The sequence below is a fragment of the Coregonus clupeaformis genome, unplaced genomic scaffold, assembly GCF_020615455.1.
Source record: "Coregonus clupeaformis isolate EN_2021a unplaced genomic scaffold, ASM2061545v1 scaf0217, whole genome shotgun sequence".
Classification (NCBI taxonomy): domain Eukaryota; kingdom Metazoa; phylum Chordata; class Actinopteri; order Salmoniformes; family Salmonidae; genus Coregonus; species Coregonus clupeaformis.
This window is the reverse complement of record NW_025533672.1, coordinates 2,565-74,653: the sequence shown is the minus strand read 5'-3', so window position 1 is coordinate 74,653 and position 72,089 is coordinate 2,565. Positions and strand designations below refer to the sequence as shown.

The window sequence follows — 72,089 nt, the reverse complement described above, 5'->3', positions numbered from 1 at the left end:
CCGTTGCCGTACTGTACATGCGGTCAAAGCATGCACTTGTCAAGCAGTGCGTTAACATAACCTAGACTAACGTTGTCGTAGAAATATATATGACTCGAAAGTAGTCAACTCAAACATATCTCACAAGAAACTGGAGCCTGTGAATCCAAGAATTAGACTTTTATTATCTAATAACGAACGCCGAGCAGTTCCATGAAACGGCTGTCTCTCTTTGGCTTAGAGCTCCCTTTTATACACACACACAAATGCACAAACATACTTCCATGGCATATTCAGTTACCCCCTTATGGCAAATTCCTAACTTATTTTAGTTCTGCACCACCCTTCTTTTCCAACGTCCAGCTGTCACACAATGTCCACTCCAAAAGGTCATGAATGCTTTTTCCTATATGAAGCCTCTCATTCTATCATTCTATTGGCTGCGTGGCCTAGGCCCCTTCTTAAAAAAGAACTAAGGTAATGCATACAATGTGTCCATAACAAGCCCATGGGCCACAGTTTGAGAGCCCCTGTGACAGAGCACATACATTCATTTAAACATAGTCATGTGTATTATATTTTACCTTTGACCTCTCCCTACATTTGCCTTAATGATACATAAAATATTATCATATAATCCCCCCTTTGGGACATCCCAACATTACAAAGATTAATTGTAAAAATGAATGTAAGCATGTGCATTTACTTATTCCTAACCTTGCCATATGTGGTTACATTTTACGTGCATATATTTAAACCAATATATCTTCCTCATTACTTGACCCATCCTGATGAGGACCCAGAGCCCAGTCAGGTATTGATTACAAGTCTAGAAGGTTTTCCTTTAAATTAACCTCCAAGTGTTTCTATTGGGCTTTGTAACCACGGCAAGCCCATCCACCCCCAGGAACAACTCCATACAAACATTCAGAATTCCCAAATGAACAATCCATTGGTCCTCCCTTAACGTTTACAACATTTCCCATATTCATTTACATACTGTCCTGGAGCTCCCTGAACTGGGTGTATTTCTTTGGCTGAACTAGTAACAATGATCTGTACAGTTATTTGTTTTACTGTGGTTTGGATCAACAAATGATTTTAACAGAGGTAGTATACAGCAAAATACCATTCCCATTACTACAAGTGCTATGCCTATCATGATTGCCATCTTTGTAAACATTGCTCCCCACTTCTGTTTAATTGTAGCATTTTCTCATATATGTATTAGTATCCTAACACATCAACATATGCAACTTTATCTTAACATGTTAAGGACATGTTAAGAATGGTGTCAACATCTTTAGCTTACATAATCTTTTTTCACCCATATCACAAGTATTATAACAATCAAAATAATCAATATCAATATCTAATCCATTAATTGCAATGTCAACATCACTAGGCATTAATATTAATAACTTATTCAGATCAATTAGTCCACTTATAATTTATAATCATAATCAAATTAATTACCCAGAACAACTTTAGAATGACAATTCTTAATTAGTCACCTTGGTTCCATCATTCAAAGTTAAAACTCTCACATTGGCACATATTGACACTGGCGGAATGTATATTTATATTATCATAATTCTAGCATTAACTTCCTCATAACGAGAATTACAACAGATCAGTATCTTAATGCATTCCTAGTCTAAATTACTATAAATTTAGCAGTGTATAACACAGTGGGGGAAAAAAGTATTTAGTCAGCAACCAATTGTGCAAGTTCTCCCACTTAAAAATATGAGAGAGGCCTGTAATTTTCATCATAGGTACACGTCAACTATGACAGACAAAACGAGAAAAAAAATCCAGAATATCACATTGTAGGATTTTTTATGAATTTATTTGCAAATTATGGTGGAAAATAAGTATTTGGTCACCTACAAACAAGCAAGATTTCTGGCTCTCACAGACCTGTAACTTCTTCTTTAAGAGGCTCCTCTGTCCTCCACTCGTTACCTGTATTAATGGCACCTGTTTGAACTTATCAGTATAAAAGACACCTGTCCACAACCTCAAACAGTCACACTCCAAACTCCACTATGGCCAAGACCAAAGAGCTGTCAAAGGACACCAGAAACAAAATTGTAGACCTGCACGAGGCTGGAAAGACTGAATCTGCAATTGGTAAGCAGCTTGGTTTGAAGAAATCAACTGTGGGAGCAATTATTAGGAAATGGAAGACATACAAGACCACTGATAATCTCCCTCGATCTGGGGCTCCACGCAAGATCTCACCCCGTGGGGTCAAAATGATCACAAGAACGGTGAGCAAAAATCCCAGAACCACATGGGGGGACCTAGTGAATGACCTGCAGAGAGCTGGGACCAAAGTAACAAAGCCTACCATCACTAACACACTACGCCGCCAGGGACTCAAATCCTGCAGTGCCAGAAGTGACCCCTGCTTAAGCCAGTACATGTCCAGGCCCGTCTGAAGTTTGCTAGAGTGCATTTGGATGATCCAGAAGAGGATTGGGAGAATGTCATATGGTCAGATGAAACCAAAATAGAACTTTTGGTAAAAACTCAACTCGTCGTGTTTGGAGGACAAAGAATGCTGAGTTGCATCCAAAGAACACCATACCTACTGTGAAGCATGGGGGTGGAAACATCATGCTTTGGGGCTGTTTTTCTGCAAAGGGACCAGGACGACTGATCCGTAAAGGAAAGAATGAATGGGGCCATGTATCGTGAGATTTTGAGTGAAAACCTCCTTCCATCAGCAAGGGCATTGAAGATGAAACGTGGCTGGGTCTTTCAGCATGACAATGATCCCAAACACACCGCCCAGGCAACGAAGGAGTGGCTTCGTAAGAAGCATTTCAAGGTCCTGGAGTGGCCTAGCCAGTCTCCAGATCTCAACCCCATAGAAAATCTTTGGAGGGAGTTGAAAGTCTGTGTTGCCCAGCAACAGCCCCAAAACATCACTGCTCTAGAGGAGATCTGCATGGAGGAATGGGCCAAAATACCAGCAACAGTGTGTGAAAACCTTGTGAAGACTTACAGAAAACGTTTGACCTGTGTCATTGCCAACAAAGGGTATATAACAAAGTATTGAGAAACTTTTGTTATTGACCAAATACTTATTTTCCACCATAATTTGCAAATAAATTCATTAAAAATCCTACAATGTGAAAATTACAGGCCTCTCTCATCTTTTTAAGTGAGAGAACTTGCACAATTGGTGGCTGACTAAATACTTTTTTTCTCCACTGTACCTCCTTAATCAACATACTACCTCAACTAACACTCCCTTCCTCTACCGGCACTCAATCTTCTGGCGTCTTCATTATGTTCTTCAGATAGCTTCATATTATGTTCTTCAGATAGCTTCATAGTTCATCTTGGATTGCCCATGGCAATGCCCCAATTCCAATGTCACACCTGAGCCTCCCCACCTCCACCATCATTCTGTTTTGTTCATTTGCAAACCAGTATACCCAAACTACGAAGAACGTTGCATTTGCATAGACCTCTCTCCTCCTGCTCACTCCACATGGACTCCTGTCACATTCTTGAGAGAAAAGGCACAAAAGAGAAGGCAATTGATTGCTTTGATTTGATGCTGGATTCAGGTCTCCTGGCAGAGTTGGTGTCAGACAGGAACGTCTTCAATGCCTTTGTTGTTCCTCTTCAGCCGGGTAGAGGGTTTTTGGTTTTTATTGATGTTTACACCGTTCTGGACCGAATTATTTCTGCTTATGCATTACGACACCATCCGTAGTAACCTCAGGATTGGACAGATCATAACATTTCAGTTGAGTTAATTTCCAATCCAAAACATCCCTATTAACATTGTCTACATGACAAATCATTATGTTTCATCACTCATTCTTATACCCATTTCTATTTAATGCCTGATAGATTTTCCTTTGAGGGGTCCCTGTATTCCAAAGGCTATCTGTTTAAACACCCCCTAGTTTCACATTCTCCCTTGAATTCTCCCAAATTATATAACCCAATTGTTTTATTGTAACATTCCTATATTTTTGCTCATAGTCTATTTAATATTACTCTGGTGTTTCCCTTTTCCTTGTTCCTATTCTAACAATTGCTTGCACTTCTCTCCTCATCCTGGTTGATCATAAAATTGTTTATATTTAGGATTTCCTAAATATTACAAACATTCTGCTGGCCAATATGGTCTTTCCGAGTTCCTTCTATGACAAAAGTTGTAGTTGAATCATAACACAGTCCTAGTAACTGTGAAGATTTTGAACTACTGTTAATTCTTTAAACGGAGATGTGGTGCATATTAGACTATTTTCTTTATTTAATTGTAATATAATATATTGTACTCATCTATATCAATCATTGTTTAACGGCTCCTTCAATTCCCTTTCTTCTGTATTTGGTATAGCTCTAACATGTACAGGGTTTAGTGCACTTTCCCAAGGAATAACTACATCAATAACACTTCCCCCTGGAAATCTAACACCAAATACTACATCAAATTGTTTATCTAAGTCTTGGACTGTTCTCCTTATGTCTATGATTCACCTGTCTCTTTCTTTCATTTCATTATCTTAAGGTCACACTACCCCATGTGACTTCCCCATACTCTTTGTGCTGGTTCCTCACACACCAATAATATTTTAACCCTTGTATTTTAATAGTGATCCCTTCCTGCATTTTAGTTATGGTTCCTGCCTGTGCAAGAATATACATTCTAATCCTGTCTATATCCCTTCTATGTCTTGTTCTTCTGCTCTTTATTATTATCAGTACTCCATTCCCCTTATTCTCAGGGAACTAGTCAAGTGTAGAGAAATCAATGATAAGGATATCTGGTGGGTCTTGGAGGTCTGGAATCTCTCGGTGGTCTGGAATCTCTCGGCGGTCTGGAAGGTCTTGAAAGTCTCTTAATCATCAGTTCCCTCACTCTGGTACAATGGTTTAGATGATACCCGATCGCGCTCCCCTCTATCCGTACCGTCGTTGGTGTAACCTGGACAACGATGTATGGTCACTTCAGTTGTTAACCTTCCCCCGTCACTAGGGTCTCCGGATCAGCCAGAGTCCCTCTCAATCTATCGACATCGGTCTGCGAAGTATGTCCTTCTACCAGCCTACCCATAGGGAAGCTCGCAGTTACTGCTGCAAAGACATACAAGCACAGACACACACAAAAGACAACAATGCTACCCAATGGCTGAGGTTGGAACACTCCTATAGTGAAAACATGGATCTAAGTATCTGTCTCCACCACTTTTACCATCATTAAGGTAGCCAACAACACCTGGTACAGGCCCCTCCACATAGGGTATTTCCAGCTCAAGAACATCACTTGTGACTGCTCCCTTCTCCGGTGAATTCCACAATTCATCGCACATAAAACGAAATAAAATCCCATAAGATTTAAACCCCTAGGCTTTTCCTTAGCCGCACTGCTACCACTCAATCACTCCAGCTCTTTCTTCTGAGCTCCCGAGTGGTGCAGTGGTCTAAAGGCACTGCAGCGCAGTGCTAGCTGTGCCACTAGAGATCCTGGTTCGAATCCAGGCTCTGTTGTAGCCGGCCGCGACCGGGAGACTCATGGGGCGGCGCACAATTGGCCCAGGGTAGGGTAGAGAATGGCCGGCAGGGGTGTAGCTCAGTTGGTAGAGCATGGCGTTTGCAATGCCAGGGTTGTGGGTTCGATTCCCACGGGGGGCCAGTATGAAAAAAATATAAAAAAATAATGTATGCACTCACTAACTGTAAGTCGCTCTGGATAAGAGCGTCTGCAAAATGTAAATGTAGTCTTTTGCCATCACATAGTCTCCAAGGCGCAGAGAATGCTGTAAACACCTTTAAAACCCCTGTAAGCCCAAAAAAAACAAAATCGTTAACACCTTCCCCCCTTTGGACACATGCATCACATCGTGATTCATGTGTTCAAAAAACAAAAGAACAACAACACTGCTTGTTAAACCAAAAATAATAACAAGACTAAAATGACAACCCTTGAGCATATCTTTACTTAACTGTATCCCATATCACTATTCAAGGAATACCTCTCCTTCAGGACTAACTCTCTCACTTCATCCTTGTCCTGTTTGGACTAATTTATATATAGGATTTTTTCCAAATTATATACTTCTTTACAATTATCCTTATTATATATAACCCCCTAATTCAGCATGCCTCTAGAATTTACAGTGCGGGTGATCAGGTCACACTATAAAGCCAGGACAGATTTCAGAGTTCATTGAAATCATTCAATGAATTGTTTCATCCAATAGTATACTACTCTTAACAACCATCAAGATAATTGGATAAATGTTGTTTCCCGAGTGTACAGTAAGTCCTTAGTACAGCTCTTTTCAAAATAAATCACACATATTTACTTATCCCTCAGTAAATAAAAACCCACATTACATGTGTATGCCCCTTTAAGATATTTCACTTCCATCCAGTCAAAAAACCCAAAATAGAAATAAAAATCCTATACAGCTAACATTTCATACGAAGTAGTTTGTTTGTGGTTATTCAAACACCATATAGTAAAACAATAAACAAACAAAAAATGGCCAGGCCTTATTTATAGTCTCAGAAAATATTTCTAAGAAAAGAGAATCACTCCCCCCTTTTTTCTGGAAGAAAAAGTACAAATTTAGTTGGTTTCCATTTTGATACCTCTTAATCAGTCCACACAATCTAAATTCGAAATTCTCACTCTCTTGCCACATCTCCTGATCCCTCCTTTCCAAAAACCCTCAAGAACATCACTTGTGACTGCTCCCTTCTCCGGTGAATTCCACAATTCATCGCACATAAACGAAAATAAAATCCATAAGATTTAAACCCCTAGGCTTTTCCTTAGCCGCACTGCTACCACTCAATCACTCCAACATGCTTTGTGACATCGAAAACTCAAATATGCTATCCCTTGCCTCATTTGTTTTACTTTCCCACATGCCTGTGGCCCTAGCAGAGCAAGGGAAACAACTACTTCAAGGTCTCAGAGCGAGTGACGTCACCGATCGTAATGCCACCAGCGCGCACCGCTAACTAGCTAGCCATTTCACACCGGTTACCTTTTGACCTCCTCCTTTTCCGCAGCAACCAGCGATCAGGGTCAACAGCATCAATGTTGCTTCCATCCCTCTCCTTGCCCCTACCTGGGCTCGAACCAGGGACCCTCTGCACACATCGACAACAGTCACCCTCGAAGCACCGTTACCCGCCGCTCCACATAAGTCGCAGCCCTTCTACCAAAATAGTTTACTAATGTGATGATGGTTTCCCCATTACCTTCTGTGGACATAGCCCTTCCTTAACTATTATTAGTCCCTCTGATCTGCATTTAATCTGGACCCCCATTCTACACAGTGTATCTCTTCCTACTAAATTAACTGGAATTTGTTCTGACACTAATATATGTACACGTAGCTTTTTCCTGCTTTTTGTTCTACTGGAACTGTCATATGTATTACCTACGTTTGTCATGAAAATTCTACTGGCTGTGCATCTTTGCCTGACATGGGATTGGTGAGAGGCATAATTTGGATTTACACATGAGTAAGTTGCTCCAGTATCTATCATCATTGGGGTGCCTCTATTCTTCACCTGAACCTTTAGCATAGGTTCTTCATCAGCCTGCATAGTTACTGCCACTAGCTGACCCTCCCCTTTAGGATTCTCTGGGCACCCCTAGTATCCATTATTTTTCTGTTTTTTTTATTGTCCTTCTGTGTCTTAAATTAGCTTTTTCCAGATAATAATAATAATAACATGCCATGTAGCAGACGCTTTTATCCAAAGCGACTTACAGTCATGCATGCATACATTTTTGTATATGGGTGGTCCCGGGGATCGAACCCCTGGCGTTACAAGCGCCATGCTCTACCAGCTGAGCTACAGAGGACCACAGATGAGCGTATAGTGCCTTTTACTGACAATGTTATAATTGTAGCCTATTGCATTACTTTAGTTTAAAATATAAGTTTGTTTATTCAACAAATCTAGAACCCACTATAAGTTGGTGCTATTCCCTCAGCATAATAGCCAAAGCTCCTTGCATCCCCTGGTTCACGTAACGAAAATAAATTATCGTTCTAGAATTCACCAACTATTCGCATACATCACTGGTGTCACGCAAACCACAGAACAAAGCAACAACAACCAGAACCTGTCACATAAATGTCCTCCATCCAACTATTCAAACTTGCTTCAAATATCTCTTTCAGCTCGACACAGTCAAGCAAGTACGACTCTCTTTTACCCGAGAACTAGATCATGGCATTAGTAAAGTCTATTCACAGCCCATCAATAACTAATAGTATATTTATATTCATATTAATAAAAGACCTTACTTTTATTCCAGTCTTCCTAAACAATTCAAATTATGGCCATAACTCTATCGCAATTGCCAGTCCGCTATTCAAATGTATGTAACTGTCCTTTCTGATTAGACTATAGTTACTCCTCCCTCTCTCCCGTTGAATAAGTGAGTCCTTCAGTCTGAAAAGTCTCAGGCTGCTAAATCGTCCATTCTTATCCTGACTGTTCCGTCAATCTAAACAACCCACAACCATAGTTGAACTATACTTAAAAAACCCTAGACTCTAATCAGCGATGCAGAATCTATGCTTTATTGAAATGACAAGTTAATCCTCCTTTATTCCAATGATAATGGTCAGTAGTTTTAGTATCTGGCACATACCACACTTTATCAGAAAATAGCTTTGAAGGACACATATCTCACACACTCAACGTAAACAACTTAGCAGTCAACGAGTCAAACCCACATTCATTGATTTGGAAACAGATCTAATAACCTAACCAAATGAATTATATTTTCCCCCTAATATACTAAATTCCTTGACTATATCACCTCTGCTTCTGAAATAATAGATAACTTATTATAATGCTTAATTCTACCACATGCCCTATGTACTTTCTCTCATCTCCACGTAAGTCTACGTGTTTGGGCGTGCAAGTCAACAACTATAATTTTATCCAATCCCTCGTAATAAATTACACTCCCATAAAATTCATTCTATTCTAATATATTCACATCTACCAAACCATTAATGTTTCTAAAGATTCTTTATTGCCACAAATCAATTAATCACAATCTAGTCTCAGCGGAACGAACAACAAATTACCCAAATCCTTCCTCTCAGTCATAGAATCCTCCCAGAATCGTATATGCTGGTCACTATTCCCTGATCTTACAAAATTCAATGACAGGCATTGTTGTACGAAACTCCCAGATATAATTTACAAGAATAGCTTATTATTCCACCGTATATATAATTATCTTACACACCTCTATATCTCATCATTCAAACTTCAGAGTGCGACTTACTTACACCATTTATACCACTCTTATTAAATATTTATACAATGTTATTCTCAAACGCGCTTAAATACTATTTGTATAACCTACAGGAATATTTTATTCTATCAGAGGGCCCAAATTTGGAATGTTAACCCTATCCCAGTTATTATTTTACTGTAGTCAATTTATCATAATACTACATCACCTCTAAAGTTTCCAAATATAATGTCAGAAACATACCCTAAAAGATCGATCAAAGTACAATGCATAGACGTCATATGATCCCACCGGTACACGTGACCTGTTCCTCCAACAGGATTTATTCTACCCCTCCTGGTAACATGAATTTTCTACACTTAGTTTGTCAATGAATATCCACACACCATTTATTATTTTCTTTCCTAATGTGAGATTGGGCACGCCCTTTCTCCATCAGACAGAAGCTTCAAACGACCTCAAATATATTTCCTTTCCTTACAGAAAGGCTATTTACTTGCAGGATTTCTTATTATTCTCACTCACACAGATGACCAGCCACTTGTGCCTAAATGAATCAGACAGTTGAATGACTCACAGCCACCCAAGCAAACCATTCACCCACACAAGATGAGCAGACCTACTCTATTTAACACTTTCTCTATATTCTGAAGCCCTTGTGGCTATTTAACCCGTTCACCTACTCAGGATGACCTAACTTTTTTACCTAATCGACCCTGCCTAACTTTGGCATCACCACAACACAGGATGATGCCCCACCTACCCGAGCAGACCTCTAACAATGAATTCCTCATTAGAGCGGTAACCGTAGGTCCCAAATTTAGCTAGCCACCTCCCCGTTCAGCCCTCTGGAGCGCTAATTTTAGCTCTCCAAAGCGGTATCCACAGGATTTCTATTTATTTAGCCCCGTAGGTGATACACTTCCCCCACACACCTGGACTTCTACTACGCTTTCCTAAGTGACCTGTCAATTCGGCCCTCTTTCTCTGATACACTTCCACGACACAGAGAAAGAGCGTTATTGCACAGGATTTCGCCTACCTAAGCAGTCCTCAAGACGATTCACTTCCACTACACGTCTAGAGCGGTATCTGTAGGTCTTTTTAACATGTTATTGTCTGATCGCTCAACCAGCTAGACAGCCGCCCGTGCTGCAATGACCCAGACAGAGCGATCAGCAAGATGAATCAAATGAGTCGACTGAATCGAACAGACGGAACGAACAAATGAATCATATGATTTGAACAAACGGTTCAGATGAACAACAGAGTGACATCGACATGTATTCTTAAATCCAAAAGGTCCAGTCTCTAATTTTCAGGTTCTTAAATTTGGAGAGACCTACTTGGTATTCTGCTGCTGAGGCCGGGCCCCGGATCGAACCATACAACTTTATACTATATAAGTAAGAACTTGGCTTACCTATTAAATGCGTCCGCTTTTTGTTTGTATGGTCCGTCCGGCGTTTCTTAACTGCAGATGTACACCGTCTCTGGCCCCCTGTTATCAACTCCTGGCAAGCTCTTCAAATATGTCGTAGAAATATATATGACTCGAAAAGTAGTCAACTCAAACATATCTCACAAGAAACTGGAGCCTGTGAATCCAAGAATTAGACTTTTATTATCTAATAACGAAAGCCGAGCAGTTCCATGAAACGGCTGTCTCTTTGGCTTAGAGCTCCCTTTTATACACACACACAAATACACAAACATACTTCCATGGCATATTCAGTTACCCCCTTACGGCAAATTCCTAACTTTTTCCTATATGAAGCCTCTCATTCTATCATTCTATTGGCTGCGTGGCCTAGGCCCCTTCTTAAAAAAGAACTAAGGTAATGCATACAATGTGTCCATAACAAGCCCATGGGCCACAGTTTGAGAGCCCCTGTGACAGAGCACATACATTCATTTAAACATAGTCATGTGTATTATATTTTACCTTTGACCTCTCCCTACATTTGCCTTAATGATACATAAAATAATACCATAACGTTAGATAAACTGAATTGCACGATATCTCCATAGAACTCACTAATAACTAAAACTCAAATCAACATGCGAACGTTAACTGTCCAATGCTAATATATGTTCACCTGTTTGCTAATCTTCCACTTCGGTTTGACGTTGCCAATACCGGAGCTAACAAACGGGACTAACGTTATTTAGCTCCAGCCACACACTAAAACCTGATTGAATGAAGTAGTTGTCAAAACAGTTAATTAGCCCCTTGCTTTAAAAGTCGCTGCCAGACTTTTGTTATTCTTACTTTGAAATTCCCTCACTTGAATCGAGCAGCCATCTTTGTCAATACATTTTGAGATGCACCACAGTGCAGAACGTTGTTGACTTACATGACGTCGGACGTCATCGGGCTGTACAATTAAAATATATGAGTACAGTTTCAGTATTCAGATAAAATAGTTGAGTTGAGGAAAGGTAAATGCTACATGAACGTTAGGGTAACCCAATACTTTAGAGTCAGGACAACGACTTTCCACGTAATAAGTTTACATCACTCTGTTTTTTTTTACTGCATGACACTGTTAGTGTTTACAGTGTAGTTACATTTGAAAATACAGTTTTTTGTTATTTCATTTTTAACCCCCCCCCCAGAAGGAGATGTCTATGTGTCCAACACATTTCACTTTACCCATAGATGTGCCCTAGCTTCTGATTCTGGCAAGCAGCCAAGGTTAAACAGTGACACCCAATCAGAATTCAGACTCTGCCTGTCCTGAGTAGAATAATGTTTGCCCTAGCAACACTCATTGGCTTGAAATGACTAGTTGCTGGGGAAAATGAAACAACAGAATGTAAGGTGCAGCACATTTGGGCGCTTTAGTATTGCATGAGTTTTAAACCATTCCATTGGTCCTTAAGGTACATCTCCACCCACCTGGGGCATTCCTGGCTATGCAAAACCAGCAGGCCCACTGCTTCAGCCTCTCTCAGTGACAACAGGGAACAACAATTAACAGATCTGTGCAACCACACTAAAAGTGAGTATACAACTTAACTTCCTTACTAATAAAATGTTGCACAACAATCTATTCTACAATATTTGAATAACTGTAGCACAATATTAAGTAGACATTTTATTAATACCAGGTCTGTTAACATTTACGCATAAATAATCATATGATTACATCACTTATCATCAAAATGTCAAAACAATATGTAGCTGTTAACAATCACATTATGCTGTACAGTGTGTTTGTATTTATACACGTTTTAATATTGTAGAACAGTGAAAGGAGAAACATGGTTAGACTTTAGTCTAGTATACTGTACCTTGTTCAAGGGGGCCGATCTTGGGTCAACAACCATCTTATAGCAGGTTGTTGCTGTGAGGGACACACCTGCAGGTTTCTGTCAGTACTGACTAAGGTCGCGCTCCACTGCTTAGACGTTGCATGCGTCAACCATTGGTTGACTGACAGATTGCTAAAACACATGATGTGGTTAGCTGATATGTAAAATACCTATCCAGGCGTTGTAAGATCTGGCGTCAGCAACGTCTGAGCAGAGTAACGCACCCTTTGTGTTCCGACACCTCCCGATTTACACATTAAGCACTGGTTTCAGTTATACTGATTCCACTGAATTATAGTTTGAACTTTTCCTGTCTGTTTACACAGTAGCTGTGATGTTAATGGGAACACGACGTCTAACTGGTCTATCTGGTCTTGACACGTAGCAGCCAGGCAACGGTAGAATAATAACCATGTTTAGATCGTCATTTGATATGCATATGAGTACATTATGTCCACCTGATGTAGGGAATCTAGTGTGTTTATCGACAGTTATACCACATACCATTACTCTTTTTATAGTTTATAGTTTTTATTGTTTGAAAGTCAAATAGCTGAGAAAAATATATAATTTAGTTCATCCTCATCTGTAAACGTTGGAACTTTGCCAAACACTCTGGGATGAGTCACCGAAGAAATGTGGACTTTGAATTTTGTAATGAGGTCATCATCTGTTTCTATGTTTTTGATTGCTGCAGTAGTAGTAATGGCTCAAGGAAGAGGAAGGATTCTGAAGATTCTGTTCCTGTTGATACTCTGTCTGCAAGACTTCACTGGTCAATGCCAAGGTATACACACACACACACACACACACACACACTACACACTCACACACACACACTACACACTTGTTTGTTTGTATCCCATTAGCTTTTGCAGAGGCAGCAGATATTCTTCCTGGGGTCAACAAAAAACACGACAAATAACACAACACTGATAGACAAGGACAGTCACACAAATAAACACATAAATAAATAATAATAATAATAATAATAATAATAATACAATACAATAAAACAAAATATGAGTGTGTTTGTCCCTTCATAGTTCCCGCCATACCATTTGTTTTTTTTTCGTTTTGAACTTGTCCAGAGCGACTGAGTACATTTTTTAAATATATTTTTTTCTTCTTCTCATACTGGCCCCCCGTGGGAATCGAACCCACAACCCTGGCATTGCAAGCGCCATGCTCTACCAACTGAGCTACATAGGGCTATATAATAATAATAATAATAATAATAATAATAACAATAATAATAACAATAATAATAATAATAATAATAATAATAACAATAATAATAACAATAATAATAATAATAATAATAATACAATACAATAAAAAAAAATATGAGTGTGTTTGTGTTTGTGTCCCTTCACAGTTCCCGCCATTCCATGACAAGTTGTTTAATCTTTTTTTTTTTTTTGGGGGGGGGACTTGGGGACTGTGAAGAGACCCCTGGTGGCATGTACTGTGGGGTGTATATGGGTGTATGAGCTGAATGTTATTTGATTATTTGACTAGAAGAAAAGCAGTTAATGTCTCGTCAACTCTCAACCAGGAAAGACACAGACACACATACAGACACACACACAAACATACATACAGTGGGGAAAAAAAGTATTTAGTCAGCCACCAATTGTGCAAGTTCTCCCACTTAAAAAGATGAGAGAGGCCTGTAATTTTCATCATAGGTACACGTCAACTATGACAGACAAAATGAGAAAAAATAATCCAGAAAATCACATTGTAGGATTTTTTATGAATTTATTTGCAAATTATGGTGGAAAATAAGTATTTGGTCAATATCAAAAGTTTCTCAATACTTTGTTATATACCCTTTGTTGGCAATGACACAGGTCAAACGTTTTCTGTAAGTCTTCACAAGGTTTTCACACACTGTTGCTGGTATTTTGGCCCATTCCACCATGCAGATCTCCTCTAGAGCAGTGATGTTTTGGGGCTGTCGCTGGAGCAACCACGGACTTTCAACTCCCCCTCCAAAGATTTTCTATGGGGTTGAGATCTGGAGACTGGCTAGGCCACTCCAGGACCTTGAAATGCTTCTTACGAAGCCACTCCTTCGGGTTGCCCGGGCGGTGTGTTTGGGATCATTGTCATGCTGAAAGACCCAGCCACGTCCTCATCTTCAATGCCCTTGCTGATGGAAGGAGGTTTTCACTCAAAATCTCCACGATACATGGCCCCATTCATTCTTTCCTTTACACGGATCAGTCGTCCTGGTACCTTTGCAGAAAAACAGCCCCAAAGCATGATGTTTCCACCCCCATGCTTCACAGTAGGTATAGTGTTCTTTGGATGCAACTCAGCATTCTTTGTCCTCCAAACACGACTGAGTTGAGTTTTTACCAAAAAGTTATATTTTGGTTTCATCTGACCATATGACATTCTCCCAATCCTCTTCTGGATCATCCAAATGCACTCTAGCAAACTTCAGACCGGCCTGGACATGTACTGGCTTTAGCAGGGGGACACATCTGGCACTGCAGGATTTGAGTCCCTGGCGGGCGTAGTGTGTTACTGATGGTAGGCTTTATTACTTTGGTCCCAGCTCTCTGCAGGTCATTCACTAGGTCCCCCCGTGTGGTTCTGGGATTTTTGCTCACCGTTCTTGTGATCATTTTGACCCCACGGGGTGAGATCTTGCATGGAGCCCCAGATCGAGGGAGAGTTATAAGTGGTCTTGTATGTCTTCCATTTCCTAATAATTGCTCCCACAGTTGATTTCTTCAAACCAAGCAGCTTACCTATTGCAGATTCAGGTCTTCCCCAGCCTGGTGCAGGTCTACAATTTTGTTTCTGGTGTCCTTTGATAGCTCTTTGGTCTTGGCCATAGTGGAGTTTGGAGTGTGACTGTTTGAGGTTGTGGACAGGTGTCTTTTATACTGATAACAAGTTCAAACAGGTGCCATTAATACAGGTAACGAGTGGAGGACAGAGGAGCCTCTTAAAGAAGAAGTTACAGGTCTGTGAGAGCCAGAAATCTTGCTTGTTTGTAGGTGACCAAATACTTATTTTCCACCATCATTTGCAAATAAATTCATTAAAAATCCTACAATGTGATTTTCTGGATTTTTATTCCTCAATTTGTCTGTCATAGTTGACGTGTACCTATGATGAAAATTACAGGCCTCTCTCATCTTTTTAAGTGGGAGAACTTGCACAATTGGTGGCTGACTAAATAATTTTTTCCCCCACTGTATATGCATGGACAAACACAGAGTTTTCAGTAGCCTTTTATCAAGACACCCACTATCAAATCAAGCATTTCTTGTCTGTTTCCACAGTTTCAGGCCAGCCCTCTGACCTGAGGATAGTTCTGCTGGGAAAGACTGGAGCAGGGAAGAGTGCAACAGGAAACACCATCCTGGGGAGGGAGGGGTTTAAGGTGGAGGCTTCTCCAGTGTCTGTGACTGCACAGAGTGAGAAACAGAGTGGAGTGGTGGATGGTAGGAAGATTGATGTCATCGACACCCCGGGAGTCTATGACACTAACATTTCTCCAGAAGAGATGACAAGTGAAATAGTCAGGTGTATAGAAATGTCAGTCCCAGGACCTCACGCCTTCCTGCTGGTGATCAGACTGGGGAGGTTCACAGAGGAGGAGCAGAACACTGTGAAGTGGATCCAGGAGAACTTTGGAGAAGAAGCTTCAATGTACACCATCTTGCTGTTCACACATGGAGATCAACTGAAGGGCAAATCAGTGGAGGAGTTTTTGGCTGAGAGCAAAGAGCTACAGAAACTCATCAATATCTGTGGGGGCAGATATCACTCCCTAAACAATGACAATAGAAGAGACAACACTCAGGTCCCAGAGCTGCTGAAGAAGATAGAGGAGATGGTGAAGAGGAATGGAGGACAACACTACACCAATGAGATGTACCAGGAGGCTCAGAGAAAGATCAACGAGGAAAAGGAGAGAAGAGACAGGAAGAGGAGGAGATAAAGAGAGAGAGAGACAGGAAGAGGAAGAAAGCAGAAGAAGAGAAGAGAAATTGACTGAATGCAAGTGGTCAGCGCTTGCCAGTACGGGCTGCATTGGGGTTGGGAGCCTTGTACGACTCTCCGCTGTCGTTAGCAGCGGGGGCTGCAGCCAGGGGTTGCAGCAGCCGCTTGGAAAGGTATGAAGGCATGGGCATCTATTTCGAATCAGGTTCCACCTCAAAAGAGAAGAAGGAATAAGATTTCCACATCCACCATCTCAGATTGTTTTGAAATGAAGATTAATTATTTTGTTATATAATATAAATATAATTTGATCTCTGAGAAATTTTGCTAATTTATTGCGCCCAAATTGTCCCTTTTTAATTAATAGGATTCATATACTATTCAATAAATATAGTACCCAACATCTGATCTGGATCGACTTTTTTTCCCAACAATGATTAAGAAAAATAATGGTCAAAAGCCTCAGATCAGATGTTGGATATTATGCCTTGCTATGTGGAGGGCGGTCATTTGCATCCCCCAATGGTCCAAATGTGGAAGCTGCCATCTTGCCGATGTGGTCAGTAATGGTTTGAGGACATTCAGAGATTTGAAAGATACATACACATTACCAGGCAACCCTTTTTTAATTTAACAATTTAATTTGTGGTACTTTGAAAAACCATTTTGCTTCAGCTGGCCAAATATTTGAAAGGATAATCTCTGAAAATGCATATCATTCTACTGGAGAGAGTCCTCTAGTCGCCTCACCTTGTAGATAATGATGCACTAACAGACTCACATACTTTATTTTCATTCCAACCATTTGATGTCTATGATGTACTAAGTACTTTACTAAAAGATTGTAAAAAAGTCAAACAAATCCATAGAGGGTGATTCACATAATCCCTTCTTACTTTCACTTATCACAGAACCATTGATATAGTTTAACTTTACAATTGTTTATCCCGAAGGTCTGGAAAGCGACACATAAAGGAGGAGATCCTTCTGACTTAGATAACTACCGTCCAATTTGCAAATGATCTTGCCTTTCCAAAGTTTAGAATCCCTGACCAACTGTCAGCTAAGAACTTTTTAAACTTGTCACTCTATTCTTAATGTGCACCGATCCGGTTTTAGACCTGGACATAACACAGTTTCAGCTGCTACGCTTGTTTTACATGTGTTCAATTGCTTAGATCAGAATAATTATTGTGCTGCCTTTCCAAGGCCTTGGACACTATTGACCATCACACTCATTCAAAGGTTGACTGAAATATGCCTGAATCAGGCTTCTTGAAAGTGGTTTGAGAATTATCTGTCAGACAGGACCCAATGTGTTATTTCTGATGGTGTCAAGTCTAGTTTCTTGGTACTGGGACCTGTTCTCTTTACTATTAATATAAATAATATTGGTCTATCTGTTAAAACTTGTATTAGTCATCTGTATGCAGACATCACTGTTATGTATGCCATTGCTCCAACTGTTGACCTTTGGATGCTGTCTACCATAGCGCCCTTCGCTTTATCACAGGTGACAGTTTTAATACTCACCACTGCATCCTGTATTAAAAGGTTGGCTGGTCCACATTAAAGTCCCGTATATCACTTCATTACTCCCTTTTTGTTTACAAAGCTCTACTACACAAGCTTCCAACTTACCTAACTTCGTTGCTAACATATGTGCTGGCAGGGACACCATCGGGAGAGGTTGTGTTTTTCTCTAGCAGGAGGTAAGCAGGAGGTAAGCTTCTCATATGGTGTTGAGGAAAGCTTAACCATGTATTAGATCGTAGGTAGGTAATTAGTTGTAGTTAGGTATTGTAGTTATTGTAGGTTAGTATTGTTGTTATTGTAGGTTTCCGTAGGTAATTGTAGGTTAGTATCGAAGCACGAGGCTAGCTAGCTAGCGGGTAGCTACTGGTAACGTTTAGCAACGGTGGAGAGCTGTTTCCAATGTTAATGTGCTGCTAGCCAACGTTTAATTTTTGCTGCGTTATGCGTTATGAAAGGAACTAGACACGGACATGAATTATCTGTTTAGTGTGCTAACACACTCTTGGCAGTTTGTTGTAACCAAGTATTGGTGCTAAACTGTGCTAGCATGCTAGTTAGCTATGGCGTCATAGCTAGGCATCGTGGGTTGTTGTGGGTAGTTACTGTAGGGTGGCAGTGTCTTCGGCCGTGCCGGCTGTAGCACGAAGCGAGCTAACTAGCCGTTTTTCGAACAGAGTCAGAGTCAACACAGTAGCCATTGTGTGCCGGGTGTAGCACGAAGCTAGCTAGCTAGCCGTTCTTCAAACAAAGTCAACACAGTGGCCATTGCTAGCTACCCAACACGATCAGCTAACTGTACTGTAGTAGCTAAATACAATATACTTGTCCTAGCTAGCCAACGTTTAATCATTGCTGCGTCATGAAAGGAACTTGACACAGACACGAATGATCTGTTTAGTGTGTTATCACACTATTGGTGGTTTGTTGTGACCAAGTGTTGGTGCTAACTGTATGTTACTGGATGCTAGCATGCTAGTTAGCTAGTTAACACACTATTGGTGGTTTGTTGTGACCAAGTGTTGGTGCTAAACTGTGTGTTATTGTTATTGGATGCTAGCATGCTAGTTAGCTATGGTGTCATAGTTAGCTAGCTGAATAAAGTGGGTTGAGTCTATTCCTTTAAACATTGAACCGCTGTGGTTCACAACAATTCTGATTTCTAAAGGTGGAAGTTGGGAGAGTTTTTGTTCGGTGGTTCAGTGAAACAATTTTAGTTTCTGAGGTAGAAGTTTTTGGTGAGGGGAGGCCCTGCTCTCTCCTCTCCCAGATGCTTAGCTCATTTCATTCCGATCTCCTCTGCATTTTTGTAGCCATTTGCTACAGCCTGTCAACTATGCCTCTGCCTATCCCTGTTCTCTCCTCTCTGCACAGGCTACACAAACGCACCACACCGCGTGGCTGCTGCCTCTCTAACCTGGTGGTCCCTGCACGCACCCCACACCTGGAGTTCCAGGTCGCAGGCAGCCTCTGGAACTGCCGTTCTGCTGCCAACAAAGCTGACTTCATCCCAGCCTATGCCAACCTCCAGTCCCTCGACTTCCTGGCGCTGACGGAAACATGGATCACCACTGAAAACACTGCTACTCCTACTGCTCTCTCCTCGTCTGACCATGTGTTCTCGCATACCCCGAGAGCATCTGGTCAGAGGGGTGGTGGTACAGGAATCCTCATCTCTCCCAAGTGGACATTCTCAATTTTTCCCCTAACCCATCTGTCTATCTCCTCATTTGAATTCCATGCTGTCACAGTCACTAGCCCATTTAAGCTTAATATCCTTGTCATCTATCGCCCTCCAGGTTCCCTTGGAGAGTTCATCAATGAGCTTGACGCCTTGATAAGTTCCTTTCCTGAGGATGGCTCACCCCTCACAGTTTTGGGGATTTCAACCTCCCTATGTCCACATTTGACTCATTTCTCTCTGCCTCCTTCTTTCCACTCCTCTCCTCTTTTGACCTCACCCTCTCACCGTCCCCCCCTACTCACAAGGCAGGCAATACGCTAGACCTCATCTTCACTAGATGCTGCTCCTCTACTAATCTCACTGCAACTCCCCTCCATGTCTCCGACCACTACTTTGTTTCCTTTTCTCTCTCGCTCTCCTCCCACACTACTCACTCTGCCCCTACACAGATGGTAATGCGCCGCCGCAACCTTCGCTCTCTCTCTCCCACTACTCTCTCCTCTTCCATCCTATCATCTCTTCCCTCTGCTCAATCCTTCTCCTCCAATCTCCTGATTCTGCCTCCTCAACCCTCCTCTCCTCCCTTTCTGCATCCTTTGACTCTCTGTGTCCCCTATCCTCCCGGCCGGCTCGGTCCTCCCCTCCAGCTCCGTGGCTTGATGACTCATTGCGAGCTCACAGAACTGAGCTCCGGGCAGCGGAGCGGAAATGGAAGAAAACTAAACTCCCTGCCGACCTGGCATCTTTTCCTCCCTCCTCTCTACATTTTCTTCATCTGTTTCTGCTGCTAAGGCCACCTTCTACCACTCTAAATTCCAAGCATCTGCCTCTAACCCTAGGAAGCTCTTTGCCACATTTTCCCTCCTCCTGAATCCCCCCCTCCTCTCTCTCTGTGGATGACTTCGTCAACCACTTTGAAAAGAAGGTTGACGACATCCGATCCTCGTTTGTTAAGTCTAATGTCACTGCTGGTCCTGCTCACACTGCCCTACCCTATGCTTTGACTTCTTTCTCCCCTCTCTCTCCAGATAAAATCCTCGACTCGTGACTGCAGGCCGCCCAACAACCTGCCCGCTTGACCCCATCCCCTCCTCCCTTCTCCAGACCATCTCCGGTGACCTTCTCCCCTACCTCACCTCGCTGATCAACTCATCCTTGACCGCTGGCCATGTCCCTTCCATCTTCAAGAGAGCGAGAGTTGCTCCCCTTCTCAAAAAACCAACACTCGACCCCACTGATGTCAACAACTACAGACCAGTATCCCTTCTTTCTTTTCTTTCCAAAACTATTGAGCGTGCCGTATTTAGCCAACTCTCTTGCTATCTCTCTCAGAATGACCTTCTTGATCCAAACCAATCAGGTTTCAGGACTGGTCATTCAACTGAGACTGCTCTTCTCTGTGTCACGGAGACTCTCCGCACTGCTAAAGCTAACTCTCTCTCCTCTGCTCTTGTCCTTCTAGACCTGTCTGCTGCCTTTGATACTGTGAACCATCAGATCCTCCTCTCCACCCTCTCCGAGCTGGGCATCTCCGGCGCGGCTCACTCCTGGATTGCGTCCCTACCTGACCGGTCGCTCCTACCAAGTGGCGTGGCGAGAAGCTGTCTCCCGCACCACGTGCTCTCACCACTGGTGTCCCCCAGGGCTCAGTTCTAGGCCCTCTCCTTTTCTCCCCTATACACCAAGTCACTTGGCTCTGTCATATCCTCACACGGCCTCTCCTATCATTGCTACGCTGACGATACACAACTAATCTTCTCCTTTCCCCCTTCTGATAACCAGGTGGCGAATCGCATCTCTGCATGTCTGGCAGACATATCAGTATGGATGACGGATCACCACCTCAAGCTGAACCCTGGCAAGACAGAGCTGCTCTTCCTCCCGGGGAAGGACTGCCCGTTCCATGATCTCGCCATCACGGTTGACAACTCCGTTGTGTCCTCCTCCCAGAGTGCGAAGAGCCTTGGCGTGACCCTGGACAACACCCTGTCGTTTCTCCGCTAACATCAAGGCGGTGACCCGCTCCTGCAGGTTCATGCTCTACAACATTCGGAGAGTACGACCCTGCCTTACACAGGAAGCGGCACAGGTCCTAATCCAGGCACTTGTCATCTCCCCGTCTGGATTACTGCAACTCGCTGTTGGCTGGCCTCCCTGCATGTGCCATTAAACCCCTACAACTCATCCAGAATGCCGCAGCCCGTCTGGTGTTCAACCTTCCCAAGTTCTCTCACGTCACCCCCCTCCTCCGCACACTCCACTGGCTTCCAGTTGAAGCTCGCATCCGTTACAAGACCATGGTGCTTGCCTTTGGAGCAGCGAGGGAACGGCACCTCTGTACCTTCGGGCTCTGATCAGTCCCTACACCCAAACGAGGGCATTGCGTTCATCCACCTCTGGCCTGCTGGCTCCCTTCCTCTGTGGAAGCATAGTTCCCGCTCAGCCCAGTCAAAACTGTTCGCTGCTCTGGCACCCCAATGGTGGAACAAGCTCCCTCACGACGCCAGGACAGCGGAGTCACTCACCACCTTCCGGAGACATTTGAAACCCCACCTCTTTAAGGAATACCTGGGATAGGATAAAGCAATCCTTCTGCCCCCCCCCACACACACAGCGGAGTCGCTCACCACCTTCCGGAGACATTTGAAACCCCACCTCTTTAAGGAATACCTGGGATAGGATAAAGTAATCCTTCTACCCCCCCACCCCACAGCGGAGTCACTCACCACCTTCCGGAGACATTTGAAACCCCACCTCTTTAAGGAATACCTGGGGATAGGATAAAGTAATCCTTCTACCCCCCCACACACACAGCGGAGTCGCTCACCACCTTCCGGAGACATTTGAAACCCCACCTCTTTAAGGAATACCTGGGATAGGATAAAGTAATCCTTCTACCCCCCCCACCCCACCCCACAGCGGAGTCACTCACCACCTTCCGGAGACATTTGAAACCCCACCTCTTTAAGGAATACCTGGGATAGGATAAAGTAATCCTTCTACCCCCCCACACACAGCGGAGTCGCTCACCACCTTCCGGAGACATTTGAAACCCCACCTCTTTAAGGAATACCTGGGATAGGATAAAGCAATCCTTCTACCCCCCCACACACACACACAGCGGAGTCGCTCACCACCTTCCGGAGACATTTGAAACCCCACCTCTTTAAGGAATACCTGGGATAGGATAAAGTAATCCTTCTACCCCCCACCCCACAAGCGGAGTCACTCATCACCTTCCGGGAGACATTTGAAACCCCACCTCTTTAAGGAATACCTGGGATAGGATAAAGTAATCCTTCTACCCCCCACCACACACACAGCGGAGTCGCTCACCACCTTCCGGAGACATTTGAAACCCCACCTCTTTAAGGAATACCTGGGATAGGATAAAGTAATCCTTCTACCCCCCCACCCCCACAGCGGAGTCACTCACCACCTTCCGGAGACATTTGAAACCCCACCTCTTTAAGGAATACCTGGGATAGGATAAAGTAATCCTTCTACCCCCCACACACACACAGCGGAGTCGCTCACCACCTTCCGGAGACATTTGAAACCCCCACCTCTTTAAGGAATACCTGGGATAGGATAAAGTAATCCTTCTACCCCCCAAAATTGTAAAGTGGTTATCCCACTGGCTATAGGGTGAATGCATCAATTTGTGAGTCGCTCTGGACTAGAGCGTCTGCTAAATGACGTAAATGTGCCCTTGAGCAAGGCACTTAACCCTAATTGCTCCTGTAAGTCGCTCTGGATAAGAGCGTCTGCTAAATGACTAAAATGTAAAATGTAAAATGTATATGAAAGAATGAGCTATCAAAGCCGCTCGTAAGATTAGTTAGCTCCTGAGGTTCCTCTGGTCTCGACCAATTTAGGTAAATCCTCCTTTAGTGTTAGTGCCCCCCATTGTTGGAATAACCGACAAACTTCCTTGATTCCCTGGTGCCTCTAGGGTAGGTTAGGACTCTGGTGTTGAATGAATTCATTGAGGATTGCAGTAGTTTTTTTAGTTTGTAGTTTTTTTACTCCCTTTTTCTCCCCAATTTCAATCTTGTCTTATCGCTGCAACTCCCCAACGGGCTCGGGAGGCGAAGGTCGAGTCATGCTTCCTCCAAAACATGACCCGCCAAACCGCGCTTCTTAACAACCGCCGCTTAACCCGGAAGCCAGCCGCATGAACATGTCGGAGGAAACACCGTTCAACTGATGACAAAGGTCAGCCTGCAGGCGCCCGGCCCGCCACAAGGAGTCGATAGAGTGCAATGAGCCAAGTAAAGCCCCCCGGCTAAACCCTCCCCTAACTTGGACAACGCTGGGCCAATTGTGCGCCGCCCTATGGGACTCCCGATCACGGCCGGTTGTGATACAGCCCGGGATTGAACCTGTGTCTGTAGTCACGCCTCCAGCACTGCGATAAAATTCCTTAGACCGCTGTGCCACTCTGCGGATTGCAGTTGTTTTGATTGATTGTAGTTTTATTTGTTGAGATTGTTTTTATTCTTCTTGTAATATTCGTTTTTCTTCCTGTTTGGGAGAACATTTTGTATTCAAGGCACCATCAGGAATGAGACCCTGGTCTCATTTGGGCTACCCTGAATAAATAAAAGTGAATAAATAAATAAAATATAAACAACTATTGGAAAGCTCATGTTCAGAGCTAGCCATTACAAAAATATGGTCCACAGATCTAATTGAATCTGAACAACCCTTTAACTGGAACAGAATATGGAAAAATATGGCATCCTGTGATCCGAACCATCAACTTTTAAGTTTTGTTCACCTCACTTGCTCCCAATTCACCAGTGGATACAGTAACTATTAGAAGTTATAACATTAGAATTATCGACAGTTGTGCTAGTCAAGGAACAATTGAGCCCTGGACAAATATACACTGAGTGTACCAAACATTAGGAACACCTTACTAATATTGAGTCAGTCCCCCTTTAGCCCTCAGAACAACCTCTATTCGTTGGGGCATGGTCTACAAGGTGTCGAAAGCATTCCACAGGGATGCTGGCCCATGTTGACTCCAATGCTTCCCACAGTCGTGTCAAGTTGGCTGGAAGTCCTTTGGGTGGTGGACCATTCTTGATACACATGGGAAACTGTTGAGCGTAAAAACCCAGCAGCATTGCAGTTCTTAACGCACTCAAACCGGTGCGCCTGGCACCTACCCCGTTCAAAGGCACTGAAATATTTTGTCTTGCCCATTCACCCTCTGAATGGCACACATACACAATTCATGTCTGAATTGTCTCAAGGCTTAAAAATCCTTTAACTGTCTCCTCCACTTCATCTACACGGATTGAAGTGGATTTAAAAGGTGACATCAATGAGGGATCATAGTGTTCAGCTGGATTCACCTGGTCAGTCTATGTAATGTTTTGTACACTCAGTGTACTTGACTCTGTAAAGAATAATCTCAGCTAAAGCCCAACACATACATACAAACAATATACAGCACCAGTCAAAAGTTTGGACACACCTACTCATTCCAGGGTTTTCTTTATTTTTACTATTTTCTACATTGTAGAATAATAGTGAAGACATCAAAACTATTAAATAACACATATGCAATCATGTAGTAACCAAAAAAGTGTTAAACAAATCAACATATATTTTATATTTGAGATTCTTCAAAGTAGCCACCCTTTGTCTTGATGACAGCTTTGCACACTCTTGGCATTCTCTCAACTAGCGTCATGAGGTTGTCACCTGGAATGCATTTCAATTAACAGGTGTGCCTTTTTAAAAGTTAATTTGTGGAATTTATTTCCTTCTTAATGTGTTTGAGCCAATCAGTTGTGTTGTGACAAGGTAGGGGTGGTATACAGAAGATAGCCCTATTTGGTAAAAGACCAAGTCCCTACTATGGCAAGAACAGCTCAAATAAGCAAAGAGAAACGACAGTCCATCATTACTTTAAGACATGAAGGTCAGTCAATCCGCAAAATTTCAAGAACTTTGAACGTTTCTTCAAGTGCAGTCACTAAAACCATCAAAGCGCTATGATGAAACTGGCTCTCATGAGGACCACAACAGGAAAGGAAGACCCAGAGTTACCTCTGCCGCAGAGGATAAGTTCATTAGAGTTAACTGCACCTCAGATTGCAGCCCAAATAAATGCTTCACAGAGTTCAAGTAACAGACACATCTCAACATCAACTGTTCAGAGGAGACTGCGTGAATCAGGCCTTCATGGAAGATGGACAGGGACTCTGCTGTCATCATAGGGAAGATGGTTCTACTATTGGGTCGTAGCTGCAGGAAGTAGTTTTGGGGTGGGGTGCAGTTTGTGTTTTTTTAAATGTTATTTTATATATTATTTTCAAGGGAGGGTGCTGAAAAAATATTTTTGCCCGTGCTATATCAGTCTGCTAATGCAGTACTACTGAAGGCCCTGTGAGAAAAATGTATTAATTATTTATATTTTTTTGTGGGGTGCTGAAGCACCCTCAGCAGCCCTACTTCCCATGTTGTTCTTTACATTACCGTCTCTGGTAAACACACACTATATCGTTTGTATTTGTCACATGCACAGGATACAGAAGGTGTAAATGGTACAGTGAAATGGTTACTTGCATATTTGCATAGTAGCAATATCAAAAATAGAAAGTGTCCAGATAAAAATATTTTATAAATATTTTATAATTATTAGATGATTCTCACTTGTCTAAATTGATGGGTCATGTGAAAGAAATGCTATAACCACCCCTCAGCCATATCTAGCTAAGTTGATGGGTCACTATTATCTAGAGATGTACATATGTTCATGAAATACAATGGATGGCCGTAATCAGCCCCAGACATACCTGGCTAACTTGATGGTAATCCTCTGGCGAAGTGGAGTCTGCAGGTAGCTCAAGCTAATCAACTAGGTTCAATGTTAGCTAGCTAGCTAACATTAGGCTATAGCTAGCAATCCAAATGGATATCTGAGATACGAATAATATTACTACACAGATCATACAAGTAACGTTAGCTAGCAAGCCAGCAAGCTAACGTTTGCTAGCTACCTAACAGTACGCTTTAACTTGCATTGAAAATGACTTTCTGACAAGATTAGAAACTTATATTATCTGAAAATGTAGCTAGACTCTTACCCGTATACATGGATGAACGCTTCACAGCAGACTGCTACCCCTTTAACTCTGTTTTTTTGTAGTTACAGCTTGTTTGGCTCGCGTTGTGTCAAGTCACTCCAGTTCACACTGACCATAGTAGTAGTCCATCACAACTTTTTCCCACTGATCTTTGTCTATAGCGCCTGCTAAATTCAAAGCAGCAATGTTGTTGAGAGCAGTCCATTGCTAACGTTATATCATTCAAAAAAGCCGCGGAAGAAAGGATTATCTTCAAATAATGAGCAGCTCACGTTATAGACAGAAGCGTGCTACATGGCAGACCAATCCGAACTCATCTCTCGGCATGTCCAGCCAATCCATTATCTCAGCCAATCATGGTAAGCGGGCAATATCTTAGATATTTTCCCAAAATGTCATTTAAGGTGCTCCAAAGCTTTTTACTATCATTCTTTATATCATTTATCTTTGTTTCATTGTGTAGTTTCTTCTTCTTTTTATTCAGTTTAGTCACATGATTTCTCAATTTGCTGTACAGTTGCCAATTGGTTGTGCAGCCAGACTTATTTGCCATTCCTTTTGCCTCATCCCTCTCAACCATACAATTTTTCAATTCCTCATCAATCCACGGGGATATAACCGTTTTCATAGTCATTTTCTAAATGGGTGCATGCTTATTAGTAACTGCAACAAGCAGTTTAATAAATGTGTCAAGTGCAGCATCTGTTTGCTCCTCATTAAACACCACAGCTGTTTGTAACTACCCTGGCAGGTTGACTGATAACCTGAACCAGGTTGCAGGCACTGGTGACAGTGAAGCTTTTTCTTGAGTGGGCAGCTTGATGAAAGCCAGTCAATATTTAAATCACCCAGAAAATATACCTCTCTGTTGATATCACATACATTATCAAGCATTTCACACGTTATCCAGATACTGACTGTCAGCACTTGGTGGTCTATAGCAGCTTCCCACAATAATGGGCTTTAGGTGAGGCAGATGAACCTGTAGCCATATTACTTCAACAGTATGTAACATGAGATCCTCTCTAATCTTTACAGGAATTAGGCTCTGAATATAAACAGCAACACCTCCACCACTGGCAATTCTGTCTTTTCTCTAAATGTTATAACCTTGTATTGCTACCACTGTATCATCAAAGGTATTGTCTAAGTGAGTTTCAGAGATAGAATATGAATGTCATCTGTTACTAGCAAGTTATTAATTTCATGAACCTTGTTTCTTAAGCTACATATGGTAACGTGGGCTATTTTGAGCACTTTTCTGGGATGCTTGCTTGTTTTCATTGCTTTACTGGGAAGCTTAGCAGAAGTAGATATTCTCATGTTATCTATGTTCGTGCAGGGTGAGCTGCACACAGTGGACTTCCTACTAGAGCACTCCGCCTATGTGCTAACAGCATAAATCTGGTTCACAGGCACGTGATTGCTGTATACAATAGCTGTAGGATCAGCAGAGGCATTCAGGTTAGTTAGAGGGACATACATTAGGTTACTTACATTGTGTCTACCAATGCCCCTGGTATAATGTACATTTGCTAAAGCATTATGATGACTCAGCGACACAATGGTAGGGATTAACTGAGCTAAACTTGGGTTATTGATAAGTCATTTTCTCAACGCAGCCTTATAATGCTGTGAAAGGGAGCAGCTTAGTAATGTAATTTACTCAAGCTCCGGGATAGGACATTGTTTTTGCACCAGGAACAGTCACATTTCTTACCATAGAGCTGCCCAAAATCATGGCTGGCGAGAAGGACGAGGAAATCCGCCCACTCCCACGCTTCACAGGATTCGGAGAACCCTTTAAGGACGGACGAGAGGCAGGATAACTTGAGACGTAGCTCCCGGCGCCTGGTGCCTCCGACAGATGGAGAAGCCCCGCTCGATCCAGATCAGGGACGGAAGGTTGCCGACGTCGACTTCGAAATCGTAGGGGAAGAAGTAGGCACAGGTACCCCAAGCGATGAAGGTGCAGGAAGATCAGGCTCCAGGGCTGCGAAACTATTCATTGTTTTTATCCGCTCCGGGCCTCTTGTTGGGAGTGTAGACTGTTTTGCGGGAGGCCGCTGTCATCGGCTTCCACGGCACGTGACATGAGACTATCGTTGACTGCCATGCTCCTCTTGCTGAATCCAGGTTTCTTCTTTCTACATATCCTCAGAGGGTGGAGGGGGACCTGTATCAGTGATTTAGACCAGATAGACAGATCATCTGTGGTTATAACTAGGTATGACCATGTATACAATCAAAATGACCTTACATAAATGCTTAGTTGCAGTCAAAACAGCTCATAATATTCTGTCAGTGGTATGAATACAGAGACCAGCTACCCTCTGAATGTACACATAGTGCGGTGTTGGAGTGTATTCTCCCACAACAATGTATTCTATGGGAAATGTTATATAAATACCAGAATTCCTATAATATCATCTCCCTCTACCCTCCCTTCCTGGTCTATGTTCTCCCTCTATCCTGCCTTCCTGGTCTGTGTTCTCCCTCTACCACATCATTATCACAGTGAGTAATGTTGTATTATACTGTATTATACAGTGGGTGGGTCTAATCCTGGACACTGATTAGTTAAAATCACATTCCAGCCAGTGTCTATTCCAAAAGTTACCACCGACTAAAGCTATGATGTTGAAATGCCTATTTACTCTGTTCCATCTCACTGCGCAATCCCTTGTCTCATCAGCCCAGCCAGGCAATTTATAAACTTGATCTCAACTGTAAAAAGCATCTAGACATTATCTCCCATTTCTTTTAGACTAGCAATTGGTTTTCAATAACAGAGATTTGTATAAACCTTGCTGTCTTTCTCTATGACATTTGCAACATTGTTTCAGTTTTGAAATTCGATCTCCAGCTGTCCCATAGTAATGAACGAGTAGGGGTCGGGAGTCGGCATGAGACAGATAGGCAGGCAGCTGTACACAGCCAGTCGAAATAATGAATCAACATAATTTTTATGGATATATACAAAGAAATGTCAATAGAAAGCAGGTAAAACAAAATGAAGTGCAGCTAGTTTCCATCTTCAGTTTGAAGTGATTGTGTTAGCTATGTTGTTGGCTAGCTCCTCTGAACAACAGTGTCCTGAAGGGAGATCACATTTTCTATGCCAGGTGAAATCGCGCATCATTAGCTCATTGTTATGGATGTATCCAAAGAAATTTCACTAGAAAACAGCTTAAACAAATGCAAATGCAGCTACTTTGCTGTTATTCTGGCTGCACTGTTTGACGTGACTGTAAGTTAGCTGTAGTTGTCTAGCTAGCAAGCAAGGGATAAGAACGTTGCCAGCCAGTATGGCAATGGAACATTTAGAACAAAAAGACTGAACGACTGGGTCACGTTTCTGGCAACCGAACCGATAGAACGAACGACCAGCCAGCTTGGATAGCAACCCTAGATTTTTGTTGGGACTATATCTTGTGGAAGGATTAAATAGCATGAATAAATTAATCAAATTAACGGTTTTAATGAAAATATGTAAATCATTATTTGAATATGTTGGTAAACCGCTGTATAAAAGTGATAATGTCCTCGAAGCCGGTGTTTGGAGGATATATTGGCACGGTTTGCCGGCCCTTGACGTCGTCTCGGGCCTAACAACACCCATGCCAATATATCCTCCTGTAACGATGACGCTGGGAGTCGGGAAGCAAGTGCAGGTTGTGAGTTAAATAATTACCACGGAACATAGAATGATACAAAACATGAGCAGCGTATGGACTTGAGAAACATAGTCTCTGACATCACCCCATTGAAGCTGACATTTAAAACGTCCATCTCTGACATCACCCCATTGAAGCTGACATTTAAAACATCCAGCTCTGACATCACCCCATTGAAGCTGACATTTAAAACGTCTATCTCTGACATCACTCCATTGAAGCTGACATTTAAAACGTCTATCTCTGACATCACCCCATTGAAGCTGACATTTAAAACGTCCATTTCTGGCATCACCCCATTGAAGCTGACATTTAAAAAGTCCTTCTCTGACATCACCCCATTGAAGCTGACATTTAAAACGTCCATCTCTGACATCACCCCATTGAAGCTGACATTTAAAACGTCCATCTCTGACATCACCCCATTGAAGCTGACATTTAAAACGTCCATTTCTGACATCACCCCATTGAAGCTGACATTTAAAACGTCCATCTCTGACATCACCCCATTGAAGCTGACATTTAAAAAGTCCATCTCTGACATCACCCCATTGAAGCTGACATTTAAAACGTCCATCTCTGACATCACCCCATTGAAGCTGACATTTAAAAAGTCCAACTCTGGCATCACCCCATTGAAGCTGACATTTAAAACGTTTAAGGTAAGGGTTACGGTTAAGGTTAGGGTTAGATAAGGGTTAGGGTTAGGGTGTCTGTAGTGTAGGTCTACTGCAGGGACAGAGGTAGAGGCTCAACACTGATATAATTATGACTAAAACAATTACATTAGAGGACCTAGGCAACTAATACCCTGAGTGTCAGTCTGTTTGTGCCATCATTCCAACTACTTGTCACTCATTGTCATGGCTTGATAGTGATCAATGGAGTTGGAAAGAGCACAAACAGATCTGGGACCATGATGTTTCAGGCTTTCAGTCAAAACAGACAGTCAGGAATAAATTATAAGGGACAATGTTTTGAAGTGTCTGTCCTATATCTAGGAGACATACGAAAGATCAGGAAAAATATATAGAAAATGTGACACATTTTTAACCCCTTTTTTTGTTGGCACAAAACTACTTCCATTCATTTTTTAAACAGGTTACTTTCAGACGAGTTCCGTGACACTTGTGGGGGTCGTAGAGCAAAACAGAGAACCCCATTGTATAACACCATAACAAAACCATAATAACAGTCCAATTACAGTTGCGGTCATTAATATTGGCAGCCTTTCATGATTCAATATTTTTTCTAATTAAGTTGAAATTGAAAACTTTTGGTGCACAGGACCAAGAAAAATTAAAAAGTATTATTTTTTTATTCAGAATTCAAATTAATTTGGTTGGAGGCAAATTATTTTAGTTTACAGCGCAAATTATCTCCCCTGTGATAAGTTGCAGGTAGCATGGCTGATGCGAACCACATGGTATACTGTCCAACGAGGAAGAGCTGCAACTCACTGCTGTGGACAAGAAGCCGTTAATGCAATATTCTCTCAGAAATATAGAGAACGCATTGATTGGTTCTCTGAAAAGTAATTTTTTCTTCTCTGGGGTTGAAACCTCTCATTGTTTGGATTTGAAAATCCAACAGTTGGAATGGAAGGTGGCGGCGCTCGGGAGCTGTGAGTGTGAGTGAGAAAGGGTGCGTTCCACAGCTAAGGCAAGGCAATGCAACAACCAATGGTTGCGTGCCACGTCATCGACAGTGTCATCGACTGGAAAATTGCTATAAGATATGATGTGGTTAGCTGATACTTAAAATACCTGTCCAGGCGTTGTAAGATCTGTCAGGCGTCAGCGATGTCTAAGTATAGGAATGCGACAAGGCCGCATTTACAAGTCACCATGCTAGCGAGCCTGACCTGAAATAACCCCTGCACATCTCATGACTGTTCTTAATCATGGCAGTTATCTAAGGTTTCTCTTTCCCTGTTTGGAAACATGCAAAACGAGTTTATAACCGTTCCATTGGATAACAATAGACATGTGGTAAAAGATAAGATAGGTATCTAAAGAGGAAAGACGTCGGTACATGTAGGATGCGTCACAAATGGCATCATATTCCCTTAATAGAGCTCTACTTTCGACCAGGACATAGTGCACGTCTACTCCCGCTCCGGCGCTCGACCTTGCCGGTTTACTAACCACCGGTCCTGGCAACCCATCATAATGCACACCTGGCAACCCTTATTACGCACACCTGGACTCCATCACTACCCTGATTACTTCCCCTTTATCTAGACCTCCCTACCATCACTCTTCATGTAGTATTGGTTCAGTTTTCACGTCCAGACGTTTCTCTTGTTTTGTAACGCTCCATGTTCGTTATTATTAAACTCACCATCTGCACCTGCTTCCCTGCGTTTGTTATGTGATGTTACACCATGACACAGAATCGTAAGTTACAATGCATTTGATGACCAAAAAATGCACAATATGAGGATTCAATCAATTCAAAAGATGTTGTCTATAGTCATTCTTCGGGGCGATGGCTAATGACAACTCAAAAGTTATTTAAATTTGACCAAATTCAATTGTTTGGTGTTGAAATACTGTTCAAAATTGCATAACACATTTCTTTTTTTTTAACCGTCCTCTGACCAACTCACCTGTATGAAGGGTGTAAAGCTGGTCGCGTTCCTGCCTGACTACATTGATGAGGTTACATTGCTTGAACCAGTGTTGCATGGCATGTCTTAGACTGCACAGTCGGCATCAGATTGCTATAGCATATGATGTGTTTAGCTGATATGTTAAACACCTATTCAGGCGTTGTGAGATCTGACAGGCATCTGGATTGTTGTTGTCCTTGAATGTGACTATTGTGATTAGCTTTGTGATGTCATGGCTGGGAGAATGAATGTAACTGCCCAAACCAGCCCCATTTCTTCCCTGATCAACAGAACACAGTTATGTGAAACTGACATCTGTGCAAAAGAGATCCACCTCCCACCTTAAGGTGACACGATCAGTGAATGTTCAGTTAATTACCTGCCTATTGTATAAACAGGTGGGGCCCATAAAAGACAGAACATCTCTTGGCACAGAATAGATTCATACTATAGTCTGACAATAAGAAATACTTTCACTTCTAAAGCGAGCCAATGGAATGAATGTGGTCCAACAAGAAAGACAGCAGAAAAAACTTCTTACAACACAACACTGTGATGTTGAAATGGGACCCCTTTCCCTAATGCAGACTGTCGCGCCTCTAAACCGTGATGTAAAAGTGAGTTAGATGTCATCCCTCCCCTGTCCCATCTTAATCTGTTCACTATCACATAGAGACGGATGAGATTCTTGCAGAAAGCATTAAGGCTTTTCAGATATATATTTTTTTGTGTTGCCCAAACGGTTTGGACGCTATAGAGAGAAGTTGGCAGATCGGCTGTACCGACTTTAGACGCCTGTGGGGGTCTTAGAGCAAAACGGAGAACACCATCGTATTCGTGAGTCTCATCATTATGAGGGCTTTAACAGGTTGAAATTGCCAAATGAGTGAGAGGTTGACAATTGTGTGGCTTAATGCAAACAAACTTAGAGCCCAACATGTCATAACATTTTAACATCATGACAGATAATGATCATATTTGATTAACAACATTAATAACCAGTAACTTGTGACTTATACACATTTCAGAAAGCAACAGAATCAAAACAGTCATTCTGAAACGATAAAACAGTTACAGAGATAACCATGATAATACTTACTTCTCTAAACCAAACCCCAGAGGACTCTGCTGCTCTGCACCATTGGACAGTATGAACAGTCCTGTCCTGTCCTGTGTAGTCTAACACTGTGTAGTAGTAGAGGTCTGTCCAGTGTAGTCTAACAGTGTATTAGTAGAGGTCTGTCCTGTGTAGTCTAACACTGTGTATTAGTAGAGGTCTGTCCTGTGTAGTCTAACACTGTGTAGTAGGAGAGGTCTGTCCTGTGTAGTCTAACACTGTGTATTAGTAGAGGTCTGTCCTGTGTAGTCTAACACTGTGTATTAGTAGAGGTCTGTCCTGTGCTACTAGTAGTAGCTGGGCTGGGCACTATGGCACACACAGGCGCACACATGGTGGTAAGAACACATATCCATACATCCCCACACACGGACACATAAATGCTGGCACACACACGTACCCACTACACACACAAACATCACACACACATACACACATGCATAACAGATCAGCAACACAATGAGACGTTCTGTCCCACAGACTGACAAGGCTTCTACAAGGGTCAAAGGTTTGTGTGTTTTCCATTAACTATATGAAACTATCAGTCTCCATATGGTACTTCTCTGCATTACTGTCTGACTCAGTTCATGTCTTCCATCATGTATTTCAGCCGTTAAAGTGTTAACCTTCTAGATTCAGTTAATGTCTTCCATCATGTATTTCAGCAGTTAAAGTGTTAACATAATTTTTGTATGTATTTTACTCCCTTTTTCTCCCCAATTTCGTGATATCCAATTGCGATCGAATTACTATCTTGTCTCATCGCTGCAACTCCCCGAGGTATGACCATGTATACAATCAAAATGACCTTAAATAAATGCTTAGTTGCAGTCAAAATGGCTAATAATAGTCTCTCAGTGGTATGTTTACTTGGTAGAACTGTAATACGGAGACCAGTTACCCTTTGAATGTAAACGTAGTGCGGTATTGGTGTGTATTCTCCCACAACAATGTATTCTATGGGAAATGTTATATAAATACAAATATTCCCATAATATCCTCTCCCTCTACCCTCCCTCTACCCTTCTAAAATAAAAAAGCATATTTTGTTCAAACACCACCTCAGTAATCGCATACTAAGTCAACATTGGCTAGAACCCACCAATGGCTGCAGTCCCATTCTCTACCCTTCTCCCCTACAGTAAGAGGTCCCATTCTCTACCCTTCTCTCCTACAGTAAGAGGTCCCATTCTCTACCCTTCTCCCCCACAGTAAGAGGTCCCATTCTCTACCCTTCTCCCCTACAGTAAGAGGTCCCATTCTCTACCCTTCTCTCCCACAGTAAGAGGTCCCATTCTCTACCCTTCTCCCCTACAGTAAGAGGTCCCATTCTCTACCCTTCTCCCCCACAGTAAGAGGTCCCATTCTCTACCCTTCTCCCCTACAGTAAGAGGTCCCATTCTCTACCCTTCTCTCCTACAGTAAGAGGTCCCATTCTCTACCCTTCTCTCCTACAGTAAGAGGTCCCATTCTCTACCCTTCTCCCCCACAGTAAGAGGTCCCATTCTCTACCCTTTTCTCCTACAGTAAGAGGTCCCATTCTCTACCCTTCTCTCCTACAGTAAGAGGTCCCATTCTCTACCCTTCTCTCCTACAGTAAGAGGTCCCATTCTCTACCCTTCTCCCCCACAGTAAGAGGTCCCATTCTCTACCCTTCTCCCCCACAGTAAGAGGTCCCATTCTCTACCCTTCTCCCCTACAGTAAGAGGTCCCATTCTCTACCCTTCTCTCCTACAGTAAGAGGTCCCATTCTCTACCCCTTCTCTCCTACAGTAAGAGGTCCCATTCTCTACCCTTCTCCCCCACAGTAAGAGGTCCCATTCTCTACCCTTCTCTCCTACAGTAAGAGGTCCCATTCTCTACCCTTCTCTCCTACAGTAAGAGGTCCCATTCTCTACCCTTCTCTCCTACAGTAAGAGGTCCCATTCTCTACCCTTCTCCCCCACAGTAAGAGGTCCCATTCTCTACCCTTCTCCCCCACAGTAAGAGGTCCCATTCTCTACCCTTCTCCCCTACAGTAAGAGGTCCCATTCTCTACCCTTCTCTCCTACAGTAAGAGGTCCCATTCTCTACCCTTCTCCCCTACAGTAAGTGTGTAATATTCTCTCCCACTAGTGGATGTAGAAAGAAATGTATAATTGTAAGAAATATGATGTAAACTCACTGGTTTAGTCCTCATCTCCTAATCCCAAGTCTTTCAATCTGTGATTGGGAGTGAACCAGTACATAGTTCTAAGATAATAGTTCTGAACAGAGGTGTAGTTCAGGGTAATGTCAACACAGCCCCTCCATTTTGGGAGTTTATCTGTCTGACCATGTTGGTTGTTCATCACCTGCTCTGTCTGTCCTGTAAGGTCATATTAACACTGGTCAAATCCTTTGTCTGTCTGTCCTGTCAGGTTATATTAACACTGGTCCATACCCACCCACAATCATAGTCTCTAAACGTCAGCTACTCCAACTGAAAGTTTACTCAAAGACTGAAGACCAAGAAGAATTGTTGAGTATGCCACTGGTGAGTATAACTGTTTCACCTTTTCAGAGAAAGTACACAAAATGTTGCTGCTAAACACTAGCTGATAAAGTTCATATTTACACCACCACCACCATGCTTGACCTTTGGTATGATGTTCTTACTGTGGAATGCAGAGTTTGGTTTTCGCCAGGCATTACTGGAACCATGTCGTCCAAAAAGTTATACTTTTGAATCATCTGTCTATAGAACGTTCTTCCAAGAGTCTTGATGATCATCCAGGTGCTTTTTGGCAAACTTGAGTCCACGTTTTGGACCCCATTATGCCTGGCGAAAACCAAACACTGCATTCCACAGTAAGAACATCATACCAAAGGTCAAGCATGGTGGTGGTGGTGTGGTGGTTTGGGGATGCTTTGCTGCCTCAGGACCTGGACGACTTGCCTTAATAGAAGGAACCATGAATTCTGCATCAGAGAATTCTACAGGAGAATGTCAGACCATCCGTCTGTGAGCTGAAGCTGAAGCTCAGCTGGGTCATGCAGCAACACAATGATCCAAAACACACAATGAAGTCTACATGAAAATTGCTAAAAAGCAACAAATTGGAAGTTTTGGAATGACCTAGTCAAAGTCCAGACATAATCCCAATTGAGATGTTGTGGCAGGACTTGAAACGAGCAGTTCATGCTTGAAAACCCACACGTCACTGAGTTAAAGCAGTTCTGCATGGAAGAGTGGGCCAAAATTCCTCCACAGCGACGTGAGAGACCGATCAATAACTACAGGAAGCATTTGGTTGGAGTCATTGCAGCTAAAGGTGGCACAACCAGTTATTGAGTGTAAGGGGGCAATTACTTTTTCACACAGGGGAATTGGGTGTTGCATAACTTTGTTTATGACATAAATATTTAATTGTTGTGTTATTTGTTCACTTATGTTCCCTTTATCTAATTTTATGTTTTGGTTGAAGATCTAATTACATTTAGTATCACAAATATCCAAAAGTAGAAAATTAGAAAGGGGTAAAAACTTTTTCATAGCACTGTTAGACACTAGCTCATAGTGTTCATATTTATATGATAGACACTAGCTGAAAGTGCTCTTTTAATCTATTATAATAATTATACAGACATGCTGCTACAGAGAACACACAGACAGGCTGCTACAGGGAACACACACAGACATGCTGCTACAGAGAACACACAGACAGGCTGCTACAGAGAACACACAGACAGGCTGCTACAGGGAACACACACAGACATGCTGCTACAGAGAACACACAGACAGGCTGCTACAGAGAACACACACAGACATGCTGCTACAGGGAACACACACAGACATGCTGCTACAGAGAACACACAGACAGGCTGCTACAGAGAACACACACAGACATGCTGCTACAGAGAACACACACAGACATGCTGCTACAGGGAACACACACAGACATGCTGCTACAGAGAACACACAGACAGGCTGCTACAGAGAACACACAGACAGGCTGCTACAGAGAACACACAGACAGGCTGCTACAGAGAACACACACAGACATGCTGCTACAGAGAACATACAGACAGGCTGCTACAGAGAACACACACAGACATGCTGCTACAGAGAACACACAGACAGGCTGCTACAGAGAACACACAGACATGCTGCTACAGAGAACACACAGACAGGCTGCTACAGAGAACACACAGACATGCTGCTACAGAGAACACACAGACAGGCTGCTACAGAGAACACACACAGACAGGCTGCTACAGAGAACACACAGACATGCTGCTACAGAGAACACACAGACAGGCTGCTACAGAGAACACACACAGACATGCTGCTACAGAGAACACACACAGACATGCTGCTACAGAGAACACACAGACATGCTGCTACAGAGAACACACACAGACATGCTGCTACAGAGAACACACAGACAGGCTGCTACAGAGAACACACACAGACATGCTGCTACAGAGAACATATAGAGGCAGCAAAGACTAATGGGAAAATGTAAGTACAGCTATTTCAGCTTCGCAGCACAGCGAGTCAGGTATCTGAAAAGAGAAACTATAACGTAACAAAATATTGTAGTACATTTACTAGAATGTCTCTTAATTAGCATTTCACAATACAGTGGGGAGAACAAGTATTTGATACACTGCCAATTTTGCAGGTTTTCCTACATACAAAGCATGTAGAGGTCTGTAATTTTTATCATAGGTACACTTCAACTGTGAGAGACGGAAAAAATCCAGAAAATCACATTGTATGATTTTTAAGTAATTAATTTTCATTTTATTGCATAACATAAATATTTGATCATGTCACGGTTTCGGCCGAGGCTCCTCCTCCTCCTTGTTCGGGCAGGCTTCGGCGGTCGTCGTCTCCGGAGTACTAGCTGCCACCGTTCTGTTTCGATGTTTGTTTGGTTTGGTCTGTTTGTACACCTGTTCATTGTTAGTGTTAATTATGTGTCCTATAAGTTCTCTTGGGTTTTGTCATGTGTTGTGTGTAATTGTTTCTTATGTCAGCAAGGGCTGCTAGTACTTCTCTCTCTCGTGATTGTTTGGAGAGAGTGTCCGCACAGTGTGCGCATGTTGTTTTGTATTTTGAACTGTACTCAGTGTGCGTAAAGTTCGCTTGCCTTCCGGCTTGGATTTAGCCGTGTGTCTTGTTTTCGTGTCTTCACTAAAGACTGTTGAACGAAGCCTCTGTTGTCCTGCGCTTGATTCCACACCACATCCACGCTCGAACCTGACAGATCACCTACCAACCAGTAAGATTTCCGGCTCTCACAGACCTGTTAGTTATTATTTAAGAAGCCCTCCTGTTCTCCACTCATTACCTGTATTAACTGCACCTGTTGAACTCGTTACCTGTATAAAAGACACCTGTCCACACACTCAATAAAACAGACTCCAACCTCTCCACAATGGCCAAGACCAGTGAGCTGTGTAAAGACATCAGAGATAAAATTGTAGACCTGCACAAGGCTGGGATGGGCTACAGGACAATAGGCAAGCAGCTTGGTGAGAAGGCAACAACTGTTGGCGCAATTATTAGAAAATGGAAGAAGTTCAAGATGACGGTCAATCACCCTCGTTCTGGGGCTCCATGCAAGATCTCACCTCGTGGGGCATCAATGATCATGAGGAAGGTGAGGGATCAGCCCAGAACTACACGGCAGGACCTGGTCAATGACCTGAAGAGAGCTGGGACCACAGTCTCAAAGAAAACCATTAGTAACACACTACGCCGTCATGGATTCAAATCCTGCAGCGCACGCAAGGTCCCCCTGCTCAAGCCAGCGCATGTCCAGGCCCGTCTGAAGTTTGCCAATGACCATCTGGATGATCCAGAGGAGGAATGAGAGAAGGTCATGTGGTCTGATGAGACAAAAATATAGCTTTTTGGTCTAAACTCCATTTGCCGTGTTTGGAGGAAGAAGAAGGATGAGTACAACCCCAAGAACACCATCCCAACCGTGAAGCATGGAGTTGGAAACATCATTCTTTGGGGATGCTTTTCTGCAAAGGGGACAGGACGACTGCACCATATTGAGGGGAGGATGGATGGGGCCATGTATCACGAGATCTTGGCCAACAACCTCCTTCCCTCAGTAAGAGCATTGAAGATGGGTCATGGCTAGGTCTTCCAGCATGACAACAACCCGAAACACACAGCCAGGGCAACTAAGGAGTGGCTCCGTAAGAAGCATCTAAAGGTCCTGGAGTGGCCTAGCCAGTCTCCAGACCTGAATCCAATAGAAAATCTTTGGAGGAAGCTGAAAGTCCGTATTGCCCAGCGACAGCCCCGAAACCTGAAGGATCTGGAGAAGGTCTGTATGGAGGAGTGGGCCAAAATCCCTGCTGCAGTGTGTGCAAACATGGTCAAGACCTACAGGAAACGTATGATCTCTGCAATTGCAAACAAAGGTTTCTGTACCAAATATTAAGTTCTGCTTTTCTGATGTATCAAATACTTATGTCATGCAATAATATGCAAATTAATTACTTAAAAATCATACAATGTGATTTTCTGGATTTTTGTTTTAGATTCCATCTCTCACAGTTGAAGTGTACCTATGATAAAAATTACAGACCTCTACATGCTTTGTAAGTAGGAAAACCTGCAAAATCGGCAGTGTATCAAATACTGTATACTCCCCACTGTATATGAGTGCGTGTTTGTGTGTCTGTGTGCATGTGTCTATGTTTGTGTGTGTGTGTGTGTGTGTGTGTGTGTTTAGGATGGTTCAGCAGTTTGGTGTAGACTTTGAGAAGCGTATTGAGGGATCAGGAGATCAGGTGGATACAGTGGAGCTCTCTGGAGGAGCTAGAATCAACAGGATCTTCCACGAGAGATTCCCCTTTGAACTGGTCAAGGTACACACACACGTTTGTTTTACTATCCTCGTGGGGACCCAAAAATGTATTCCCAATCAAAATCCTATTTTCCCTAGCCCTAATTGTAACCCTAAACCTAAACCTAACCCCTAACCCTGAAATAGGCTTGTGAGGACCGGCGAAATGTCCCCACTTGTTCAAACGTTCCTTGTTTTACTGTCCTGTGAGGACGTCTGGTACCTAGTAAAACCCAAAACACAGACACACACTGATTTTTTCGTCTGTGTGTTGTGTTCAGATGGAGTTTGATGAGAAGGAGTTGAGGAGAGAGATCAGTTATGCCATCAAGAACATCCACGGAGTGAGGCAAGTATCTACCTGTCTGTCTCTCAGGGAAGACTGCAACAGGAAACACCATCCTGGGGAGGCAGGTGTTTAATATGGATGTCTACCCCAAGTCTGTGACATCACTTTGTATGAAAGAGAGTGGAAAAGTGGCTAGGAGAAAGATTGATGTAGTGGACACTCCAGGGCCCAGTTTCCCACTAACCCCAGGGCCCGGTTGTCCGCTAACCCCAGGGCCCGGTCTCCCTGTACCGCCAGATCTCGGTTTCCCGATAACCCCAGGGCCTGGTCTCCCGGTGCAGCCAGAGCTCGGTTTCCCGCTAACCCCAGGGCCCGGTCTTCCTGTACAGCCAGATCTCGGTTTCCCGATAACCCCAGGGCCCGGTCTCCCGGTGCAGCCAGATCTCGGTTTCCCGATAACCCCCGGGCCCGGTTTCCCGATAACCCCATGATCAGGTTTTCCCATAGCGATAGAACTTAAGCTTACGAGTGTTTTAACGATGCATCTTTCCTACAACACACGTTTCCCAAAACTCCACATAGAGAGATTGTTCACTAAGCGTGTCGTTGAGGCTTGTCGATACTGAAAGGATCAAAAGACAGGCAGCGCTGCTCTCGGATCAGCGTTCTCCCTTTCCAATCTTACCTTAACGTTATAATTATTCCACAACACTGACGACGGATCAGCTCCTGGAGAGATATTTTCACCTATGGCTACAAATATTGAGATGGCTTAAACAAATGCTTACCCTATAATAATGCACTAAATCAAGATCATTGACACATGGTATACATTTTATTTATTTATTTCACCTTTATTTAACCAGGTAAACCAGTTGAGAACAAGTTCTCATTTACAACTGCGACCTGGCCAAGATAAAGCATAGCAGTGCGATAAAAACAACAACAGAGTTACATATGGGGTAAAACAAAACAAAAATAAAAAAAATACAACAGAAATACAATTAATATACAGTGTGCAAATTTAGCAAGTTATGGAGGTAAGGCAATAAAATAGGCTATAGTGCAAAATAATTACAATTTAGTATTAACACTGGAATGATGTGCAAGAGATGATGTGCAAATAGAGATACTGGGGTACAGATGAGCAAAATAAATAACAATATAGGGATGAGGTAGTTGGGCGGGCTAATTTCAGATGGGCTGTGTACAGGTGCAGTGATCGGTAAGTTGCTCTGACAACTGATGCCTAAAGTTAGTGAGGGAGATAAGCGTCTCAGCTTCAGAGATTTTTGCAGTTTGTTCCAGTCATTGGCAGCAGAGAACTGGAAGGAATTTCGGCCAAAGGAGGTGTTGGCTTTGGGGATGACCAGTGAGATATACCCGCTGGAGCGCAGACTCACGGGTGGGTGTTGCTATGGTGACCAATGAGCTAAGATAAGGCGGGGATTTGCCTAGCAGTGATTTATAGATGGCCTGGAGCCAGTGGGTTTGGCGACGAATATGTAGTGAGGACCAGCCAACAAGAGCGTACAGGTCACAGTGGTGGGTATTATATGGGGCTTTGGAGACAAAACGGATGGCACTGTGATAGACAACATCCAATTTGCTGAGTAGAGTGTTGGAGGCTATTTTGTAAATGACATCGCCGAAGTCAAGGATCGGTAGGATAGTCAGTTTTACAAGGGCATGTTTGGCAGCATGAGTGAAGGAGGCTTTGTTGCGAAATAGGAAACCGATTCTAGATTTAACTTTGGATTGGAGATTCTTAATGTGAGTCTGGAAGGAGAGTTTACAGTCTAACCAGACACCTAGATATTTGTAGTTGTCCACGTACTCTAGGTCAGACCCGTCTAGAGTAGTGATTCTAGTCGGGTGGGCGGGTGCAAGCAGCGTTCGGTTGAAGAGCATGCATTTTGTTTTACTAGTGTTTAAGAGCAGTTGGAGGCTACTGAAGGAGTGTTGTATGGAATTGAAGCTCGTTTGGAGGTTTGTTAACACAGTGTCCAATGAAGGGGCCAGATGTATACAAAAATGGTGTCGTCTGCGTAGAGGGTGGATCTGAGAGTCACCAGCAGCAAGAGCGACGTCATTGATATACACAGAAAAGAGTTGGCCCAAGAATTGAACCCTGTGGCACCCCCATAGAGACTGCCATAGGTCCAGACAACAGGCCCTCCGATTTGACACATTGAACTCTATCTGAGAAGTAGTTGGTGAACCAGGCGAGGCAGTCATTAGAGAAACCAAGGCTATTTAGTCTGCCAATAAGAATGCGGTGGTTGACAGAGTCGAAAGCCTTGGCCAGGTCAATGAAAACGGCTGCACAGTACTGTCTATTATCGATCGCGGTTATAATATCATTTAGGACCTTGAGCGTGGCTGAAGTGCACCCATGACCAGCTCGAAACCGGATTGCATAGCAGAGAAGGTACAGTGGGATTCGAAATGGTTGGTGATCTGTTTGTTGACTTGGCTTTCAAAACTTTTGAAAGGCAGGGCAGGATGGATATGGGTCTGTAACAGTTTGGATCTAGAGTGTCACCCCCCTTTGAAGAGGGGGATGACCGCGGCAGCTTTCCAATCTCTGGGGATCTCAGACGTTACGAAAGAGAGGTTGAACAGGCTAGTAATAGGGGTTGCGACAATTTCGGCGGCTAGTTTTAGAAAAGAAAGGGTCCAGATTGTCTAGTCCAGATGATTTGTAGGGGTCCAGATTTTGCAGCTCTTTTAGAACATCAGCTGTCTGGATTTGTGTGAAGGAGAAGCGGGGGGCATGGGCAAGTTGCAGCGGAGGGTGCAGAGCTGGTGGCCGGGGTAGTGGTAGCCAGGTGGAAAGCATGGCCAGCCGTAGCAAAATGCTTGTTGAAATTCTCGATTATTGTAGATTTATCGGTGGTGATAGTGTTTCCTAGCCTCAGTGCAGTGGGCAGCTGGGAGGAAGTGCTCTTATTTTCCATGGACTTTACAGTGTCCCAAAACTTTTTGGAGTTAGTGCTACAGGATGCAAATTTCTGTTTGAAAAAGTTAGCCTTTGCTTTCCTAACTGCTTGTGTATATTGGTTCCTAACTTCCTGAAAAGTTGCATATCACGGGGACTATTTGATGCTAATGCAGTATCGCCACAGGATGTTTTTGTGCTGGTCAAGGGCAGTCAAGTCTGAGGAGAACCAGGGGCTATATCTGTTCTTAGTTCTGTATTTTTTGAATGGGGCATGTCTATTTAAGATTGAGAGGAAATTACTTTTAAAGAACAACCAGGCATCCTCTACTGACGGAATGAGATCTATATCCATCCAGGATACCTGGGCCAGGTCAATTAGGAAGGCCTGCTCGCTGAAGTGTTTTTGGGAGCGTTTGACAGTGATGAGGGGTGGTCGTTTGACCGCGGACCACGTTACGGACGCAGGCAATAAGGCAGTGATCGCTGAGATCCTGGTTGAAGACAGCGGAGGTGTATTTAGAGGGTAAGTTAGTCAGGATGATATCTATGAGGGTACCCATGTTTACGGATTTAGGGTTGTACCTGGTAGGTTCGTTGATAATTTGCGTGAGGTTGAGGGCATCTAGCTTGGATTGTAGGATGGCTGGGGTATTAAGCATATCCCAATTTAGGTCACCCAAGCAGTACGAACTCTGAGGATAGATGGGGGCAATCAGTTCACATATGGTGTCCAGGGCACAGCTGGGGGCTGAGGGGGTCTGTAGCAGCGGCAACAGTGAGAGATTTATTTCTGGAAAGGTGGATTTTTAGAACTAAAAGCTCAAACTGTTTGGGCACAGACCTGGATAGTATGATGGAGCTCTGCAGGCTATCTCTACAGTAGATTGCAACTCCACCCCCTTTGGCAGTTCTATCTAGACGGAAAATGTTATAGTTGGGGATGGAAATTTCAGAATTTTTGGTGGCCTTCTAAGCCAGGATTCAGACACTGCTAGAACATCAGGGTTGGCGGAGTGTGCTAACGCAGTGAATAACTCAAACTTAGGAAGGAGGCTTCTGATATTTATGTGCAGAAAACCAAGACTTTTACGGTTACAGAAGTCAATAAATGATAGCTCCTGGGGAGTAGGAGTGATACTGGGGGCTGCAGGGCCTGGGTTAGCCTCTACATCACCAGAGGAACAGAGGAGGGAGTAGAATAAGGATACGACTAAAGGCTTTAAGAACTGGTCTTCTAGTGCGTTGGGTACATAGAATAAAGGGGGCAGTTCTACGGGCGTTGTAGAAAAGATTCAGGGCATTATGTACAGAAAAGGATATGGAAGGATATGGAGTACAGTTCAGGTAATCCTAAGTGTTGGGTAACAATGAAAGAGATAGCATCATTGGAGGCATCGATTGAGCCGGTCTCGCGTGTATGGGGGGAACAAAGGAACTATATGAGACAGTTTGAGAGGGACTAGGGTTCTACATTGAAATTGTATAATAAGAACTAACCCAAACAGCAATAGGCAAGGCATAATTGACATAGAAGAGAGGCATAAAGCAGTCACGTGTTATTAGAGAGAGCTAAGACACAACTGGAAATAGCGATAACGTTTGGGCTAAGACTAAACAGAAAAAACAGGACAGAGTACCGTGTAAAGGAACAGTCCAGCAGGCATCAGCTGTGCAGCTGAGTGATCATAAGGTCCAGTGAACAGCAATATGTGAGTCCGAGAGCAGTTCAAATTGGTGCTTCAGCACAGCTAGCAGGGAGCTAGCAGGCTAGCTCAAGGCTAACTGGTGCTTGCTATATGGCAATGGTATCAGCCAGCAACAGGTTGCAGCTAGCTAGCTGGTTGCGATGATCCGGCGCTAGGGTCCAGTGATTCCGGCAGAAAGTCCAATAAGCTATGGGTCGATAGCACGCTGGGTCGATAGCACGCTGTGCAGACTGGCCGACGAATTGTCCAGGCTAGCTAGAGCTGGCTGGTGGATAGTGTAGGCCACGGACAAAGATGAAGACGCTAACAGTGACTAATAACACGTAGCCATTTAGTTGCAGCTAGCTAGCTGGTTGTGATGATCCGGCGCTAGGGTCCAGTGATTCCGGCAGAAAGTCCAATAAGCTATGGGTCGATAGCACGCTGGGTCGATAGCACGCTGTGCAGACTGGCCGACAATTGTCCAGGCTAGCTAGAGCTGGCTGGTGGATAGTGTAGGCCACGGACAGTGGTGGAGACGCCAACGGTAACTAATAGCAGGTAGCCAATTCAGATTGCGGCTACACACGTTTCAGCTTACGGTTCTTGATGAAAGTTATAAAGAAATAATAGAATCCTTTCCACGTTGGGTGAGGCGGGTTGCAGGAGAGTATATTTAGTTAAAGAGTGAAAGTAAAAAATTTAGAAATATAGACAAAAAAAACAAGAAACGGGATATTTACACAGGACGAAAAATAAAAGCGACCGTACTGCTACGCCATCTTGGAGTCCAGAAATACATCATGAAATACAGTGGGGAAAAAAAGTATTTAGTCAGCCACCGATTGTGCAAGTTCTCCCACTTAAAAAGATGAGAGAGGCCTGTAATTTTCATCATAGGTACACGTCAACTATGACAGACAAATTGAGAATTTTTTTTCTCCAGAAAATCACATTGTAGAATCTTTAATGAATTTATTTGCAAATTATGGTGGAAAATAAGTATTTGGTCACCTACAAACAAGCAAGATTTCTGGCTCTCACATGTAACTTCTTCTTTAAGAGGCTCCTATGTCCTCCACTCGTTACCTGTATTAATGGCACCTGTTTGAACTTGTTATCAGAATAAAAGACACCTGTCCACAACCTCAAACAGTCACACTCCAAACTCCACTATGGCCAAGACCAAAGAGCTGTCAAAGGACACCAGAAACAAAATTGTAGACCTGCACCAGGCTGGGAAGACTGAATCTGCAATAGGTAAGCCCGTTGGTTTGAAGAAATCAACTGTGGGAGCAATTATTAGGAAATGGCAGACATACAAGACCACTGATAATCTCCCTCGATCTGGGGCTCCACACGAGATCTCACCCCGTGGGGTCAAAATGATCACAAGAACGGTGAGCAAAAATCCCAGAACCACACGGGGAGACCTAGTGAATGACCTGCAGAGAGCTGGGATCAAAGTAACAAAGCCTACCATCAGTAACACACTACGCCGCCAGGGACTCAAATCCTGCAGTGCCAGACGTGTCCCCCTGCTTAAGCCAGTACATGTCCAGGCCCGTCTGAAGTTTGCTAGAGTGCATTTGGATGATCCAGAAGAGGATTGGGAGAATGTCAGATGAAACCAAAATATAACCTTTTGGTAAAAACTCAACTCGTCATGTTTGGAGGACAAAGAATGCTGAGTTGCATCCAAAGAACATCATACCTACTGTGAAGCATGGGGGTGGAAACATCATGCTTTGGGGCTGTTTTTCTGCAAAGGGACCAGGACGACTGATCCGTGTAAAGGAAAGAATGAATGGGGCCATGTATTGTGAGATTTTTGAGTGAAAAACCTCCTTCCATCAGCAAGGGCATTGAAGATGAAATGTGGCTGGGTCTTTCAGCATGACAATGATCCCAAACACACCGCCCGGGCAACGAAGGAGTGGCTTCGTAAGAAGCATTTCAAAGTCCTGGAGTGGCCTAGCCAGTCTACAGATCTCAACCCCATAGAAAATCTTTGGAGGGAGTTGAAAGTCTGTGTTGCCCAGCGACAGCCCCAAAACATCACTGCTCTAGAGGAGATCTGCGTAGTGGAATGGGCCAAAATACCAGCAACAGTGTGTGAAAACCTTGTGAAGACTTACAGAAAACGTTTGACCTGTGTCATTGCCAACAAAGGGTATATAACAAAGTATTGAGAAACTTTTGTTATTGACCAAATACTTATTTCCCACCATAATTTGCAAATAAATTCATTAAAAATCCTACAATGTGATTTTCTTGATTTTTTTTTCTCATTTTGTCTGTCATAGTTGATGTGTACCTATGATGAAAATTACAGGCCTCTCTCATCTTTTTAAGTGGGAGAACTTGCACAATTGGTGGCTGACTAAATACTTTTTTCCCCCACTGTATATTGAAGCAAAAATTACAGACAAGTAGCCTAGCGCACAAATAGTTCAAATTAAATTAACATGAAATTGATTTCAATATAGTTCCAATATATTGGTCTATGTAGCCTATACAGTATTTATATTTTAATACAGTCATCTCTGTTTTAATTTGAAGCATTTTTATATCCTTCGCTTGTTTTGCAAGAAATGGGTAACTTTGTATTTGTAGTCACTGTCATACTTGTTTTGAAGTTATAGGCAGTCACAGAAACACAGATAAACATCTTGATTTTGTGTTTAGCAGATATTTTCTGTCTATAAAATGATTGAGCAGAAGGGCAAAAAAAGCATCTAACGACGTACTTAGATGTCCTACGAGTGCCTGGTCGTTATGGCTTGTTGATACTGAAAGAATCGAAAGAAAGGCAGCGCTGCTCTCGGATCAGCGTTCTCCCTTTCCAATCTTACTTTAAGATTATAATTATTACACAACGCTGATGACGGATCAGCTCCTAGAGAGATATTATCACCTATGGCTACATACAGTGGGGAAAAAAAGTTTTTAGTCAGCCACCAATTGTGCAAGTTCTCCCACTCTCCAAGGAGCCCCAGATCGAGGGAGATTATCAGTGGTCTTGTATATCTTCCATTTCCTAATAATTGCTCCCACAGTTGATTTCTTCAAACCAAGCTGCTTACCTATTGCAGATTCAGTCTTCCCAGCCTGGTGCAGGTCTACAATTTTGTTTCTGGTGTCCTTTGACAGCTCTTTGGTCTTGGCTATAGTGGAGTTTGGAGTGTAACTGTTTGAGGTTGTGGACAGGTGTCTTTTATACTGATAACAAGTTCAAACAGGTGCCATTAATACAGGTAACGAGTGTAGGACAGAGGAGCCTCTTAAATAAGAAGTTACAGGTCTGTGAGAGCCAGAAATCTTGCTTGTTTGTAGGTGACCAAATACTTATTTTCCACCATAATTTGCAAATAAATTCATTAAAAATCCTACAATGTGATTTTCTGGATTTTTTTCTTCTCAATTTGTCTGTCATAGTTAACGTGTACCTATGATGAAAATTACAGGCCTCTCTCATCTTTTTAAGTGGGAGAACTTGCACAATTGGTGGCTGACTAAATACTTTTTTTCCCCACTGTATATTGAGACGGCTTAAACAAATGCTTACCCTATTATAATGCACTAAATCAAGATCATTGGCACATCATTGGCACATGTTACACATCATGAAAATATTGCAAAAATTACAGACAAGTAGCCTAGCATACAAATAGCTAAAGAAAACTGAATTAAATTAACATTAAATTGATTTAAATATAATTCCAATATATCGGTCTATGTAGCCTGGTCTGAGGCAGTCGGTCAATAACGAGTGTTTTCAAGAGCAACCTTAGTAACGATTGTTTTGGGAACCAGCTGAGATTTAACGATGCTCCTTCGAAAGGTTCTAACGATGAACGTAGCCTTTTGGGAAACCGGGCCCTGGTGTCTTTGACACAACGCTCGCTGAAAAGGTGAGGAAGAGTGAGATAGATGTATAGACAAGCCAGAACATGTTCCTGCTGGTCATCAGACTGACGAGGTCCACAGAGGAGGAGAGGAACACTGTGAAGTGGATCCAGGAGAACTTTGGAGAAGAAGCCTCAAAATATACTATTCTAGAATTTCTCTTAATTTCTCACAATAATACAATAAAATGTGAACCAAAACCAATGGCTTGCATTGGAATTTTAACATTTCCTGTTTGGTTTCACAGATTCGATGCTTCTTTGGACAGAGTAGACGTTAGACAAAATATCTGATGGAGTGGATGTTTTACGGAATTGTCAAAAATGTAATTGTTCTTCTTCGTTCAAGTGGTATACTCAGAATCATTTCAGTTTTTCCTCAGTTGCTTTATGGCCGTTATATTCCCCAGCAAGAAACCAAAAATTGATGCTCAAAAAGAAGGGGGAACTAACACAGAGACACTAACAACAACCCAAACGAAACAGGTGGGGTTCTAGGACGGGTTCTGAAAGACATTCATGGGGGAGTCCACTGAGTTGACTAGTAACAACAACTGGGACCTAAAAGACACACACCATGAGACGCACTAAATTTGCCCCCAGAAGAGGCAAACAAAATAAAAATCCACACCAAACTAAAAGACAGGAAACAAACCAAAAAGTGGAGCAAAACAGGGAAGCTCAGATAAAGGTTTGTTTTTCAGAAATCAAATAGGAACAGACAATTAAAAGGTGTTAACCCTCCATATCGCTCAAGCCACCTGAAGTACTGGGCCAGCCGCTCTGAAATATCACCTGGCCAGCACAGGTGAAACACCTTTGGACAAATGACATGACAAGCCAGCACAGGTGTAACACATACTAACTAACGAGGTGACACCAATCAGAGAAATATTATTGAAAGTCACACATGGGCTATTGCAAGAAACGATTTAAGATACTTTTCCAGTATTGCCATTTGGTCTAATTTTAAACACTTTTTTGGAGGGTTTGAAATTAGGATCCTTTACTCTGGTCAAGGGCATTTCCAGGCATATAGCCAAATGGAAAGGAATAATATTGAAAGGATTTAGAAAATTCCCCAAACAAATCTTTTCAGTTATAAAATTCCCATGAATGTAAATTTTAAGCTAAAATAATGCAATTCTCAGTTTGATTCTCTTCCCCACCCATGACACATCACAATACTGATCATAACAGCAATACAGTCAAACTATAGTTTTGGCAAGTCGGTTAGGACATCTACTTTGTGCATGACACAAGTAATTTTTCCAACAAATGTTTACACACAGATTTTTTCACTTATAATTCACTGTATCACAATTCCAGTTGGTCAGAAGTTTACATACACTAAGTTGACTGTGCCTTTAAACAGCTTGGAAAATTCCAGAAAATGATGTCATGGCTTTAGAAACTTCTGATAGGCTTATTGACATCATTTGAGTCAATTGGAGGTGTACCTGTGGATGTATTTCAAGGCCTACTTTCAAACTCAGTGCCTCTTTGCTTGACATCATGGGAAAATCAAAATAAATCAGCCAAGACCTCAGAAACAAAATTGTAGACCTCCACAAGTCTGGTTCATCCTTGGGAGCAATTTCCAAATGCCTGAAGGTACCACGTTCATCTGTACAAACAATAGTATGCAAGTATAAACACCATGGGACCAAGCAGGCGTCATACCGCTCAGGTTCTGTCTCCTAGAGATGAACGTACTTTGGTGCGAAAAGTGCAAATCAATCCCAGAACAACAGCAAAGGACCTTGTGAAGATGCTGGAGGAAACAGGTAAAAAAGTATCTATATCCACAGTAAAACGAGTCCTATATCGATATAACCTGAAAGGCCGCTCAGCAAGGAAGAAGCCACTGCTCCAAAACCGCCATAAAAAAGCCAGACAACGGTTTGCAACTGCACATGGGGACAAAGATCGTACTTTTTGGAGAAATGTCCTCTGGTCTGATGAAACAAAAATAGAACTGTTTGGCCATAATGACCATCGTTATGTTTGGAGGAAAAAGGGGCAGGCTTGCAAGCCGAAGAACACCATCCCAATCATGAAGCACGGGGGTGGCAGCATCATGCTGTGGGGGTGCTTTGCTGCAGGAGGGACTGGTGCACTTCACAAAATAGATGGCATCATGAGGAAGGAAAATTATGTGGATATATTGAAGCAACATCTCAAGACATCAGTCAGGAGCAGACGCTTCTCCCTTCACAATCTTACTGTTCACTGGGCCCGATCAACTGGACGGCAAACCAGTGATGACATTCCTGAGTGAGAGTGATGAGCTTCAGAAACTCATCAAAGTCTATGAGAACAGGTTTCATGTCTTTAACAATAGAGAGAGTGAGGACCGCACTCAGGTCACAGAGCTGCTGGACAAGATAGGGAAGATGGTGGAGAAGAATGGAGGACATCACTACACCAGTAAGATGTATGAAGAGACTCAGAATAAGATCAAAGAGGAGTAGAGAAAGAGACAGGAGGAGAGACAGGAGGAAAGGAGACAGGAGGAGAGGAGACTGGAAGAGGAGAGGAAGAGATGGGAGGAGAGGAGAGGAGACAGGAGAGGAGAGGAGACAGGAGAAGGAGAGGAAGAGACAGGAGGAGGAGAGGAAGAGACGGGAGGAGGAGAGGAGGAGACGGGAGGAGGAGAGGAAGAGACAGGAGGAGGAGAGGAAGAGAGAGGAGGAGGAGACAGGAGGAGGAGAGGAAGAGAGAGGAGGAGGAGACAGGAGGAGGAGAGGAGGAGACAGGAGGAGGAGAGGAAGAGACAGGAGGAGGAGAGGAAGATACAGGAGGAGGAGAGGAAGAGACAGGAGGAGGAGAGGAGGAGACAGGAGGAGGAGAGGAAGAGACAGGAGGAGGAGAGGAAGAGACGGGAGGAGGAGAGGAAGAGACAGGAGGAGGAGAGGAGGAGACAGGAGGAGGAGAGGAAGAGACGGGAGGAGGAGAGGAAGAGACAGGAGAGGAAGAGATGGGAGGATGAGCGGAACAGACAGGAGGATCAGGAAAGGATCATAGCACAGTCTGAGGAGGGGGAGAGGAAGAGACAGGAGAGGAAGAGATGGGAGGATGAGAGGAAGAGACGGGAGGAGGAGAGGAAGAGACAGGAGAGGAAGAGACGGGAGGATGAGAGGAAGAGATGGGAGTATCTGGAAAGGATCATAGCACATTATGAGGAGGAGGGGGAGAGGAGGAGACAGGAGGAGGAGAGGAAGAGACAGGAGAGGAAGAGACGGGAGGATGAGAGGAAGAGATGGGAGTATCTAGAAAGGATCATAGCACAGTCTGAGGAGGGGGAGAGGAAGAGACAGGAGGAGGAGAGGAAGAGACAGGAGGAGGAGAGGAGGAGACAGGAGGAGGAGAGGAGGAGACAGGAGGAGGAGAGGAAGAGACAGGAGGAGAAGAGGAAGAGACAGGAGGAGGAGAGGAAGAGACAGGAGGAGAAGAGGAAGAGACAGGAGGAGGAGAGGAAGAGACAGGAGGAGAAGAGGAAGAGACAGGAGGAGGAGAGGAAGAGACAGGAGGATCTGGAAAGGATCATAGCACAGAGAAAAGCAAACAAAGATTGGATAAGTTCTCTAATAGAAGTAGTTGGTGTAGGTCTGGGAGTTATGTTGGGATTTACACCTTCAATGACAGCTAGACATGTTATGACAGGTACAGCGGTAGTTCAGAAAATTGCAGAGAAAAATGACAAGTAGGGCATTCAGGACACTCACCTAAAGTTGACTTGAGATGTATGAGTCATCAGAAATATAGAGAGGTTTTGTCATGTTTGGCAACATTCTTGTTGCTTGGTATCATTAAAAAGGTAATGGTGAGGGGTCAGGGTTCATGAAATGGTCAAGGGGTGAAGAGGTTAAAATCAGAGCCAGTTGTGGATTAGCAGTCAAGGTGTATGAATGCCAAGTATCTTGCTGTTTTCATTAATATTTTCTTTCAATATATATACACTATACATCAATATGCTCTTTCACCTATACATAATTGAGATCATTTCTTTCAGATCATTCTTTGTTTTATGTTCCTACATTTTTTTCCCTTTATGAATCTATTTTATTGCTTCCTGCTTGTGTTTTATCTCCTGCATTTTATTGTTTTTCCTGTAAAGTGAGTTGAGATTTTAAATTCACTTTAAATGTAAATAAAGTTTGATTTGGAATTAAGAATTTCTTTACAAATACATTGTCATTGTTAAAAAATCTGAAAAAGACTAGTTCTCATTTATAGTTCTGTAACTTCAAAAGGTTTATAAAATTGACCATGTTTAGATATTCAATAGTTTAAAAAATTACTAACAATGACATAGGCCGAGTTCAGCACATGGAAATGGAACGTAATTCCCATTTTATGCACTTTTCTCTCTATGCATATTCTGACCTTGAACTTAAGAATTGTATTTTTTATTCATCAATATACAGTATTTTGTGCGTAAAGGCTCTCCAAACAAAAATGTTTTATGATACTTTCTTAACCCTAAAATGTGCCTAAATAATAATATTTTTAAACCTACAGTACTAGTTGGTACTGAAACGGAGATTAATATGCATCGATGTCTTTCTTTCATTGATCTGAACCTGTTCTCTATGTTTTCTATTGAGTCTGTCAACAACATTTTCATTAAAGGTGCACCGTATTTAAAGGGATGGCTTAAGATAAATGTACTGAAAATGTACTGGCCACTTGCTGGCCAACCCTCTGTTGGCAAGCAAGTGGGAGTGATCAATGAAATGTATTCTGAGCACGCAAGGTAGCCACACCTGCAGAGAGCGTTACGCGACTGAATAAGCTAAGTCTGAATACCAAATACTGAGAAGTGTGTAGGAAAGGCATAAATTCATAAATCGGGATTGGTCCCATATAGAGTTTATCATAGTTTGAACTCAATCACTGGACTCACTTTTTTACGTAAATCTGTGCACCTCCAATAAGTATGATATGTTATGTTTGGTTACTAAAGACAGTAGGTTAGTTAAGACAGAAACAATAGGAGTGTCACGGTGCTGTGTATGGGTGTGGTGTAGAATCAGGCGCAGGCAGCAGAGGGTAAGTCCAACAAGACTTTACTGAGCACGAAAAGTAATCCAGAACAGCCCGGAGGCAAAAGACGCACACAGGCGTAAAATACAAGCGCACACACAGGTGCGTAAATCTCTCCTCACACAACAAGGAGGAAGCTCAGGAAAAATAGCATACCGACACGGGTAGCGCAACCACGACAAGAACAATCACACACAACACAAACCTAACAACAAGGAAACTAAATAGGGTGCTAAACGAGACCTAACACAAAACAGGTGTGACTAACAGAAAAAAGCAATTGATACAAGAAACATCGAGCGGTGGCAGCTAGAACTCCGGAGACGACGACCGGCGAAACCCGCCCGAACAAGGAGGAGGAGCCGCCCCGGCCGAAACCGTGACAAGGAGGGAGGTCGGTTGGGGATTATGGGTGGGTGTATACTGCAACCATCTAGCAATGTAAAAGTTGTGTGATCAAGGAGCGTCTGGAACAATTGTAGCATTTTAGATAACCCTTCCCCTAACCCTTATTCTAACCTTAACCCAATTCACATAACCTTGTACATTGATTATCTTAGTAATCCTAATCACCACTGTAAATGATCCCCATAATTCTCCTTTGTTGTTATGACGCAACAAGCAACCTGGTCTCAGGAAAGACGTATAATACTGGGTGGCGCAGCAGTCAAAAGCACTGCACCGCAGTGCTGAGGCACCATTACAGCCTGGGGTTCGATCCCAGGCTGTGTCACAACCGGCCGTGACCGGGAGCCCCATAGGACAGCGCAAAATTGGCCCAGCGGCGTCCGGGGTAGGGGAGGGTTTGGCCGGTGGGGCTTTCCGTGGATCAACGTGCTCTAGCGACTCCTTGTGACAGGGCCGGGTGCCTGCAAGCTGACACCGGTTGTCAGTTGAATGGTGTTTCCTCCGACACGTTAGTGCGGCTGACATGATTCCATATGTGTTATTTCATAGTTTTGATGTCTTCACTATTATTCTACAATGTAGAAAATAGTAAAAATAAAGAAAAACCCTTGAATGAGTAGGTGTTCTAAAACTTTTTACCGGTAGTAATATATGTCACAACAGGTCTAAATATATGTAATGACAGTGTTATCACCATATTATGACAGGTTATGACAAGTTATGTCATGTTATGACATCGTCATAATGTATTATGATGCTGGGTGTCAAGTAAAGTGTTTCTAATATCCTCTATGGGAAAAATGAATGGTGGAAAAACGATTGGAACCATTTCCCTGTTTGACAGCTAGGTTTTATGGGTATTATGACACATACTGTGGTACTCTATGGAGTTGGAAAGAGCACAAACAGATCTGGGACCAGGCTAGCCAACTGTATACACTGTAAAACCCAATACATTTGTGAACTCAATTTTTTTAGGAAACAGATTACCTCCATATTTTTGTTAACAAACTCAAAAGTAAGGTCACACCTAATTATTTTTGAATTACTTGTACTCAACCTAATAGTTTTATGCAAAAAAAATTGTAAAACTGTACTTAACTTTAAAATATTGTTTAAATAATTTTATACATTTAATTGCTATGCTTTATCTTTACTCAACTTCATTGAGTAGTGCAATAGTCGTACCATCTCAAAATATTAACTTCAATGAAACTCAATTCTTATGACCTTACTCAAACCATTTTTGGAAACAGATTACCTCGATTTAGTTAGGTACTATTAACTCAAAACTTACCAACCCATATTATATTCTTAGTACACACAACTCAAAGTCAGTCAATGTTCAGGCATTCAAGGAATCTTTATTCTAAGGCTTGAATAATATAAAAGCAATAATATAGATTACTATTAATATAAATTGTACAAAATAAAAATTTGAATCAAATAAAGTAAACCATTTAAAATGCTCTTGAAAACTCAAACCAGACTTTAATATTCCCATGCCTGTGTATTCAACTTTACAAAATGCCTGCCTCCAACACAATAACCAAATGTGACACTAACCATGTTTCCAGCTTACCTTTTTATGCCAGTAAAGACAAGGTGGGATCTTTTTGTCTCTGTAAAATTAATTATTTGAGAAATGTCAGTGGAAACGCTTTAATGGGCAGATATTGATATAATAACCATCATATTGAAGTAAACTTGGAGTCACACGATGACATGTGTGGTCCTCCCACTACGACTTGTCGGGAAAGCATGCAGTTTATGTAGGGTGGCAGGTAGCTTAGTGGGTAAGAGCGTTGTGCCAGTAACCGAAAGGTCGCTGGTTCTAATCCCTGGGCCGACTAGGTGAAAAATCTGTCGATGTGCCCTTAAGCAAGGCACTTAACCCTAAATGCTCCTGTAAGTCGCTCTGGATAAGATGTAAATGTCTGCTAAATGTAATGTTTATTAGGCCACAGATGAAATAAATTGTGGTGAAAGTGCAAGGTGATGAGCTTGATGCTCCTTTCCAATAAATATGAAGGGTCTTATTCTGGTGACATGATCATCGATGCTTGGCTGCAGTTTAACAAATAAAAAAAGAATCTCGCTCTTTTGTCCAATCTCATCATGTAGGCTTTACGTTTACGCTCCAGCATGAAATGGTGGGATGGACACCTGGTTAAAACATTTCTAACTTCTAAAGAATTTAGAATTTTCTGTAACACCATTTGGATAGTCCCCTGCAGATGCTCAAACTATCAAGAAACTAAGAAAATGTCAACTGCATCTCTGCTGATATGTTAGGGTTTGTTGATACTAATTTAACATTTGTTGATAGTTAATTGAGCATCTATAGACCATCTACAGATGGACTATCCAAATAGTGTCATTGAATGTTCTATTGGAAACATTGTCCGTATATGAGGCTGCAGCGATTAGACAATAACTGGAAAAATGAGGAGACGCACATTAAAGCTGCAGCCATGATCAAAAACCATTAACTGTTATAACCGTTGTAATACATACATTTTAGAAAATATGTTCCAGCTATATTTTAGTGCATATGAACTCTCTCGCTTACCTCAGAAAATAGTGTTACAACTTTATTTGGAGTGGATATCAAATCTCAACTCTCGCTTATCTCATCAAGCACTCCACATTGTTAACAGCTGACTGACAGCAGCAGTACAGATAGAGACACTGTTTCTATTGAGTTCTACTGAAGAGCAGAACAGCCAAAACATTTGTGTGGTCAAAAAGAACATCCACTGGACATGGTTTTTGTCAAACATCAATGACAATGAAAGGAAAACATTTACAACTTCTAAAGAATGAAGGGTTTTTGATTGGAAACACTGTCTGTGTGAGTCTATACTGCGATTAACAAGGCAATGATGGGACAATGCGGAGCCACACATTAAAGACGTATCAACGAGAAAGGCCTTGCTGCCATGTAAGGGCATGAGTTGGAGACAATGTCTAGAACCTCAATGATGGTAAATACCTCTAAAGGCAAATACCCACACATCATTACTCTTGCTCCAATAGGTCATTTTTCAGAGACAAAAGCTTTGGTTTTAGCATTTTCCCATCATCCAAGCCCATCAGGACTTTTTGTATGAAGTCAAAAGTGTGGATCAGCTGCTTGGGATAACTCAGATGCAAGGTGTAAATCAAACCAAATAACAACATAATTGCATCAGCTATCCTGGGGAGATCATTCATTACAATGTCACCTTCTAGCACAACAGCAATCCTCGCTGGGTTGAACTGGACATGATCAGTTGAGTTCTTGCCGACGACTGTGATGAGAGCGACAGGTGTGTCTAATGTCTGGCTCTTCAGTTTCCTCCACCTGAAACATGCATAAATGAAGTGTTTTACCATACAAGTGAACAAACTTAAGATGTTAACTGTTAAGACTGTATGCAGGAACTACTTACATTCCAGATTTGAGGAATCCAGTGATTTCCTCACGAAGGTCAATGGGGACACCACGAAAGGCAACAGTGCATCTGGTGTTCAAGTCAAGTTGCTCCTTTTAAGAGTCACAGACATGGTGCAGAGCAGAGTTTAACAAGTTAAAAAATATAGCTTGTCTATAGCCATGCGCTGTTATGGTGAATACAATAAAATGAATGTTTGAATGCTCAGAGTGGTATTCCTTTTTTACCTACCTGGAGATCATAGATCCTTAAGACGCTTCTCATAGCCTCTGCTGCACGGCCTGTCCATGCTGCCCTCTGCCTGAACAAGGCAATCAGTCTGCCTTGCTCGGCGTAGAATCGGCTCTTCAGATTGATGTTTGTTATGCGTTGGAACTCTGCACACACCTGCAAAAAAATTCAACAATCCACAAACAAAAGCCACATCGAACACAATGTTGACCGAAAGAAAGATCTCACAAAGGGGAAGAGGGTTAAAGGGAGAGAGAGGGAGACAGAGACAAAATAAGAGAAAGGGGAAGGATATCAGCTGTTTTACCTGAGACTCCAGGCGAAAGGGGCGGCCAGTTCTCTAGGAACCCTTTCACTGGCGGTCCATCATTGACCATCTCATTTCGTTGAAGTCGTCTGCATCAGTTTGTCTATTAATGGCAGTTCACCTCAGCTCGTCTGGGTCTCTTGATGTTTGAGTGGGTTGTTTCTGCTCCTCTTCCCTGCATTCAGAGAGACCTCAGGAACTCCAGCTCTGCTCAACTTGGTCCGATAGTTCCCCATCTTGAACTTCAGACTAGTCATCCATGCACACCATCCAGACCGACTCCCTGCTTCTTTGAGACATGGTTGCTTGGTAACAAGCACGTCGGCAGCCTTGCCCATTTCTCCACCGCTCGGATAGGCCTTGAAGCTGTGTATTGCTTTAGCTATGTCCTCAAGAACGTCATGCTTGTGGGTTCTTGTTATTTTAATAGTCTTGCCAGTTTTCTCATAGTGAGTATTTACCTCTCTAAGCATGTGCTCAATATCATAAGAAAAAGATGGCACCGGAAAACCATCAGGCCAGTTCTCTAGGCGCTCTGGAGACTCTCTGGCGTGGGGCAGTGTCTCTGGGGCAGTGTCTCTGGGGCAGTATCTCTGGGGCAGTATCTCTGTGTCTCCAGTTCCGGAGACTCTCTGGCGTGGGGCAGTATCTCTGTGTCTCCAGTTCTGGAGACTCTCTGGCGTGGGGCAGTATCTCTGTGTCTCCAGTTCTGGAGACTCTCTGGCGTGGGGCAGTATCTCTGTGTCTCCAGTTCTGGAGACTCTCTGGCGTGGGGCAGTATCTCTGTGTCTCCAGTTCTGGAGACTCTCTGGCGTGGGCCAGTATCTCTGTGTCTCCAGTTCTGGAGACTCTCTGGCGTGGGGCAGTATCTCTGTGTCTCCAGTTCCGGTTGAGCTGGCATCACTTTCTGATCTGATTACCTTCAGGACAGCTTTCACAGGAAGCTCCTCAATGTCCACTAGACAGCTCAATTGGCCATTGAAGTCAGGGTCTTCGTATTGAAGGGTGAAGTCATAGGCCAAATTCAATTTGTTTTGAATGATGATCTTCAGGTCATCCACCGACTGTGGACGGGAGGGGAGGGTCATCTTCCCCACCATATCCGTTGCTATATGGACACGAAGTAAGGTCTGGAGTGTAGGTTCTGCCTTCTGAGGGAGGAAAATTATAGATAAACTGAATTTTATGATCAATTTTTCATAGCATATTCCTTTATTCAACAATTCCTTTCCACGTAGTAGGACTCAAATGTTCTACAGAGAAAGGAAACATTATTATTCACAAGGAAGATCTGTTCAATTCTGCAGAGCTGAGGGAGTCCTCCATCCATTCCCACTGATACATAAATGCCATTGACATAAATCAGTGCTATCAAGTGCCTTAGTAAACAGTGTTGCTTTCTGTCTCTTGTTCAATGTAGTCCAGTTGTGTTGTGACAAAGTAGGGGGGGTATCCCTATTTGGGATAGGAATGGAAGACCCAGAGTTACCTCTGCTGCAGAGGATAAGTTCATTAGAGTTCCCAGCCTCAGAAATTACAGCTCAAATAAATGCTTCAGAGAAACCACTACTAAAAGGACACCAATAAGAAGAGACTTGCTTGAGCCAAGAAACACAAGCAATAGACATTAGACCGGTGGAAATTTGTCCTTTGGTCTGCAGTCCAAATTTGAGATTTTTGGTTCCAACTGCTATGTCTTTATGAGACGCGGTGTGGGTGAACGTATGATCTCCGCATGTGTATTTCCCACCATAAAGCATGGAGGAGGTGGTGTTATGGTGTGGGGGTGCTTTGCTGATGACACTGTCTGTGATTTATTTAGAATTCAAGGCACGCTTAACCAGCATGGCTACCACAGCATTCTGCAGCGATACGCCATCCAATCTGGTTTGGGCTTAGTTGGACTATCATTTGTTTTTCAACAGGACAATGAACCAACACACCTCCAGGCTGTGTAAGGGCTATTTGACCAAGAAGGAGAGTGATGGAGTGCTGCATCAGACGACCTGGCCTCCACAATCCCCCGACCTCAACCAAATTGAGATGGTTTGGGATGAGTCGGACCGCAGAGTGAAGGGAAAGCAGCCAACAAGTGCTCAGCATATATGGGAACTCCTTCAGGACTGTTGGAAAAGCATTCCAGGTAAAGCTAGTTGAGAGAATGCCAAGAGTGTGCAAAGCTGTCATCAAGGCAAAGGGTGGCTATTTGAAGAATCTCAAATATAACATCTATTTTGATTTGTTTAACACTTTTTTGGTTACTTCATGATTCCATATGTGTCATTTCATAGTTTTTATGTATTTTATTATTCTACAATATAGAAAATAGTAAAAATAAAGAAAAACCCTTGAATGAGTAGGTGTTCTAAAACTTTTGACCGGTAGTGTATGTGGTTTGAAGAATGATGGTGCACTGAGTTAATATGCCATCACGTGTTGGTGCCTGGCTGACACTTTTCAGGACGTTCTTGAAGTTCTGAGTGTCATGCTCAACCCTTTTGAAAAAGCCATGTTTACCCTCAAACCTCATGGTCCAAAGGTGTACAAGAGGCCCATAACACTTGATGAGCTCAGGGTAATACTCAACATAATGGTGCTTGGTTAGAAGTCTAAACCCAGGAAAGACCTCTTGCAGAGTCTGTCTATGATCACTGATTCAGCTGTAAATGTTGGTGACAACACAAGCTTGATGACATCTTTAAAATCCATTAACACTACCCACGCTCCATCTCCATCTTGCACATCACTACCAACCAGTAAAGGAAGCAGTCTGAGCAATGTTGCATTTTCATAAACATTTCCACCGATAGTCCCTTTGGTTGCAAATGTCTTTGGGATTGGATGTGCTCGGTTTACTTTGTCTGCGTACTGATATGGGATGGAAGCCATTTTCTGGTTTAAATACTCAAGAGTGAAATACTTCAGACATGTCTCATCTCACTGATGCAAAGGGCCAACTCAACAGGCACAATACCTTTGAGCAGATCATGCAGTATATCAGGAGGGAAACCACACATGGTTCAAAACACAGTCACGCTTGACACTATACTGACTGACCATTCCCATCCACAACATCTTGCACGTTAAGGTCATGGCTGGCTCTTGTTCTCCTACTCAATTCTGCCTCACCAACATCATGGGTTTAAAATTGGTCTTGAGTGGCTGTACAGAATCAACACACAAAGTCAGCACTAAACGATTCCAAAAAGCCTGCTAAGTTGAGTTCAGGAAACATACTGCACTGGCATGACTAGAGGGTAGTTATTTTCAACAAAGGTTTTCCTGCGCTTAGAAGTTGACATCTTTGCACCTTTAGCAGTGACACTGGCAAAACACTGCTGTCCACGACTGCCTCGACTACTTTGTCAAGGGCAGCATCACTGATGGTGTGTTCATTTGTTCAGTAATACATATTTTATTGCTTCCTTGACCAGAGGTTGAGAGAGAGAAAATATCTGCCCCAAGTGCTCAACTATTTCCTGTGTTGCGTAGTCAGAAACATGGAGAACACTTTGCATTTTAAAAAATAGAGGCACACATTATTTATTTTTTAACTGAGCTCTCGACTCGTTTGTGTCAAACTGACAACTCAGGGGGGTCAAAAGTGTCTGCACTCTGAATGGGACACTCTTCATCAGGGTCAACTGAGCTAGTGACTGGGAGAATATCACTTTCCACACATACAACATCTTCACAGAAGTCAGAACTAACAGCAACTGCATCTTTCCTGCTCTTGTGGGCATTAAATGAGTATACATTAGTGCTATAATCATAATTCTTAAATGGGCATGTTACCGTTACCGCCTCATGGCTTTTTAAATGTCCCCTTAAGTGACGTAAGTGTGTTACCTCTGAGAAGGTTTGAATCTACATCTCTCGCTGTCACGTGATGGAATCGAGATACATACATTTTGAGTGCATTGATGGATTGAAATGCGCACAGGCAATCATGATAAAGACATGGTAGCGGGCTTATTCTTGGGTAAAAGCTGTGCTTCAAACGGTAGTGTTTAAGTAATTTAGCTCTGGTATCAAAGGAGGCAGCACACAACTGACATTTCTACTCCATCAAATAAAAAATCTGAAAGTCAAATTAAAATAGTGTTCATTCCTTAAGTCACTTAGATTTATCTAAATAGAATCCCGTTTAGGCTACTTCCTGTATTTTATGGCATCACGGGACAGATATTCCTGGATACTCAAAATGGTACAGCCTTCCATTGAGACATACTTTTAAGTACGGCATTAAGGACTGCTGCTCACCATTCTGAGCTTAAGGGAGGAAGAAACAATGTGGTCGATGCAACTAAATCAGAAAATAGAGCACTCGATGGACTTAATCAACAGGCCTTCGCTTGATGGCTAATGTTAGCTAGCCCACATGCTATGTATCAATGCTTTGCAATTATCTATTTAGCAAGCACAATGTAAGTTCCTTAGTTTAGTAAACTAGCTAGTGGGTTTACGAAGTCAAATCGCACAGATTTAACGGAATACTTTTTACACAGCAAGGAATTAAAACTTCAAATGTGCTGATAATTTATAACTCCCCAGATCAATGTGCTCAATAAACATATGACCACCACGCTGCAGCATGAGATGATGGTTATGTTAACAACATGGCACCAACTAGATGCTGCTGCACCCTTGGTATAACGTTAAAACCGTGCCGTCGCCGTACTGTACATGCTCTCAAAACATGCACTTGTCAAGCAGCGGTTTAAAATAACTTAGACTAACGTTAGCTAAACTGAATTGCATGATATCTCCATAGAACTCACTAATAACTAAAACTCAATCAACATACGAACGTGAACTGTCCAATGCTAATATTTGCTCAGCTGTTTGCTAATCTTCCTCTTCGGCTTGATGTTGCCAATACCGGAGCTAACAAACGGGACTATTTAGTTACAGCCACACACTAAAACCTGTTTGAACATACAGTAGTTGTCAAAACAGTTGGTTAATTAGCCCCTTACTCCAAAACTCTCCGCCAGACGTTTGTTCTTCTTACTACGAAAATCCTTAATGATATTTGAAATTCCCTCGCTTGAATCGAGCAGCCATCTTTGTCAATACATTTTGAGACGCACCACAGCGCAGAACGTTGTTGACGCACATGACGTCGGACGTCGTCGGGCTGTACAATTAAAATATATGAGTACAGTTACAGTATACAGATAAAAAAAAATATATATATATATGCCATTTAGCAGACGCTTTTATCCAAAGCGACTTACAGTCGTGCGTGCATACATTTTAGTGTATGGGTGGTCCCGGGGATCGAACCCACTACCTTGGCGTTACAAGCGCCGTGCTCTACCAGCTGAGCTACAGAGGACCAAAATAGTTGAGTTCAGGAAAGGGAAATGCTACATGCACGTTAGCGTAACCCAATACTTTACTGCATGACACTGTTAGGGTTTACAGTGTAGTTACATTTGAAAATTCAGTTTTATTTGTTATTTCATTTTTAACCTTTTTTTTTTACACCAGAAGGAGATGTCTATGTGTCCAACACATTTCATTTCACCCATGGACGTGGCCTAGCTTCTGATTCTGGCAAGCAGCCAAGGTTAAACAGCGACACCCAATCACAATTCAGACTCTGCCTGCTCCTGAGTAGAATAATGTTTGCCTAGCAACACTCATTGGCTTGAAATGACTAGTTGCTGGGAAAATGAAACTTAACAGAATGTAAGGTGCAGCACATTGGGCGCTGCTTCAGCTCTCTCAGTGACAACATGGAACAACAATTAACAGATCTGTGCAACCACACTAAAAGTGAGTATTAAACTTAACTACCTTACTAATTAAATTTTGTACAACAATCTACTCTACAGTATTTGAATAACTGTAGCGCAATATAAAGTAGACATTTTATTGATACCAGGTCTGTTAACATTTATGCATAAATAATCATATGATTACATCACTTATCATCAAAATGTCAAAACAATATGTAGCTGTTAACAATCACATTATGCTGTACAGTATGTTTGTATTTATACACGTTTTAATATAGTAGAACAGTGAAAGGAGAAACATGGTTAGACTTTAGTGTAGTATACTGTATCTTGTTCAAGGGGGCCGATCTTGGGTCAACAACCATCTTATTGCAGGTTGTTGCTGTGAGGACACACCTGCAGGTTTCTGTCAGTACTGACTAAGGTCGCGCTCCACCGCTTAGACGTTGCATGCATCAACCAATGGTTGACTGACAGATTGCTAAAACACATGATGTGGTTAGCTGATATGTAAAATACCTATCCAGGCGTTGTAAGATCTGGCGTCAGCAACGTCTGAGCAGAGTAACGCACCCTTTGTGTTCCGACACATTAAGCGCTGGTTTCAGTTATACTGATTCCACTTAATTATAGTTTGAACTTTTCCTGTCTGTTTACACAGTAGCTGTGATGTTAATGGGAACACAACCTCTAACTGGTCTATCTGGTCTTGACACGTAGCAGCCAGGCAACGGTAGAATAATAGCCATGTTTAGATCCTCATTTGATATGCATATAAGTAAAATATGTCCACCTGATATAGGCTACGTTGTTAGGGAATGTACTGTGTTTATCGACAGTTATACCACATATCATTACTCTTTTTATAGTTTATAGTTTTTATTGTTTGAAAGTCAAATAGCTGAGAAAAATATATAATTTAGTTTATCCTCATCTGTAAACGTTGGAACTTTGCCAAACACTCTGGGATGAGTCACCGAAGAAATGTGGACTTTGAATTTTGTAATGAGGTCATCATCTGTTTCATGTTTTTGATTGGCTGCAGTAGAAGTAACGGCTCAAGGAAGAGGAAGGATTCTGAAGATTCTGTTCCTGTTGATACTCTGTCTGCAAGACTTCACTGGTCAATAGTACACACACACACACACACACACACACACACACACACACACACACACACTTGTTTGTTTGTTTGTATCCCATTAGCTTTTGCAGAGGCAGCAGATATTCTTCCTGGGGTCAACAAAAAAACACAAAACATGACAAATAACACAGCACTGATAGACAAGGACAGTCACAAATAAATACATTAATAATAATAGTATATTTATTTATATAATTATAATTTATATATACATAATATTTATATATACAGCATATATATATATATATATATATATATATATATATATATATTATATATATATATATATATATATATATATATATATATATATATATATATATATATATATATATATACTGTCTATTGTTGTCTGCATAATTTCACCAGGTACAATTCCTGGTACATGTAAATGTACTTCAAATCAAATGAAAATGTTATTGGTCAAGTGCTCATGATACAGGGTGTATATGTGATATACGCTCAAATGAATAAGTGACATGGTTGAGCAGCTCAGATAACTAGTAATAAATGGTACAGCAATGTTGACCGTGTGTGTGTGTGTGATTCTGATTAAATCCTCTTTTGAAAAATCCCCAGGTTCTGTAGTGTTCACTGCTGAGTCAGAACATAAGGACAAGACAAAAGGTAAAATATGGACCCAGCAGACAAAACTCTATTGTTGATTTCGCATGTAAAAGAAGGGGTAGGGGTACTTAGTCGTTCCACAACTGAATGCATTCAACCAAAATGTCTTCCGCATTTAACCCAACCTCTCTGAATCACAGAGGTGGGGGGCTGCCTTAATCGACGTCCATGGCGCCCGGGAACAGTTATTGCTGGGGTTAACTGCCTTGCACAAGGGCATAATGGCTTGGGTATTCAAACCAGTGACCTTTCAGTTACTTGCTCAACGCGCTTAACCACTAAGCTACCTGCCGCCTGAACCAACTAAACCACAGAAAACAGAAAATGAAGAGGAGGAAACTGTATTGTGCGTTGTACCCTTTTATTCTTGTTACCATAGCTACACATCTCTGTACTTTGCTGTTGATGCTGACAGAGCCTTGGATCAGCCCCATGCAGTCATAACATTCAATACATATAATCACTTGCATGCAGAGACAATGCAAATATGTCCTTTGCAAATCCAAACGTCCTCCTCTCTCCTCTTCATACTATTATTTCATTCAACGTAGTGCTACCAATAACCATTTGTGTCAGAGTAAAGATCTAAGCAGGCAAATGTGCATTATAGAAATTACAAAATCAGAAATACATTTGATATATAATTACATATATACACTACATGACCAAAGGTATGTGGACACCTGCTCGTCAAACATCTCATTCCAAAATCATGGGCATGAATATGGAGTTGGTCCCCTCTTTGCTGTTATAACAGCCTCCACTCTTCTGGAAGGCTTTCCACTAGATGTTGGAACATTGCTGCGGGGACTTGCTTCCCACTCAGCCACAAGAGCATTAGTAAGATCGGGAACTTATGTTGGCCGATTAGACGTTCGATGGGGTTGAGGTCAGGGCTCTGTGCAGGCCAGTCAAGTTCTTCCACACGATCTCAACAAACCATTTCTGTATGGACCCGCTTGTAATGCTGGAAACAGGAAGGGGCCTTCCCCAAACTGTTGCCACAAAGTTGGGAAGACAGATCATAGAATGTCATTGTATGCTGTAGAGTTAAGATTTCCCTTCATTGGAACTAAGGGGCCTAGCCCGAACCATGAAAAACAGCCCCAGACCATTATTCCTCCTCCACCAAACTTTACAGTTGGCACTATGCATTCGGGCAGGTAGCGTTCTCCTGGCATTTGCCAAACACAGATTCGTCCCCTTCACAATAACAGCACTTACAGTTGACCAGGGCAGCTCTAGCAGGGCAGAAATTTGAGGAACTGTCTTGTTGGAAATGCAGCATCCTATGACGATGCCAAGTTGAAAGTCACGGAGCTCTTCAGTAAGGCCATTCAACTGCCAATGTTTGTCTATGGAGATTGCATGGCTGTGCGCTTCGATTATATACACCTGTCAGCAACGGGTGTGCCTGAAATAGCCAAATCCACTAATTTGAAGTGGTCTCCACATACCTTTGTATATATAGTGTATATATAAAAAAAATAACCATCAGAGTACATTGTTTTGTTTTGCCACCGGTGAATGAAAACACTGTATAGTGTTAACGGTGATAATGATTTGGGTAAGTTCCTTTTTAAGGATAAAAAAATAAGAATTGGACACATTTCAAACCCTGAATTGAAATGTTAAATTCAACAACTGAATTGGCTGAATTGAAATGGAATTGACCCCGACTCTGTTGAATTATTCTTCATTGTTATTCTTTATACTTCATATAGTGCCACTGCCCTCTGACCTGAGGATCATTCTGGTGGGGAAGACTGGAGCAGGGAAAGAGTGCAACAGGAAACACCATCATGGGGAGAGAGGTATTTAAAGCAGAGGCCTCCCCCAAGTCTGTGACCAAACACTGTAAGGAAGGTAAAGCATATGTTCCAGGAACAAAAATAACAGTAATTGACACCCCAGGCCTCTTTGATACAACACTGTCTGAACAGGGGATGAAGAGGGAAATAGATGGGTGCATTAAGATGTCAGTCCCAGGACCCCCATTTTCCTGCTGGTGATTAGGCTGGCTAGATACACAGAGGAGGAGAGAAATGTAGCTGGATCCAGAAGAACTTTGAGCAGATCTTCACACTTCACAATCTTACTGTTCACTGGCCCATCACTGACGCAAACCTAACATTCCTGAGAGGAGTAATGAGCTTCAAAACTCATCCAGGTCTGTGAAACAGTTTCATTCTTTAACAATGAGGGTGACCACTCCAGGTCTACAGAGCTGCTGACAAATAGGGAAGATGGTGGTGAAGAATGGAGAGATCACTACAATAAATATATACTCAAATAAAGATCAAGAGGAGGAGAGAAAGAGACAGGAGGGGGGGGGGAAGGGAACAGGAGGATGAGAAAGAAGAGATGGGAGGAGGAGAGGGGAAAGATACAGGAGGAGAAGAGAGAAAAAGCAAACAAAGATTGGAGAAGTTCTCTAATACAAATAGGTGGTGCAGCTCTTACAGGTCTGGAGTTTTTTGATTTCCCCGTGTCTACTATTACAGGTACATATTAAATTTTGCAACAAATATTTTCAGACATTCACCTAAAGTTGACTTGAGATTATTAGCCATCAAAATATGAGGGAGGAGTCTTTTCATGTTTGGCAACATTCTTGTTGCTGAGTTATTAAAGCAGGTCAGGGGTTCATGAAATGTCAAGAAGTTTAAATCAGATGCAGTCAAGGTAGATGAATTCAAGTATCTTTCTGTTGTATATCATTGTTATCATTAATATTTTCTTTCAATATTTACTTACCTATACATCCATATCTCTTTCACCTATACATAATTGCGATAATTTTTTCAGATCATTCTTTGTTTTATGTTCCTCATTTTTTCCTTTATGAATCTATTTTATTGCTTCCTGCTTGTGTTTTCTCTCCTGCATTTATCGTTTTCCATGTAAAGTAGTTAATTTTAAATTCACTTTAAATGTAAATAAAGTTTGATTTGAATTAAGATTTTTTAATGCATTTTCTTGTTTAAAAAATCTAAAAATATAGTTCTCATTTATAGATTCTGTAACATCAAAGGTTTATGAAATGACCATGTTAAATATTCAATTGTTTTAAAAAATAAGTAACTAACAATGAGAGAGGCGCGAGTTCAGCACACGGAAATGAGGTTAATTCCCTTTTTCTGCACTTTTCTCTCTATGCAAATTCTACCTTGAACTTAAATTTATTTTTTATTCATCAATATCTATTTTATGCTAAAAGGCTCTCCAAACAAATATTTTTATGATACCTTTCTTAACCCTAAAATATTACCTAAATAATAGTATTTTTAAATCTACAGTACTAGTTGGTACTCGAGATAATATCCATAATGGCTTTCTTTCATTGAGTCTGAACCTGTTAACTATGTTTTCTATTGAGTCTATCAACAACTTTTAATTAAAGGTGCACCGTATTTAAAGGGATGGCTTAAGACAAATGTACTGAAAATGTACTGGCCACTTGCTGGCCAACCCTCTATTAGCAAGCAGAAGTGAGTATAATTTATTCTCTTTCTCTGCAGAACTTCTGCCTTAAAGCTAATCTAATACCAATCTAGGCATAATGCATAATTCAGATTGGTCAAATATAGAATTTATCATAGTTTAACTCAATCACTGATTTTTATGTAAATCTTTTTCACCTCCAATAAGTATGATATGTTATGTTTGGTGTGGTTACTAAAGACTAAGGTTGAGTAAAGACAGAGACAATAAGAGGGAGGTCAAGTTAGGAATTATGGGTGGGTATCTACTGCAACCATCTAGCAATGCAAGGTTCGTGATCAAGCTTCGGAACAATTGTCTTTTAAATAACCCTTCCCTTAACCCTTATTCTAACCTTAACCCAATTCACTTCTTGTCCATTGATTATCTTATTAATCCTACCACCCTGTAAATTATCCCCATCATTCTCCTTTGTTGTTATGTGCGCAACCAGCAACCTGATCTCAGAGAAAGGCTATAATACTGGGTGGCGCGGCGGTCAAAAGCCACTACAGCCTGGGGTTCGATCCCGACACGTTGGTGCGCTACATCCGGACCACTGTATAATGGCCCAGGCGGGTCACGTTTCAGCCATACTCACCTTTCGCCTCTCAGGCACGTTGGGGTTTTGATAAACTATTCAGGAATAGGGGAAAATAAAATAGTTGTGCCACACCCTGTCGCCTGTTAGGAACCTAGTTAGTACTGGGATGGACCTCTGGAATACCAATCCTAACTCAAAAATAAATCGAGGATGTATTACTTTCCGTCCTCCAAGGCGTATGATAAGTTAGGTCATCCAATGTTTTTTTCACTGTAAACATATATACTATCTCTCTAATTCATATCATATTTCCAACCCTATTTAATTCATAATTACTAAATAACGTATCTTAATGTATCATACTAAATGGAGCAACAGATTAACATACCTTAACTACCTCATGAAGCTGGTTGAATGAATGCCAGAGTGTCCACGCAGTCATCAAGGCAAAGGGTGGCAATTTGAAAGAATCTCCAAATATAAAATATATTTTTGATTTGTTTAACACTTTTTGTTTCTAAATGATTCCATATTGTAATTTCATAGTTTTGATGTCTTTTATTATTCTACAATATTTAAAAATAAAAAAAGCCCTTGAATGAGTGTGTTCTAAAACTTTTGAGTAGTGTATGTGTTTTGAAAATGTGTGCACTGAGGTAATATGCCATCACGTGTTGGTGCCTGGCTACACTTTTCAGGACCGTTCTTGAAGTTCTGAGTGTCATGCACACTTTTGTCTTTACCCTCAAACCTCATGTCCAAGGTGTACAAACCCATAACACTTATAGCTCGGGCAATACTCAACCTAATGGTGCTTGGTTAGTCTAACCCAGAAAACCTCTTGCAGAGTCTGTCTATGAATCACTGATTCAGTGTAAATGTTATACACTAATTATACATCTTAAAATCCATTAACACTACCCCCTTCCATCTCCATCTTGCACTCACCACCAACCATTAAAGGGGCAGTCTGAGCAAAAATTGCATTTTTCATAAATATTCTCCCATTCCCTTTGGTTTCAAATTCTTTGTTGGATGTGCTCAGTTTCACTTTAATCTGCAGTACTGATATGGGATGAAGCCATTTTCTGGTTTAAATACTCAAGAGTGGGAAAATACTTCAACATGTATCATCTCACTGATGCAAAGAACCAGCTCAACACACAATACCTTTGA

General features: G+C 42.2%; 1 protein-coding gene and 1 long non-coding RNA gene across 2 annotated transcripts; one reads left to right on the top strand and one right to left on the bottom strand.

Annotated features, from left to right (window-relative positions):
• Positions 1 to 12,225: 12,225 nt before the first annotated feature.
• On the top strand, positions 12,226 to 52,884 carry LOC121553862 (GTPase IMAP family member 4; the record flags this gene model as incomplete). The annotated part of the gene is made up of 7 exons (XM_045214215.1): positions 12,226 to 12,261; positions 13,272 to 13,361; positions 15,880 to 16,306; positions 36,531 to 36,535; positions 43,613 to 43,632; positions 52,228 to 52,373; positions 52,689 to 52,884. Coding segments are annotated over exons 2-7 (876 nt in total), but the record flags the coding sequence as incomplete, so codon positions are not given.
• A 4,577-nt stretch (positions 52,885 to 57,461) lies between these two features.
• Positions 57,462 to 59,944, bottom strand: LOC121554054. Its single transcript, XR_006658421.1, has 4 exons — positions 59,369 to 59,944; positions 59,062 to 59,217; positions 58,828 to 58,922; positions 57,462 to 58,739 (listed from the first exon to the last, which is right to left on the bottom strand). It is a non-coding gene; the product is annotated as an uncharacterized LOC121554054 (long non-coding RNA).
• Between the last annotated feature and the right edge of the window lie 12,145 nt (positions 59,945 to 72,089).